General features: G+C 36.7%; 1 pseudogene; it reads left to right on the top strand.

Annotated features, from left to right (window-relative positions):
• The first annotated feature begins 17,775 nt into the window (after nucleotides 1–17,775).
• Nucleotides 17,776–67,969, top strand: LOC149258641 (membrane steroid-binding protein 1 pseudogene; annotated as a pseudogene).
• The last annotated feature ends 4,120 nt before the right edge of the window (nucleotides 67,970–72,089 follow it).

Raw genomic sequence — 72,089 nt, 5'->3', positions numbered from 1 at the left:
AAGAGTGATCCTGTTAGCCATCCTTGTGACACTGCCATGATTGGAAAATTCCAAACCTTACCTGGAATTAGCTGCTACCCAAATTTATCACTCGTTCCTCGAAAAACAAGTCTCCTTTAAGCTCTTTTCATCTGACTCGTAAAATATGAAAAGATTGCCGAGTAATTGGCCTCTCCAGCTCGTTAAAGTGACCGAAAGTGCTATCCCTCCTTTAGATTTTAATCTTTTTGGACCTGAGGGATTATTACACAAAAAGATCGAGCGCTTGTTTGTTCGGCTCGTTAAAATTACTGAAAATTCATCCCTTTTGTATTATTTTATACTTTTTCGGACTTAACAGATTATATGACGAAAAAGGATTGCTGGAGCTTTCTTTACGTCCCTTTCAGACTCTCTAAAATTGAAAAGGACCAAGTTATCTTTGTCATTAAACTCGTTAAAACCGAATAGCAACAAACTTGTCCATACAGACAAGAACAAGTTTCACTATCGCTAGGCTTGTTAAAACATAGCGATGGGTTTGCCCAAAGGGCAAATTATAGAACAAGCATATGTTATCCTCCTCAAGCTTGACAAAAATAAAGAGGTATTGGTCAGCAATGACTGGGGAAAATTTGGGAAGAAAAATTGAAGAAACTCTATTGGTAGCAAGTCGCTCTTGAACATGACACTTTCGCTCCGCATCCGAGTCGGGTTGGGTTGTTCCGTTCACTAGTCATATCACCATTGGTCCATCACACCATCCACATTTGGGGTTAACGCTACCAATCCATCATTTCAGTGTCGCCGATATGTTCAAGAGAAGTCAATCAGAGAATTCACCTGTGTCTCATCCACTACAATACATTTACGCTCCATCCTTTCATGACTGCCACCCTGAACCTTATATCATCAGATCGTTTTCACCTCCATTAAAATCATTTGCTCCGTTCCATGTCATGTATGAGGGATTCACTAAGGCCCTCCTATGACGGATCGCTTCTTGTCGACATCAGCTCATTATCCAAGAAGTCGATCTAGGAACAACCCTTTCAGTACTTTGAAGCTTGCATGCCTCAATGGCAAGTTTCTCACTTCCGGTGACAGGTTTACATCAATGGCCTTCGACCGAAAGATTTTGCGTGCTGTTCGACGCCAAGTCCCTTATTCACACCACGTGAATTGTACTGTAGTACCTTGAGGGTCATCATCATTATCGGTGATTCCTCTTGCGCCTGTTAACAACTTACATCATTGGCTGGTAATCAAGCGATGTATTTCCATGTTCGACTCCAGAACATCTCTCACATGGATCGACTTGTACTTTGAGTGAAGATTGGACGAGATTGAAGACCCCGAATCTAGTTTCATCCATCCGGGTTGTGATATATATTCAGGAAAATAAAGACATCAAATGTACATCATTATTGCACAGAAAATCATCCAATCCAAAGGATGATGGCTCTACCAGAATCATCAGTCTACACTCAGACGATTGTCTGTCTTATGTACATGAAAATGAATTTATAAAGCTGAGAATGGGAATGCCCGCCTCAGCTAGATCATGAAAATATTATGAAGATAATGTATTTTATTGTATCTTATTACGGGTCGCCTTCCAGCTCGAAAAAACTTCAGATCCTCATGATAAAGCATTTCACCCGACATCAACAGATTAACGACCTCATGCTTTAGGGGGTAACTTTATAGAATTTTTGGGCATTGCAACCCCAATCATAAATTTCCATAAACCAAGGGCTCTTAAGTCCCTAAAAGTGTTGTTCCAACCTCTAAAAGAACAAGGTCAACTGATTACATCTTCTCCCAGAAGTTCTCCATGAAAAACCGCTTAGAACTGGTCAAAATTGGACCATCTCACCTGCTCCATGGTCAAAGTGCGCTGCATCCCACATAAATACACTCGGGAGGTGCGATGAATACTGAAAATACCTTCTATGGGGTGCAATGGGCGAGAATGGACAAATGGCAGGGTCAATCTGCAAGGTGGAGGATCATGGAATCTTCCAGAAACTTCTCCTGTGACACTTGCCTCTCTTCATTCGCCCAGGGATGAGTAAGAGATCATCAATCTCCAAGTGGAATCAAGAACTATCAGAGAGATGACACTAATCAAATCTCAAAAGCTGACTCACCCCCCTTGCAAACATCTATATATGGATCCCTCATCCCAAAGATCCAGAGGCTGGAATTTTGTATCTTGTAAGGAAGTGCTGTTGGTTTCTTGGTGTAACATCATAGTGTTGGGTGATCTAAGATTTTCATGAGGTGAAGAAGGGCTTTCTTGCTGAGAGGATGATGCTGGGTCAGAACAATTGGTTGTAATCCTCTTTGCTATTATTGATTATTAATAAAGCTATTCAAGTTTTCCTCCACATTCTTGTATGATTGATGATATATGCATTTGTGTGTTCAATATGTATCTGGTCCTATATTGTTTATGATAGTAGATCTATGTTCTTGGATAGTGTTATGCTACTTTGATTCTACAGGTGCTATTTGAAGCTGGGTAGACGAGGAAGCGAGTGGCGAAGATCTATCAGAAGGGAGAGGAATCAAGCAAGGAACCAAGCGCAAGACAGAGGTTGGTCTCCTTCTTTCCCCTCTTATCTACTTCTCATAAAGGAAAACGAAAGCAGTTTTAGTTTGTTTGTTTCTAAGGTAGCTACCAACCTTAGTGGGACTAGCAGCTCTGCATAGACACTAGATTTCCCAATAACAATGTGGACCAGAGGTTGTATAGATTTATGATTGGCAACCGTCTATACGTGACAACTTCTTGACCAAATGTAATGTAGGAAATTGGACAAGTAGAAAGATTCCAAGCAACACAAAAATAATCTCATACCATTTTCTTGAAAAGAATTCTTCGATATCTTAAGGGCACAACAGAATATGGTTTATGGTATCCCAAAGGAAATTATCTAGTTATCCAAGCTTATACAGATGCAAATTGGGCAGGAAGTGTTGATGATCAAAAGAGTACCAGTGGAGTAGCATTATATCTAGTTGGTTGCCTTATTTCATGGTTAAGTAAAAATCAATCTTTAATCTCGTTATCCACAGTGGAAGCAGAATATATCGCGGCAACAACTTGTTGTACTCAAGTTCTTTGGATGAAGCAAACTTTGCAAGATCTTTAAGTCAAGTTTGATGAGCCTATTCCCATCTTCCGTGATAACACCAATGCAATCAGTATCTCCAAGAATCTTGTGATGCATTCCAAAACAAAGCACATTTCGATCAAATATCATTTCGTTAGAGAGCAAGTCACCGAAAAGAATATCAAGCTTGAATATGTTGGCACAAAGGAACAAATTGTTGACATCTTTACCAAACCATTACCTCGTGAAGCATTTGAGTATATTCACCAAAATCTTAGGATTATCCCAAGTTATCATTAGACTCTTTCTCTTATTTAACTAAGTAGAAAGGGGGAGTGGAGGTGTGTACAGGTCCGTAGGATGACAGTTTGTCAAGGGGGATTTTCCATTATCCATTGATTACAAAGGGGGAGATAAGGCATAGGGATAGGTTTCATGATCGTAGGTGGAGTACTTGTGTTGCCATCAATGCCAAAGGGGGAGATTGTTGATCAGTGGTTGTCATTAATGTCAACAAAAGCAGCACCAAGGGCTACCTCGATCTTTCATGGGCATTTTGACTTGAAAAATTACTCTATTATGAGTCAATGATCTTCTATATGGATTCTACTCATTGATATGTTTGCGTTGATATATGGCATGCCACGTAATTCTTCACGGTTTGAGAGATGTACGTGTTTGAAGTTAGTTAGTAGGCTAAAACCCCATGGGGTTGTGGCATGGAACTCATCATTGGTTGTGATAATTGAATAGTCAAGAATTAATATTTTTTTATGCTCCTAAAATCCCTCCAATGTTCACTTGTTGAGGGCCCTCTCAACTCAAGACATTTCTATAAATAGTGACCCTCATATCCTCCTCTTGCAAGCAATTTCAATGAACTATCTTGTGAGAAGGCCTCTGTAATTTTTCAGCCCTCGTGAGCTTCTAACAAGGGATATGTTGTAGGGATTTTAATTTTTCATTGAGGTTTGGTTAGGGTACAAAATTATGATAATTTTTGAAGTTCTATTTTGAAGCAATTTTAGAGCTTTGGATTCTAGGATTTCGCTGCTTCAAAAAGGCTCCCGAATTCCATATCAAATAGGTGACCTTGGGAAAATTGTCATAAATTTATCTCTGAGCATTGGACTCAAATTTCATAAACAGTGATAGAAATAGGGAAAACTCTAGTTTGTTGGGTATTGTTTTTAGGGCCGAAGTCAAAACAGTGACACGTGGTACTTCGTACAAATTTTCTCTACTGAACTAGTCTATAATCAGGCCATCGTGGGATTGGGCATAAATATTTCTTGAAGAATCCAATATCGATCAGACCTATGGGGTTGGAAAGAGGACTCAGATGGTTACCATACGATGAAATTTCAGACCTTGGAGATCCGAAATTACATAAATACAACATATTCAATATCGAGCTCCTAGAAGGCAAGAAAAAGTATGTATTCAAGTACCACACATCAACAGTCAAGGGTAATTCTACTATAGCAAGGTATGTATGATTAGTGATTGCATTTGAATTTTGAATATCATCTCTGACATTTGTTTTTGCAGGAAAATGTAAGTATTTTGTTTGTGTATTGGTTTGGGTCTTGTTCATTAATGCATGTACATGAAGGAGGACACATTAGGACAACTTGGACACATAATAGAAGGACATGCAACACCAATGTACCATTACTTGAAGCAATCATGACAATACCTCAGCAGCTGTAAGTGATCCAAGAAGCAATGTCAAGTCAAGTGTCAGGTCTTGCCAAAAAGCCAATGTTGTAAAAGAGTCATCATTGAAAGATTCATTATTGTAAAAGAGTCGATATGCCTAGAGTCGAAGAGGCATTGTTGGGAGATATAGGAGTCATTGTTGGATGATTTCATGGTTAGGTTGCAGATCATAGTGTGATTTTGTAGTTGGTCAAGTACAAGAAAATCATTGTAAATTATATTGTATTGTGGATCATTGTCCCTTGTATGGGAGTCCACACTCTTGTTTCATTTTTGGTCATTATAAGGTGGCAGGGAGGTGTTAGGCAGGTGCATGAAGTTGCCTAAAGGTTGGAGATTGTGAACACTTCAGGGTGGTAGGTTAGTCTAGGATGTTGGGGCATCCATTCAGTTGATTACTGAAGAAACCAAGGCATTGGGCCATCCTTCCAGTGGGAGTTGGAGAAGAATGCTTTTCTAGAATTCTAGGAAGTTGTAACTTTCATTTCAGTTGGGGCTGAATATTAAAGAATTTATTAGAAAAGTGTTTGGTGTTTTTTGACTTGGAGGGGGTTTTCCACCTAAAATTGTTGTGTCTACTATGTTTTATTGTTTACTGTTGTTACTGGGTAAACATTAATAACAATTGAATAAAAACTAATGCTTTGAAAATATTTAAAAGTGCTAACTGTTAAGGAATATTGATTCACCCTCCCCCCTCAGTATTTCCAACAAAAAGAGATATTTTATCTCGAATATTCCACTTCTATAATTTTCTAAAGCGATTTCAACCATTCAATATCAAAAATTACCTCAAACTCCTATGATCATGGGATTACATTCATCTCTTAAGTTGATTTCCCACCTTTCATGGATTTGAAGAATAGATTGGTAAAACCCAAAACTACCATTTCATCTTATAAATTTGCCCTCTTCTAAGAGCTTAATGTTTGCTTCAAAGGAACTTACTTGCATCCTTATGTTGTTGGATTGAGCTTAAATACATATCACTTGTGACCTTTGGGTGGAGGATTTGAGATTGCCTTAAGACAAAGGAAGGAGTACATTAGCTTGGGGAGACATCTAAGTGTCATTTATCACTAGGTTGTAACTTCTCCTAATCCATTTAATGCGAAGTTATCTTGTTTCCTCATACACTTGTACCATATATGATTGCAATTGTATTTCAATATTTAGTATTCACTGAATGGAGGAATTAGCGTAGATCTACTTGTTTGTGTAGTGTTTTCTTGTCTTGATTTTGTTGCAAGTGTAAATCAAATCACTTAGAGCAGGGAAAAAGGGTTCAAGCGAGGAGAAAAAGACTTCGAAATTAAAGTCCTCCTTCTTCTTCATTTTTGATTTATCTAAAGGAATACATGTGTGATTTCCCCCCTTGTTGTTAGTATACTAGCCACTAGGTCTAGGGGTTTTTTCCCTATCCACTGAGGAGAATTTTTTGTATAACAACTTGGCGACTCCACTAGGGATCATAAGCTTTGTTAGTGGTTTCCTTTGTTTTGCTTGTTTTCTCTGGAATTCTCTGCTAATTAGTATTGTTCGGACAATCATTGGTCATTGGTTGATTTGTGTCAAATCTTGGCAGGGAATCTTATTTGTGTTTTCATCCACATCATGCTCAGTGCACTGTTTGTGACTGATAGCCTGCGCCCGAGAGCAATTGTTCAATTAGTAACCTTCACTATCAACACTTTTGTTGCCTTAAGAGCCTGCACACAAGTGCTCTCTCTCTCTCAAAGCCTATGTTGATCCATGTTTGAATGCTAATCACTACATTCTTTCCTTGTTTTGAATTTTTGCTTGGTTTTCAGTCCCTCCTTTCACCTATTGAATGTAGTAGTGTCTCTTTGAAGCCAATATAGTTCTTGATTTTGTGAAATTGAGTGAATTTTAACAATTGTGTGTGAGTGTTAATCAACTCTGAGTGTCATCATCTTTTTTATAAGATTTTATTTCATTCTTTCTTTATTCTTATCAATTAGGGTTTGTATTCATAGATTGATTATCGAATTTGAAAAGTAAATTTTACATTACAGTTAAAGTTTGTGTGGCTTCTTTTCATCGGTGATCAAGATGGACTCATATATTTCTTTGCATTTGAAACATTGAAAGAAAAGAAAAGAAAAACCATTATTTTCATTACATATAGGGCTTTGATTTGATTGGAATAGTGAATTTGAGGAGATCGATTGTTGCATCACTTGTTTGTTGCATTGTTGATTGATTTCTTCTTCCCCTAATTAGTTAGGCCTTTCATTGTTAAAACTAAAATCAAAATAGTTATTTTTGTCATATTAGTTGGACCATAGGTGTGTTCATGTGACAACGAGTTTTGAACCTTGAAATTGAAACATAATTCAAGATAAAATATAAAATTCACTCAATTAACCTAAGGAGCATTTGAAATTTAATGGCACACATAGAAGTCTAGGCTAGAGATGTGTTCCGACATCTTTAAACATAGGATTTGTCATTACTTGTCAACATTATATTCTGGGGATGATATCCCATTCCACGTACGTTAGGTATATCATATTGTTCTCTACGTACCTTCTGGTATATTAGATGGAGCTCCATGTACTCTGAGTATATCAAAAAACTCCCATCGAACAGTTACACATTAGACAACACTAACATTAACTGTGCTTCAATGTACCTTCGCGTATATTTTGGAAGTCCACCATAGGATGAAAGCTAGACTTAGGAATTTGAGTCAGCCACCTTGTCACTCGTGATACACCAAACACATCATTTGGGGAGATTTCCTACATGTACGTAAATCCTTGGTTTACCAAGGTGGTATGTCACAGTTCACGGTGACCTGATAACAATTTTTGCCTAGTTTACCATTTTTATTATTATTTTGTGTCCTTAATTTCTAAAACCAATTAATTGACCGTGGAACAACATCCTTACTGTGGGACAACTCCTTAGTAAATTTTAGGTTGAGAATAATGGAAATAGTTCTGAAGTCTACCAGTCAAGGAAAACCCTCTTATGAGAATCTTGGTCATTTTCCTTCTTTTGGAAATATTGGTGCTCCTTATATGGAAATGTTATCCCTTTCCAAATTTACCATTGGTTTTATAGTTTGGTTGTTTTCGACCCTTATGGTTTTTAATGTCCAAACTACTCCTCAACTAAGTTCTCCTCCACCTGAACAACGTCAACCTCGAGTTGATCCTAAAGATGACCATTTTCCTTCTTCACCTGTTGTTTCTTCATCCCTTTCTTCCTCCTCACCTGGTGAAATTCTTGATCCTAGTAACCAGGAAGTTAAGAAGAAGAAGAAAAAGATGAAGAAGAAGAAGCAAAATAAGCAGGGGAAAACCAAGCAACCATTGTTATCAATGCAACTAGTATGGAGAAACCTTCCAATCAGCCCCACAAATTTAAATTCCCTTGCAAGTTATGTAAGGGTGAACACATTATTAGAGATTTTCCTGGTATTCCCAAAGTATTATAAGTGTGATCCATGGGCTCACATTAACCTTTGTCGTCAACTTCTGGAGATCATGTTGGTGACAAACCATTGACTAGTGATCATAAGGTTCAAAGAAAAAAGAGTAAAGTTATGTTTCCCTATAAGTTATGTGAAGGGAATCATCCAATTAAATTATTCCCTTATAGGGATGAAGCATCCAAATTGTTGGGAAATCTTATTGTTTCTCAAACATAACTTTCAGCTAGCTACCAAAATCTTTCCCCTAATCCTCCACTAGTTGATGTAGTGATTGATTAAAATTCGTCTCCAATCAATCCCCACTCTCTTTGAATGTGAATCCCATGATTTCGTTCCCAACCAACCATTGGTTGAGAAATGGTTGAATTGATTCCACATTCAGTTGATCGTACCTTTCTCATAGAGATTGAAATTCATACCGCTCAGGTTCTTCTCGCTTCTTATGATTCCAATGAATTGGGGGGGAAATCCTCCTATTGTAATGGCACAGGGGGAAATCCTCCTATTCCCATGGAACAAGGGGGAAAACCTCCCATTCTCATAGCACTGGGGAGTAATTCTCTCATTCCCATAACACAAGAGGTTATTTCTCCCATTCCATGACACCCCCTCCAAATATTATGGTCACTTCCTTTAACTGGAGGCGATTGGCAGGATATCATCTTCCTCCTTACGTGCCCTTCAAGATCATAGTACAAGCTTTTATTATGCTTGTACCTAGCACAGTCATAGAAGAAGCTGTGTCTATTAGTATTTTTTCCTCAACAACTTGGAAAGCTTGAGGTTCTTTGTAGCTTGTGCTTGTTACCTAGAATTTGTTGTCTTTTAACAAAGGAACCAGTTAATCATTAGGGATCCTTCGTCACTTTCCTATTACTTTGGGAGGAAAGATTGTCTATATCGATGTGATGGTAGTCCAAGGCCCTTTGTATTTTATTTTACTCCTTGGTCGTGACTATGTTTAAGACATGGGAGCTCTTGTCTCTTCACTCTTTCGTGTGATGTGTTTCCCGCATGAAGGAATAATCATGACCATTGACTAGCTTTCATTCGTTGGTCCTAAGTTGGCTCCCAATAAACCATCTTCCCTAAATAATCCTTATATTCAAGTGGTATCTCCCCCACCACAGATTAATTATGTGGAAACCTATTCCATTTTCGGGTCTATTGATGATCTAGTAGGTGATATAGTGCATCATGTACTGGGAGCACTGGCACCTAATCTTTCCCTTGGATCCTTTGGTATGTATCCCTTCTAGAGAATTGTTGTTCCATTTGATGAGAACCTCTTGGAAGGCATGGCCTATTGTAGGTCATGATCAAAGCACCATGAGCAGAGTTCCTTTTCTAGTGTCAAGCTCATTAAAAGATGAAACAAGGTTCTTGGAGCAGAGTTCCTTTTCATATGTCAATCTCATTAAAAAATGAAATAAATCCCCTTCCAATTCGATTCTTTGATTAGATCTAGTAAATTCCTAGTCAAGTCTTTCACTTGATCTCGTAAATGAACCTTCATTCCATCCACCGGTTAGTAAACAATAACCTAATTAGTTTAATGAAATGAAGCTTGGGGGGCATGTGCCTATAATCGAGTCATTATGTTGGGGGCATGCAAACTTATTTTAATCATAGTTTTTCTCTATTTCAATCTTGTGTAAAAATGAAACTAATTTCAAGCATAATTTCCCATGTTTCAATATTGTGTAAAAAAGTGTAAAAAATGAAACCATTCTCATCCAATCCCTCGTGATTTCCATTTTTATCGGCCCGATTCTACCAGATGAGCCTTGGTTTTATCATTCCATTGTCACCATCTACTTGTTTGATGATACACTTTCACTTGGTTGTTTTAACCTTTCCTAAGGAACTGCTGCAATGAGTGGTATTATTAGCCAACCTCTTGACCTCTATGTGTTTTGAGTAGTTCCATCATGTTTAGAACCAATTACTACCCTTTATAACACTTATTCATCTAGGAGGAGTCCTCTTTCAACTCTTTTTAGACTCCTTAAACATGAAAATATCGTCGATCACTTGTCTTTTAGAACTTGTTAAAGTAAATGAAAAGACATTGACCTAGTATAAATTTAACCCTTTTCTGGGCTAGGATAGACTATTTACAAAAAAGGAATACTTTAGTCAAACATGACTAAAAGCTTCTCCTGGGTATCTTTTTATGCCTTTTTGAGCCCAAGACACAAATTTACGAAAAGGAACTTGTGGAGTTTTCCTTTTCACCTGTTTTTCAAACTCTCTAAACATGAAAATGAAGTTGATTTACAACTTCACTGAACTCGTAAAAGAATTAAACAATGATGTACTTTTCGAACATGACAGGACCGAACCACTCCTTCTCAGGGTTCGTAAAAAATACTCAGAGGGATTCATCCAAAGGATGAACTTATAGATCAAGCATATGTTATCCTCCTAATTCTCATAGCACTGGGGAGTAATTCTCTCATTCCCATAGCACAAGAGGTTATTTCTCCCACTCCCATGACACCCCCTCCAAATATTATGGTCACTTCCTTTAATTGGAGTCGATTGGCAGGATATCATCTTCCTCCTTATATGCCCTTCAAGATCATAGTACATGATTTTATTATGTTTGTACCTACCACAGTCATAGACGAAGCTGTGTCTATTAGTATTTTGTCCTCAACTGCTTGGAAAGCTCGAGGTTCTTTGCAGCTTGTACCCATTACCTAGAATTTGTTGGATTTTAACAAAGGAACCAGTTAATCGTTAGGGATACTTCGTCACTTTCCTATTACTTTGGGAGGAAAGATTGTCTATATCGATGTGATGGTAGTCCAAGGCCCTTTGTATTTTATTTTACTCCTTGGTCATGACTATGTTTAAGACATGGGAGCTCTTGTCTCTTCACTCATTCGTGTGATGTGTTTCCCGCATGAAGGAATAATCATGACCATTGACTAGCTTTCATTCATTGGTCCTAATTTGGCTCCCAATAAACCAGCTTCCCTAAATAATCCTTATATTCAAGTGGTATCTCCCTTGCCACAAATTAATTATGTGGAAACCTATTCCATTCTCGGGTCTATTAATGATCCAGTAGGTGATATAATGCATCATGTACTGGGAGCACTGGCACCTAATCTTTCCCTTGGTTCCTTTGGTATGTATCCCTTCTAGAGAATTGTTCTTCCATCTAATGAGAACCTCTTGGAAGCCATGGCCTATTACAAGTCATGATCAAAGCACCATGAGCAGAGTTCCTTTTATAGTGTCAAGCTCATTAAAATATGAAACAAGGTTCTTGGAGCATAGTTCCTTTTCATATGTCAATCTCGTTAAAAAATGAAATAAATCCCCTTGCAATTCGATTCTTTGATTAGATCTTATAATTTCCCAGTTGAGTCTTTCACTTGATCTCATAAATGAACCTTCATTCCATCCACTGGTTAGTAAACAATAATATAATTAGTTTAATGAAATGAAGCTTGGGGGGCATGTGCCTATAATCGAGTCATTATGTTGGGGGCATGCAAACTTATTTCAATCATAGTTTTTCTCTATTTCAATATTGTGTAAAAATGAAACTAATTTCAAGCATAATTTCCCATGTTTCAAGCTTGTGTAAAAAAGTGTAAAAAATGAAACCATTCTCATCCAATCCCTCGTGATTTCCATTTTTATTAGCCCGATTCTACCATATGAGCCTTGGTTTTATCATTCCATCGTCACCATCTACTTGGTTGATCATATGCTTTCACTTTGTTGTTTTAACCTTTCCTAAGGAATTGTTGCAATGAGTCATCTTATTAGCTAGCCTTTTGACCTCTATGTGTTTTGAGTAGTTCCATCATGTTTAGAACCAATTATTACCCTTTATAACACTTATTCATCTAGGAGTAGTCCTCTTTCAGTGCTTTTTAGACTCCCTGAACATGAAAAGATTGTCGAGCACTTGTCTTTTAGAACTTGTTAAAGTAAATGAAAAGACATTGACCCAATATAAATTTAACCCTTTTCTGGGCTAGGATAGACTATTTACGAAAAAGGAATACTTTAGTCAAACATGACTAAAAGCTTCCCTTGGGTATCTTTTTATGCCTTTTTGAGCCCAAGACACAAATTTACGAAAAGGAACTTGTGGAGTTTTCCTTTTCACCTGTTTTTCAAACTCTCTAAACATGAAAATGAAGTCGAGTTACAACTTCACTGAACATGTAAAAGAATCAAACAACGATGTACTTGTCGAACATGGCAGGACCGAACCACTCCTTCTCAAGGTTCGTTAAAAATACTCAGAGGGATTCATCCAAAGGATGAACTTATAGATCAAGCATATGTTATCCTCCTCAAGCTTGTAAAAAATAAAGAGGTACTGACTAGAAATGGTTGGGGAAATTGGGAAAACAGGGTACTTAACCTATTAATGGAAGTGAATCACTCTTGAACATGACACTCTTTCACTTCATCTTCATGACTATTGGGTTGGTAAAATTTCTTGTCTCTTTGGTTATTCACACCATATCAAAATCATTTGCAATCATTTTTGGATCAATGCTGCCAACTCCATACAGTGTTGTCGATATGTTCATGAGAAGTCCTTGAGTTGATATTTTCTACAATACTCTTAAGCCTTTATTCATGTCTGTTGTTCCTGAACTAGCTCTACATCAACATCATTCTGTCTCAGATCTTGATACATGTTTTGTTTCATTGATGGGGGATACATCAAGGCCCTTTTGTGATGAGTTGCTTCCTGTCAACATCATCTCATTATCCAGGAAGTTGACTTGGAAGCTCCATTTGGAACCTTGGAGCTTGTATACATTAATGGCAAGTTTCCTTGCTTTCAGAGACAAGTCTTCATCATTGGCATTAGACTAGAAGATTTAGTGTGGTGTTCAACTTCAACTCATTCATTCATGCCACATAGATTGTGCTATAGTATCTTGAGAGCCATTAACATCTTCGGTGGTTTCTCTTGCATCTATTAACATTTTACATCATTATACGGTAATCATATGGTGTCTACCATGTTCGACTTCAGCTCATTTATTCACGTGGTTAGACTCGTACATCAAGAGATCGAGTGAACGAGTTAGAAGACCTTGGATATAGTTCCATCCATTTGGGATGTGATTTTGGGATACAAATAAGGTTACAAAGTGTGATGGCTATGATCATACAAACATTCCTACAAGCATGGGTCCAGTCTTTGTCATTAGTGGACGATACTTTTTGAATCATTATACATGTAATATTGGCTTATATGTTGAGCATGGGTATGCCTCCCTCAACAATGATATCATGATGTAATATGTATTGTAACAGATGATGATTTCAACCTTGATACTTGTGCTTCAAAATTATCTCATGGAAAATAACTATAGTCCTCAATTGTGATTTCTAAATTTGTACTTTTTGGGGAAATCTTTTATAGACCATTTTGTCATACTTGTCACATGTGTCACACTTTTCGCACTTTCGTTATTTTGTCACACTTAGGTCAATTGTCACACTCAAGTGTTGCACTTTGATTAATTCGTGATACATGGGTTACTTGGAATACTAGATTTATATTGTTATGTTGGACCTAATGTCCTATAAACCAGGTTAATCATCATCCTTTATCACGTTGCAATCATCCCCCACAAAGATTTAATCATTATCTTTCTAGCAGTACAAGACAAACTGGAAACTGAGATCAAAATCCTTGATTCTAGGGCCAATGTAGGTACCATCATTGTGCCCTTGCGCCCTAGAGAAGTTGCAGAACTGAGAAAAAGTGTTGCTAGTGTAGTCTCCCAATTATTGTAGGTGCATTGGTTCTAGATTTTCGGGAAAAGAAATATTTCATCTCGAATATTCCACTTCTAAAATATTCTAAATTAGTTTCAACCATTTACTATAAAAAATAACCTTGAACTCCTATGATCATGAGATTACCTTCATCTCTTAAGTTGATTTCCCACCTTTCATGGATCTCAAGCCTAGATTGTCAAAACCCAAAACTACCATTTCATCCTATAAATTTACCCTCTTCTAAGAGCTCAGGGTTATCTTTGGAGGACCTTACTTGCATCCTTATGTTGCTAGATTGAGCTTAAAGACATATCACTTATGCTCTTTGGGTGGAGGATTGGAGATTTCCTTGAGACCAAGGAAGGAATACATTAGCTCGGGGAGACATATACGAGTCATTAATCATTGGGTTTTAACTTATCCTAATCCATTTAATACAAAGTTATCTTATTTCCTTATACACTTGTACCATATATGATTACAATTGTATTTCAATGTTTATGATTCATTGAATGGAGGAATTAGCATAGATCTACTTGTTTGTGTAGTGTTTTCTTATCTTGCTTATGTTGCAGGTGTAGATCGAATCACTTGGAGTGGGAGCAAAGAGTTCAAGCAAGGAAAAAGAGACTTAGAAGTTCAAGTAAGTCATCCTTCTTCTTCATGTTAATTTATCTAAAGGAATACAAGTGTGCTTCCCCCCTTATTGTTACTAGGCTACCCACTATGTCTAGGTTGTTTTTCTATGTCCACAAAGGCGAATTTTTCGTATAACATCAGTGTTGTCCCTTCAACATTTTTGGTGAATCCATGAATTTGTTAGCATTCACTGAAGTAGTGTTATTGGAAATGTGGTTCATTCTTCCACAAACATAAAGATAGATGTTATTCTCATTGGTGGAAGTTTATCCCATACACATTGTCACCATCCAAAGTAGTTGCATTTGCCCTTACTCTCACATATTATGTTAGATATTGAGTGAATTCGCCATCTGCATTAGGTTATAATATCCTTCTTTTCTAGGAATTGGTTTCCCCATTAAAGAAATGGCAGTCATGGATATCCTTCATGCATGAAGTATACGGGATGATACACAGATCGTTGATCCTTGCGGGGTTCCCACATTTTGTATTGTTGTGGAATGAAATGGGATCCCCAGTTGTTCATCCCATACTTGGACTGAGATGGAATCTAGAGGTACTAACGTTGTTGAGGCATATAATGTTGATGATATTGTGTGGGATTGGGCCTTGTCATATATAGATTTGAAAAATTCAAAGGTTTTTTAGGGTCAGAATAGATTCTCCTACCTGGTATGTTTAGATTTGTGTTATCTTCCACCAGCCTGACATTTGAGTTGTATAGTAGCCCCATCTACAACTACACAATGAATGATGGTGGGGGGTGTTATCACTGGGCTAGAACAGGTTGGGTTGCGTCAACCCTCAACCCAGTGTAACTATTTCAAACCAAATTTTGATTGGAAGTTATCCCTTCCAATCTAAGAGGGATCTCTCAATATACTTAAACATTTGGCTATGATAAGCTCAAAAATTCAGATGGCTAACTCTATTTTTCTATGTGATTTTTGCAGGTGAAAGAGTGTGAGTACAGACAACATTGGGCATGGAGTCAATTAAAGAAAATCAATTACAAACAACACTGTTTTGTGGAAGTTGAGGCACTTTTGGTTTACTAATGTGAATATGGACATTTACAGTAATCACAACAAATTGAAGGAAGTTGGAGAAATATAACATTGAATTCCAAGTAATCAAATTAGCCATGAAAACTGATAACAACATAGGAGCATGATAGGATGAAACTGAAACAAAAAATGAATCTTAGGTTAAAATAGAGTATTGTTGCAAACTGTATTTTCATTAACTGAAAAATATACAAAAGTGGTGTTCTCACATCATTGATCCCCCTTTTTCAAAGTTAAGAAATCACCCATATATAGAGTGAGATCTTCTTTACAAAATCTGCCACCTGGGCTAGATTTGATCAACAACTAAGAGATCTAATCCTATTTGATTTAATAAAACATGAGCCTTCATAGGGATTTTTTGTTACAATTATTTATGAAAATAAAATTGTTTGTAGTGTGGCACTGTATTTGTGGAAATTCATACATCTAGCCCTTTGAATCATGTTGTGTTGTTTCTGGGTAAAACACATTGAAAATGTCTCACTGCCCTTTGTGCCTCACTGCCCTCTTTTCTCGCTACCTATGTTTTCCTCTTTGTTTCACTGCCTTCTGTGTATCATTGCCCTCTTTTATCTACGTTTTGTTTAATGACCATGTTGTTGAATAAACACTGAAAAATACCCTCGTTGTCCCACCTTTCATTGCATTATATTTGATAACTGCATTGCTGGATACACGCTGAAAATACCCTCGTTCTACTTTGACCGGAAGGCGAAATGGATGTTTAATGCTTGTTGATCTGGGTCGTTTATCGAAATTGCAATATGGGGGGGCCCTTTTAACATTTATTTATGGTAATTCCCCGATTTTCTGGACGTAATGGTTTATAGAATGCATCACATAAATATCGCATTCGGGAGGTTCTCACATATCGCAATTACAAGTCAGAAAGGACTTCAGGGAGTAGGAACTTATGACTGTGTGATTCCTGATTGCGATATCGAAATCGATGGGAGAAAGACTTATCACAATTGGTAGTGTCTATCGCAATAAGAAGGTGGAACAGATATCACAATCGGTAAGATGGAGGATAATGGGACTTGGATATGAAAATCGATGGAGAATTTTGTGATATGCATTATCGGCAAAGGACTTTACGATATCAAATTCAGTGGAGGACTGACTTACGATATCACAATCAATAGTTAGAACTTTATCGCAATCGGAGGTCGGACTTTTGCGATATGCGATATCGGTGGTGGAGGGATTTATTGTGATCGGCGGAAATGTGATATCACAATCCGCGGGAATGCGATATTGTAATCGGAGAGAATGCGATATCGCAATCACAAAAGGAAAAGGGAGATGGGCAGAGATGTATTTCAAAGGAAAAAAGAGAAGGGTCGATAGCGATATGGTTTTGTGGGTCTTGGCCTTTTAAAAGGACTGCAAAATGTTTTATTAATGTTTTAAAGTATTTGAAAGGGGAATGGGGAAACGCGACTAGAGTTGGAAATGGATTAATGCAGCTAGAGTTGGGATATTAATAAATGAATGGAAATGGCTAGAGTTTTTAAAAATGAAGGATGAAATGGGATGGGTGAAAGAAATGGGTTTTATAGAATTTCTCCAAAATAATTTAAACTGGACCTATTCATCTTCCTTAAATCTCCAAATGTAAGCACAACAACCTCTTTCAGAAAAGCAGTAGATAGATGTAAAGAGCAGTGGTGAAAAACCTTATCTCAAACAACTAATAAAACTAAAAATTATTTCTAGGAGTTATCATGGATAGCAGGGGGTGGGCACTATCAGCGAGGTGAGCATCATATCAAGGCTCCTATCCATGATGAACATGGAGAAACTGGAGATGTCGGACCCGAAAAAACATGCCATCATATTTCATGTTCTTGGAGGAGAGAAAAGTGTACAAAACTACCACATTATGACCATGTTGAATGAGTTCACGAAGTCTGTAGAACCAAGACCGTGGTCGTGGATTTGTATACTTTCCAAAAGTCAACACCATGGAAGATGTCTCTAATTCTAGGGAGCCTTGATGGAAGTTATTCCAACATATATAATCCTCTCAAGGGTGACTTTCTTCACATTTGTGGTTGTATTAGTGGGTATTTATAACCTCGTAAGTGGAATATTATAGCTCCTCCATAGCATGTGACGAGGGAGTATGTGATCATAGAACCTACACCCACTCTTGTTCATTTGGGCGAAGTCACAAACGAGGAGTTAACAACCTATGATGGCTCAAATATAAAGAAGCCCTTTTTGATGGCTATCAAGATCCATATCTATGATGTGCCCCAATATAGAATGTTTTATATCCCAAGTGGACCATATGCCTTGTTTCCTGGGAAAGATGTTAGCCAAACCTTGGAAAAGATGTCTTTTGAAGAAATGAATTTAAGAAAGGATATTGAAGATATGAGTCCATTTGAATTAGATGCCTTGCAAGATTGGGTCTACAAATTAATGGGAAAATATTTCAAGGTTGGTCAGATTAAGAAAACTTCCCCCAAAGTAGTAGAAGTCATTAAAGGTACATATAACAATGGACATGAAGCAAAGGGTAGTTTGACTAAGAAAATGAAAAAGAGGGTGTTAAGCAACATGGATTTATTGTACTATTCAAAAAGAGAAAGGAATTTGATTATGATCTATTCAAAATCGAAGATGGGAGTAGTGGAATTAGGGACTCCAGGTCCATTGCTAATTTTGGTGCAATGGTTGCAATTTGTAAGGTGCCTTTCATTATTATTTACTCTAACAATGTTGGGAGCGTCAGTGTCACGTGTGTGCTTCATGGTTGTTTCCCGAAAAAAAATTACTTGTTTGTGCATCCAAGTGAGATTTTGGTTGGTCTTATGAGTGTGAGACCAATCATGACTCGAGCTATTCTAATATTTAATAAAAATGTAGAGATGAGATGATTGAATTGGTAACATGGAAGATATAGTTTTTTATGTCCATCCACATGAACAATCTAGAAATATATTCTTCCTCTCACTTTGTATGGGATAAGAGGAGATTGACATAAATGATTGACAATGAGGCTTCTAGTTTTGAATCCATATCAACCAAGCATGTACAAGCATGCTTGAGCACTAGCCAAAACCAAAGCCTTTAGTCTGAACTAGAATCAAAGTTATGAGAGTGATTCAATTTGTGGTCATCTCCAAACTAACATAAGCTTTGGGATATCTTCAAAGTGGCATCATTTTGCATTGTCTTCAAATTTCCATTTGTGAGCACTTCCAATCAACAGAGGATAACAACTTCTTTCCATATTTGGAAATGTTTTGAGCATCATTGATACTTTGAGCCAAGTTCCAATAATTTGTGGTCAACTTGAAGCCATAATTTTCAATAGTTTGTAGTTATATTTAAACCATCATCAGGGAGCACTTCCACTTCACAGAATATTTCAACTTCTAGCCAGATTCAAAATTATTTTGGGAACTGCCTCAAGCCTAGTTCCAGAGTTGGTGTTCAACCTTAAACCACCACTAATAGAACACTCCAGCTTCTACTATCCATTTGGTTTTTTGTTTTTCTTAAAACACCACATTCAAAGAGCACATTCAGCCATTAGTAGTTGTCCTCATATTTCTACTTGGACTCACATACACCCTTTTGGATAAAAGGGGGAATTATTGTACACATAATCTGTTAGGGTTATGGTGTGGAATGTGAACCATCACAGGGAGTCCAAGAGACCTTAGAGTGGTATTAGAGTAGGTGACTTCTTAGCATATTCAATTGTACAAGAGCCACAAGTTATGGTCATTTCTTCCTTCTATATTTCTTAGGTTTTTGTCCTACCCCATACTATTTTTGGCCCACTCAGAATTGCCTCCTCTACCATCCTTGTCATGTCAGTTTGACCTAATTGTGTCATTTATTTTGCCTTCTTTTGTGTTGTTACACCTTAGTCTTAATGTTTTTAATTTTGTCTTAAGCATCCTTATGCCATTTTAGAGGGTGTTTTGAGTATTCTCAGTGAGGTGTATGCTAATTATTCTCCCTATCCATTCCATTCTTTCCCTCATCTACAAATGCCATCCTATAAACTTTCATGGAACCAGTGTCGTTATGGTTTTCTTCCTTTATACCTGACAGGTGATGTTGGTGACAATAGAATGTGCATTAGATATGTCAATCATGATTTCGTATTGAGAGTCATAAATAGGAAAAAACTCCAGATCGCATGTTATGTGCATGATGAAGGTCAAGGTATATTCCTAAAAGGATTTTATTATGGGAAAATTTCTTCGTTCGGTATGTTCCATGGTGTGTTTTCTTCGTCCAAGGTAGTAATACACTGATTTTTTATGTTGACATCCTACTCCTTTATTTCCTCTTTTGAGTATTCAAACCCATAATCTTCCATATATGTGTCTAAACCCATGGTGGTAATACCTTGCTACTGGGGAAAAGAAAGAATTAGTTGTGAATCAAAGCCAAAAATATGTGTATCTGGGCTTAAAAAAAACCAATGCTTGAATGTTTTGTAGTTTCTAGAGTGATACTAGAAGAGCCCATGGTTTACAAGCATTTGGGGTTGCATTGTGAGAAAAGGTTGGTCAATGTCCTCCATGTACTCTACCTCATATTCATCAATGGAGTCACTCACCTTTGTAAATCACTACTAACTCAATGCTCGCATCCTGAATGCTAAGGGAAGAATTTCACCATGTTTTCTACTTGTGCTATCATTATGGTTGAAATTGTTAGCATAAATAAATTGTGAGTTGTAATGTAAAAAGAAAAATGTTGATGCTCCTATGGAACTAGATGTTAATTGTCTAGAAGCTATGGTTATTCTAGTTGGTGGAACCCTCATTTCACATGAATTAGACATAGAGTTAACCACATCCTTGCAAGTGGAATAGAATGATTGTGAGACTAATTGGTGAGTTAGATAGAGCAGCACCATCCAACTCATTCAGTAATTGGAGAGATTTTACTTTATTGGTATATGCTTACCTAATAAATTACAGTAATTTTCTTAAACCATAGGAATTCACACAAAGAGACTAGCTATTGAAGTGCTATTGGATATTTGGTAATGGGTTATTCAAATGTTGGACCAACATGATTGCTAGTCATGTGCCCACCATGAAGGTTATCGTTATCCATATCTATCAATGTCAATGCAAACACATTCTCTCTTGACTTGATGGGCACTCCGTAAGACTCGAGCTTTGATTACAAAGTAGCTACATTCCAAATCGTTCTGACCTCCAAACATATAGACCAAATAATAATGATGTTGCCACTGCAGCAATCCTAAATTTTTCTCCCACATATTTATTTATTTTATGCCATGAATTTATGATTTGGAGTTTTCCTTTGACATGCACTTGAATGTTCGAAATCATAACTTTTGAACAGATCTCGTACAAAATCTACCGAGAATAACTTTTTTACTTTGCTTAGGTGTCTTATTAAAAGCTCTAACTAAATAATACCCTGCATCTTTATAATCCATAAGTTGTGTATTGTTGGTTACTTTTAGAGGTTGATAGTTATACTCAAGCTTATGTACAAATCTAATATTGTGCAAATAGTTTCAGAAATTGAGGGTATTATTTGTATTTTATACACCAAAGGAAGATTATTTTGTGAAGCAATGAAATTTCCATCTTAGCAGTTATCTTCCATATCTTCCATTTTAGTACAATGAAGATAACTCACAAGTTCCTCTCCTTTATCTGGAGAAACACTTGATGTTAAATTGTAGCAAGAAAAGGCTTCACTTGACTTGTGCCTTAGTCACATGGAGAAATTTGAATTTCCACATCAGAAAGATGACTTGAGTTAAAATTAGTAGGAGTGACATGGCCAAATAATTTAGTTAAGCCAGCCAATTTGAGCTTGTGGGCAAGAAGTAGAATGGAATTAGTTGATTGCTAAGATCTAGCAATCTAGTGGAGTTATAGTTAGTGAAGCTCAACTATCTAAGCTCTAGTCATGAATAGAGTTAGTAGGAGTTTGGTTGAGTAGTTGTAATTGTTGTTAACTCACTGATCTCTCAGTTAACTAGTCAATTTACTAAAAATAGCCCTAGTCATGCATGGAATTCGAATTTCCTAGTTGAGTGGAAGGAAAAAAGGCATCAATGTATTTATTATTGTATACTAGAGATTGTACACAGTTTGCATGTCACAGGTGAGGCATTACTGTTGGGAATTGTGCAAGAAAATAGGAGATTTTCCTATTCTTTAGGAGCAGGAATTGCACAAGGAAATAGGAGGAAGCAAGAGGCCTATTTTTCCTAAGTATTGGGTAGAGTGAACTCAGGAGGAAGAGATCAGTATTGCAGTGCAGGTTGAGCTTCAAGGATTGAAGCTATCACTGTAATAGATCAATTTTCTCATCTAATATAATACAAACAAAGGAGGGGTTTTTTCCCAGTTGGGTTACCCATTAAAAATACTATGTTCATTGTGATTGAATGATTGCATGTGTTTCTATTGTATGTTTCCCTTCTGCGGAATTTAGTAGAAGAAATTTGTGTCTATTTTTTTAAGTATGATTTCATTAGGAACTAAAATTTTTGAGCTATTTCTACAATTTATGTGCTCATGTAGATGTTTTTTCCTCACACAAATGATAGAACAAAATTTAGATAACTTATGTGATTGAATTCTATTCACAAGATGTACATATTAATACATAGTTTTATGACCCTTGGTTTCCATCTTCCTAGAGGTCACTTGGACTTCAATGACTATTAGAATTCCTCCTCACCGACCCTAATGGATTAGGTGTCTAAAAATCACAAAAATATGGAGAGAGAGACAACCAAAAATGGAGAATAAGAAGAATTACATTGAGAAGAACATGCAATGAGGCCAATTTTGGGGCCTCTCCTTCTCAACATTCACTCTCTTTCTATTGCCTTCTTATAAGGTGTTTTTTTAATTAATTCAAATTTAACTAGGGTTTTCCATGTCAGTTACATATCTATAAAGTTCCTTTTCGCATAAAAATATGAATGTATGGCTTATACATCCATACTTAGACTATAACCCCCTAAAGATTTGAATCAAATTTTTCCACTCTAAAAGCATCAAGATAGATGAAAAATAGCATAATGATCCAACCTGGATAAATTTGGCTCATGGTATCAAATCAAATCTTCAAATCCTTCAAGTATTTATAATCTTTGGAAAAATGATTTGTAAACTTCTATGTATATTCCACTAAACAATTCATCACAATAGATTTGATAAAATAAACAAAAATATATATTATGAAGGTTAAATTATTTTAGATTCCATATTTGTTACTTATTGACTTTATTTCTTATGCATGAAATAGATAAAATGTGGAAAATAGAGAACAAATACAATCACACAACATCCACAACGAACACAAGGATTTGCTTTAGGAAAACCTTATGGGAGAAAACCCATCTAAATGGTAAGGTTGCTATGCTCTCTTTTCTGGTATGAAAGAATGCAAGTACAAAGGAGAAGGCACTCCCTATGGAGTTACCTAACACAAGTGGCATGTTGGGATATTACAAAACACTACTCCCTCTATTATGCTTTCTAACTCCTAATGCTAGTTTCTTTTCTCTACTATGGAACTTGATAAATCAAATAGAATGAAACCATGACTCATCCTTGTGGCTTGATTGCAACATAGCCTGATAGCCAACTAGGGGTTAGTTTTGGCTTCTCAAACTCTCAACTAGAGTCACAACTTTTATCCTTATAGATTATTCTTCATATTCACCATGTGGTTAGCCCCACATGCATGAGTAATGGGGGCTAAAGTAGCATCCACTCATACCATGGTGGTCAAACATGGTAGTTCAACTTATGTGAGGCACTAATTTTGCATACAAACTCTAATTGACATGATTCTTGCAACATTGGGAAGGTCCTTGAATTTATAAAAACATTTCGGGCCCAATGTTTAAGTGAAAGAGTTTTGATCCAAAAAAAATCATGTAATGCATTAAAATGGACCTGGAAGGTTTTACACCCAATCTACATATCATAACCCCCTGTTTAGTCAATTTAGTATCCTAAATTGATTTGCATAAATTATTAATCAAGGCTTGTAAGGTGATGAAGTGTAGTGCACCATATGTGCTAGTTAACACTTCTTACTTCATTGTTTTGTATTTTATATTGTTTTGGGGGTTTCTGTTCTTTGATCCCTAATGATGTACAATTTGAACTATGAGAAACCGAATCTAAATTTCTTAAAGGTGAACCAAGAGCTCAAAATCTAGTCAAAATCTAAGTTAAAAGAAGGAAAAACAGAGCATTTATCCTATCTTGTCATTTAATACTAAGTCAAAAATTAAAAGGAGAAATTTGTAAGGCCAATTGAAATAATTACAGAGAATGAAACTGACTAAAGAACTTTTATTTGTCCAAGCCTTCAATTTTGAAAGGTAACTTTCTTGAGATGGCATATAAGCAACTTACTTTACTTTATAGTACAAAGAACTAAATCAAATATGCAGAGAGTAACTAATTGATTTCAATCCTTGTGTGAAGTGAATGTTTAACCATTTAATTTAGGATGGATATCAGCTTGAAATGGTGACCAAAAACATTTATTCACACAGTGCATTGGCAATTTGAACTAGGAAATAAATAACAGAGGAAACAAACAGTAAGTAAACTAATAAACAATGCATCCTTATTACTTTTCAACTTTACCCTGTTTAAAAACAAAGTTGTTTCCTTAATGAAATAGATTGAAGAAACAATACTGCACCATCGAATTCTAACATTATGCTATTGATCAGAACTAATAGAAAACAAACTACAGGGAATCAACCTAAATTACAAATACTACTAAAAGTAAATAATGAAACTAAACTGAACAGTAAACAAAATAAAAAGAAAAACCTCCTTCAGTGCAGGGGCCCTCTGCAACTGACTGAGTTGAGCTGCTAATTAGCTGAAGATATTCTTTCAAATGATAACTTGGTCAAACACGGCTTCATATTATTAATAGGAAAACAAGTTCCAAAATTACAAAGATGTAAGTCTGAGCTTAATACATCCAAAAATTTGAACTTTTCTCTCAGTTCTGTACAACTGATATTTAAAGAAACATTCCTAATTGTCTTTTGAGAAAAATTTATCTACAGGTGGTCTCCACATATTACAAAAGTTCTGCATAAGTGGTTGATTAGCTACAGGTGACTTTAAGTCAGAAAGATGGTTGCATGAAACTATTATCATCGGTGGCTGGTTCGAGTTATTACTGCAACAAAACTGTCAGGTTTTATTAATTAACCATGAAGAGTGGACAAAGAGTCCTATTGCTATTGGGTTTCTTTGTTTGACTCCTCCTTTGACTATGGTCTTGAGTTGGATTTTTTTGTCGATCTGGGCTAGGTGACTAGGATAGGATCCATGTCGAGATGATTCCAGAGATGCCCATGTGGCTGGTTTCTTCGTTTGACACTTGTAACCTGTTCAACCATGGAAGTAGCTACGGAACACACGGTTAGCTGCAGAATAGGCCATGTTCCATAGCTAATTTGAAAAAACTTATTTCAAATAGCAAAAACATAAAAATATAACATGTCAATCATTTAATGTCTTCCGTGAGACAAAATCTATCATTTATCAATGATGGGGATCTGTCTTTTATGGAAAACAAGAGAAATAAGTGAGAAAAGTTGTCAAAGAGAGAGTAATTCTAAGGTCCAACATACCCCCACTGCAAAATAATTGCATGTCCCCATGCAATTTTTCCAAAACTGTGAAATCTTCTTTCCTATTGCATCTACTCAGATACCGCTGCTAGCACATCTAACTTTCTTCTTTTGCTCCTCTTTGAAGTGATTTCCATCCTGGGTTTCTTCATGAGAAGTCTATATTTAAGGTTGATGACTGTTTTGTTCAAGTTTCTATTCTTCCTCTTCAACTTCCTATTCTTATTGTACCATAGCCTTAGGTGCAGTATTGTATTATCATGAATGACTTTATCCAATTTGCTTTGTTCCTTTAGGGTTTTATTTTCTTTCTTGATATGCCTATTCAATATCTCTAACTCATAGATTTCCTATTTGAGAGAGTCAGTCAGAGGTTCTTGTGGATTGATAGGTTATTCTGGATTGGCTGAGGATCCTAGATCCATTGAGGCACTTTTCTTTTCCAGTGATTCTATGTAATCATAAATTGTTGTTGCACTGGGTCTATGCCTGGGGTTCCTCTACTGGGGCTGCCTTCAAAATACTGTTTAGGAGAGTTTTGAGGACTATATGTAAATGGAACATTTTCAGGAGATGGTACTGGGTTTTCTTCTTCTATATTTATGAACTCTGTTCCCTTTGATGATACCTTCTTTACCATACCTCAGATTCTAGAGCTCCTTCTAAGTTGTAGGGGGTTTTTGTTCTTCTCCTTTGTACCATTTTTGTCCTTACCTATCTTTTCCTTCCTCTTGATTTTTTTCCTAATCTCTGTCAATTTTTTAGAGATTAGTTGTTCATCATCTTGTTTTAATGAAGATTCAGGTTTGTTCTCAGTAATTCCACCAACTTTCTTTTTTATCTTTCCTTTTTGCTTGATCTGCTCCCTGATCTCTATCTCAGACACTGGCTCTTCATCATTTTTCTGTGTGGAGGACTCAAGTTTGCTTTGAATGGTCATATTGGTCTTTTTCCTCTTACTCCTTCTGACATTACCCTCTTCAGGCGATTTTGGTGTCTCTTGGAAATAGTTTCTTATCAAGAAGTTTTCCCAAGTATCTCCTATTCTTTCCAGATGATACTCAACCAGTATTTTTACCAACCCATGATGGTACATAGTTGTGTCTATGAATTCTATTTTCTTTTGTACATTTGAATCCATACTCCTTAGACTGTTTAGAAGGAAGAAAGGGAGGTTGATGTTTCTATTTTGTAGAAAGTTCATAAATAAACATATATGATAAACATACATGCATCTGAATCTTCCCTCACAGGTAATAAATTTTTGTAATATCAAAAGCATCCTTCTCTATTTATTTTTAAGTGCTAAAATAGGAATTCCTTTTCTAAACACAATGACGTCCATATCCGGGTTCCTGAGGATTACCTTCCATGATTCACTGTGAAATTATTTGTTTTTGAACCATCTCTCACCAAGTCTTGGCAGTTCTGTAGCCTCTGCTATATAATATTCTGTTACTGCAAACTTAATGTCTCCAATCTCTACTTCTGTACCATCGAATGATCTAGGAAAATATTTTGTGATCTCCTTGTGATATCCACCAAAATTTTCAATGAAATTGAGCCATCTAGTCTTCTACAACATCTCCTTGTGTTTTCGGTACTCTTCCATAAACTTTGCCCTTACGGGCTCTGCCCTGACAATGAGTCCCATGGTTTCTGTTTCATAGAATTTTCTAACCTTCAAAATTACTCTCTTGGTCTATGAAATGGACTGACTGCGGATATGGTGAAAAATAACCATGGGTTTGCATGGAATAAGTAGATGGTGAGGGTTTGGAGAAACGTGAATACGCTGGTCACATCGTAGTTTTGACTGTTAACAGATGGAGTTATTAGAGACCGTTTGGTATCGAATGTGGAAGATGTGGCGGAGATGTGGTATCATGAAGTGGTAGTCAAATCAAATGATAACTTGTTAAGGAGACATATGATCATTCATATTATACATGACTTATGTTTATGACTTGTTGTTTGAAATAAATTTACATTTTACCTTTAGAACTTAACCTTTTGCTTGATAATTCTTTTGGTGTTGATCCGTAGGTACTTTAAGCATGGTTGATCTCCAAAACTTGATTCGTCAATTTCCCTGCATTCATGATTTATTTGTAAGTTGTATAATTGTGCCAATGCTGATAAGTAAGTTGTAGCTACAGAATTAGATTAGCTGCGGAATGGAATCAGCTGCAAAATGTGAAAAGAAGAAAAAGTGAAATATGGCTTATGAAATATGGATGTAAAAAATAAAATGGAAATGAGTTATGACAGTGAGATGCAATGAGATGTAAGATAAAATGAAAAATAGGGTGAAATGGGGTAAAACTGTAAGAAGATAAAATGTAAATGAAATATGACAGTGAGATGAAGTGGAACTGTAAAAAAAATGAAGACAAAATGAGATGGAATGAGATGATGAATTTGTAGACTCTAAACTGTAAATGAATGTAGCTTTTTGTCACTACTTATTACATAAAGGAAATGGAAAATATAGGATGTCAGAAATCTCTGATTTTCACCCTGTATTTTATGTATAAGTATGTGAATCCATGATTGGTTTTCAACCTTATAGATTTTTTTTTTTAATCAGTCATTTCTTGGGAAAAATAAAGACTAAGTTAGTGGAGAAGAAGAATTCTTCTTCACTAACTTCATTTTAGAGTTATCCTGGAAAATCTTAATGAAATCCTCTCTTGAAACTGGTTTTTGATATATCTTCAACCGATGACCATTCACAAGAAGAGGTATTTTGCTTCCATCTATTGTCCTTATCTTTACTGCTCCGTTATTAAAGACTTCTTCAATCTCATATGGCCCAAGCCAATGAGTTTGAAACTTCCCTTGAAAATCTTTGAACTTTGAATCAAACAACAGTGCCCAATCTCCTGCTTGAAATTTCTTCTCCTTAATATATTTATCATGCCATTTAGCCCTCTGTTGTTGGACTATACTGGTTCTTTGGACTGCATCTTGCCTGATTTCATCAAGTTCATTGAGTTGCTCCAATCTATGTTTTTGTGCCTCTGATAATTCCAATCCCAATTAGACTGCCATCCTGAAGGCTTTGATTTGAAACTTTACAGGGAACAGGGCTTGTTTCCCATAAACAAGTTCATAGGGCGTATGTCTTATTGTGTTCCTCCATGTAGTTCTATAGGCCCATAAGGCTTCAGGAAGCCTTTCTGCCCAATCCCTTCTATGTAGATGCACAGTCTTAGTGAGAATTCCTTCAGACACCTTATTTGTAGATTCAACTTGACCATTTGCTTGTGGATGATAGGGAGTAGATTTCCTATGTTTGATCTTGTAATCTTCCACAAGACCCTTCACCATTTTAGATGTAAATTGAGATCCCTAATTTGTCACAATTTCTCTTGGAACACCAAAACGAGTGAAGATGTCCTCAAAAAGAAAATTAACTACAGATTTTTCATTAGCAAAAGGTAATGCTTTGGCCTCTACCCATTTAGTGACATAATCAGTGCATACCAATATATACTTATTTTTCTTAGATGAAGGATTAATTGGCCCAACAAAATCTAAGGCCCATATTTTAAAACGTTCAATGAATACCTGAATTTGTAGTGGCATTTCATTTGAAGGAGCAGGTTTCCCTACCCTCTGGCAGCTATCACACCTCCTGACATATTTTTTGGCATATTTGAAGATGGATGGCCAATAATATCCTAAAGAAAGGATTTTATAGGTTGTCCTCTTGTCAGAAAAGTGTCCACCACACGGCTCATCATGACATGCCTTAAGAATCTCAGGCATTTCATCTTCCCTAACACATCTTCTGATCATAAGATCTGGGCCTATTTTATACAATTCATTGGTGATCCATAAGTATCTTGAACTTATTTGAATGATTTTCTTTTTTCTCTAGGAAACAAATGTGAGGGTAATTTCCCTGTGACTGAGTAATTAGCAATATCTGTAAACCAAGGAGTTTGAGTAGTCACTACAAAAATATATTCATCAGGAAACTTATCTTCAACCGGAGTGTCATCTTTGATATTTTGAATTCTGGACAAGAAATCAGCAACTGTGTTTTGTTTTGCAGGTCTATCTAGCACAATAATATTGAATTCTTGCAAGAGTAAAAGCCATCTTGTAACTCTGCCATTACTAATAGGTTTATTCATAAAATATCTAATTGTAGAGTGATCTGTATGAAAAAAGGTTTCATATCTTGTTATAATGTCTGAACTTGTTGATTGCATGAACAACAACTAAAAATTCCTTTTCAGTTACAGTATAGTTCAACTCAGTGGGAATCAAATTATTACTGGTATAGTAGATGGGATAGGGAATCAAGTCTTTTTGTCCTAATACAGCTCCTAGAGCCATATCTGAATCATCTGTTGAAATGTGAAAAGGTAATTTCCAATTTGGATCTCTCAAGATGGGTGCTTCAGAAATTTTTGTTTTTAAAGTCTCAAATGCTAACTGGGATTCAGGATTCCAATTGAATTCACAATCCTTGGCGAGTAATTTAAAGAGTGGGGATGTTATTTTAGTGAAATTTTCTATAAATCATCTATAGTATCTTGTGAATCCTAGAAAACTTCGAACATCCTTTTGGCAATTTGGAATTGATAATTTAGAGATGACTTCAACTTTAGATTTATCAACTTTAATCCCATCTCCTGAAATGTGATGCCCTAAAACAATACCTTCTGTAAACATCATAAAAAAAATTTCATGGCTTAGTGAAAGGTTTGCTTCCTTACATCTTTTAAGAACTCTTTCCAAATTTTCCAAAGCTTCTTCAAATGTATTCCCATAGACTGTAAAATCATCCATATATACCTCTACACAATCATGTATTAGATCAGAAAAAATTCCTAGTACTGCTCTTTGGAATGTTGCAGGTGCATTACATAACCCAAAAGGAAGTACTCGGTAGGCATAGGTTTCCCATGGACAAGTAAATGTGGTTTTATCTTGATCTTCAGGTGCCACCTGAATCTAATTATAACCACTAAAACCATCCAAGAATGAGAAATACTTCTTACCTGCTAATGTATCTAACACTTGATCTATAAAGGGAAAAGGAAAATGATCTTTAAGGGTAGCTTTATTCAATTCTTGGTAATCAATGCACACCCTCCATTTACCATTCTTTTTAGGCACAATCACTAAAGGGGAAACCCATTGGCTGTCTGAAATTGGGTAAATGAAGTTTACATTCAGTGGTTTTTGCAGCTCTTCTTTCACAATTTCCCTAAGATTTGGATTCATCCTTCTCTGAGGTTGTCTGATAGGTCTACAATTTTCCTCAATGTAGATATGATGTATACAAGTATTAGGACTAATTCCTTTTATGTCAGTATATTCCCATGCATATGCAACAAAATGTTGTTGTAATGTCTTGATTAGCTTTTCCTGTTGTAATTTCTCCAAGTTATTGTTTATGTTCAATGTTCTCCCTGGAAAGATTTCAACTGTAGAGCTACCAAATTATTCCATAGAATAAAGAGACATTTGCCTAGATGACAAATATTCAATATTGGATTTTTCTTGAAATTGATCATGTTCATATTCTGGATATGATTCAAAATTTTCCATTGTATTTAAGATTTGACTATCTTCACTAATATCTGAAGTAGTAAAGAGAGGCTGAATGTCATTTTCATCATCAATCCATTCTTTGTCATCTATTTCTGTGATTGTTATTGCTAGAGGATATAGAGTGAATTTCTTTATTGAATTCCCATCAGAAATGTACATATCACCATATCTACAGCTAATGAAAGCATCAGCTGTGGCCAACCAAGGTCTTCCTAATATGAGTGGATGTCCTCCTAAGATTTTTCTTGGGGGTCAAGATCATAAAATCAATAGGATATTCCAAAGAATCTAAGGATACTGAAATATCTTCTAACACTCCATCTGGTTTGATTACAGATCTATCTGCTAATTACAGTAATGTAGGTGTGTAAAGAAGATTAGGAAGCTTGAGCCGTTCCATGGTTTGTTTGCTCATGATGTTTATTGTTGCCCCTAAATCAATCAATGTATTTGGAATTTCAACTCCATTTATATGTGTTTTCACAATTGGACTTCCTGGATCTAAATATTTTTGTATGGCAATTTTTCCCATCATTATATCTGCTATTTTTCCTACCAGGTGAATTCTTTTGGTTTCTTTTTCTTTTCTTCGGTTTCTTTATGCTCAACTCCTTTATTGTTTTAGCTAGGATTAGAATAGACTTAATGGCTTGTAATAAAGGAATTTTGATACAGACATTTTTTAATTCATCCAGAAAATCATAATTAGGAAACATGATCTGATTTTCTACTCCTCTATCAACTTGTAATCTTTCAGGAAAAGGAGGTGTAGAAGTAGATACTGGCTACTCAATGATATGAGTTGATTTCACTGGTTCTTTCTGTTTTTCATTTTCAATATTTTGGTTTCAGAGAGATGTTCCCTCAAGACTTTTATTGGGTTGTAGAGAATCCTCCTCAGAATTGTCTTGTTCCTAAATAACTATAGAAGGTCTTTCCTTTTCTAATATCCTACCAGATCTTAGTTGAACATCATTGAGATCTAGAGGAGTGATCATGTAAGTTGGAAATTTTTGTCCTTCCACCATGTAAGTATTCTGAGGATTTTTACTGTTGGGGTTTGGTAATGGTTGGGCAGGTAGCTAATTTGGTCTCTACTGAAATGGCAGTAAGGGTTGAGTACTTTGGTTTTGTTGTGGATTTTGTTGTGGAAATGGTAATGAAAGTTGTGGGTTCTAATTTTGAAGTTGTGGCTGTTGATTTTGTTGTGGAATGTGGGGGAGGATAATTCTGATATGATGGAGGATATTGATAATATTGAGAAAATCTCCCATAAGGATTTTGTACTCCTTATGCCCAAGGTTGAGATTGAGATTGAGATTGAGGTTGAGGCCAAGTTTGTTGCCAAGGATTCCAATTTGGTGGGGCTAAAGATACATTTAATTGTTAAATCCCTGATTTTGTGGCCCCTGCCAAGGTTTTCTAGAGACAAAGCAAAGAGGTTTTGCTAAATTTGGAACTGTTTCTTCTTGAAAAATAGCCTTATGACCTGGAATCGAAGGACAACCCTTAGTTTCATGATTCTCTGAGCAAATCATACAAGTCTCTATAATTTTTGCATCTAAAGGGCATTCTCTTAGAACATGTTTTTTTCTGCATTTTGGACAAAAAATAGCTAAAGCATCAACCTCAGTTTCTGCTTGTTTTTTAACTTAAGGGTGTCTTTGCTCACTAAGAATCCCTAGAATATATGTTTTGAATTCATAAAGCATATTACGAATTTATGCCCTACTTACTGATCTAGTTGCATATTTATTTACTATAACAAGAGAAGGATCTCTTGGCCCTTTCCCAGTTTTGGATTTCCCTCTTGAGAGATGAACACATAATTCTCCTATATCATTTAATGGGAGTTGAGAGATATCTCCCTTACCCATCATGTTAAGGATATCTATCCACTCATCTCTAATGGCTTTTAATAAAATATCTTTTAAGGTATCTTCATCTAAATTGTCCATCTTTGCTCTTTTCAAATTATAGTTGAATATCTCAATCAAATCCTATAAATTTTCATCCTCTCTTTGCATCATTTTGAACACTTCATCTTTGTGATTGGATTGGTAGGCATGCAATAATCTGAATACCATCCAAAAAACTTTTTTCATGTCATTCCATGTTCTAATGGACTGAGTGACTAACCCCATGAACCACTTCAAAGCACCTACTTTCAGTGTTGAAGGGAACAACTTAAGTTTTTGAAAGTCTTCTAGATAATCAGAGGTTCTACACAAGACTTCAAACTCAAATATAAATGTTTCAGGATCCTCACTTTTTAACCCATGGAAGTTTGGGAGGACAGAAGGTGAGATATTTTTCATTGTGGCAATTGTTTCTTCATCCACTATAGGGAATCCAAAAGAATTATCTATTTCCCTATTTCCTCTGCCTCCTCCTTTATTTCCTCTACATCTTCCTCTACCCCCTCCTCCAAACAGTGTGAATTCTCCATCCTCTCCTTCTTCTGCCATTATAGTTTCTTCAGGGTCAGTATAGGGTTCAACCTGCAAGGTTACTTTCTCCTCCTCTGGTTCTTCTATTAATGGGATATTGGAGAGAGGTTCTATTTATTCTTCTTCACCAAGTATTCCTAATTCTTCAACTAAAATGTGCTCCCCTATAGAGGTGAAAAAGGCTACTCCTGCTGTTGGAGATCCAAGATTTTTCTCCTCTAGGACTGACTTGGTAGATGAAGTAGGAGATTCTTTTGATTGGATTTCTGCCCCTAGAATTTCAGGAGTTCTATGGCTAGGAGTATGAGTTTGGGATGGAGGTGTATCTCTTCTTGTTCTTGGTGGAGTAGGTGGTGTTGTAGGAATTGAACTCCTGCCTCTAGCTATAAATCTACCCCTAGAGTCTCTTTCTCTATGCATATCATTTTTTTTTAATGTAAGAGATAAGTTTACCTAGTTACACCTCCCCGGCAACAGCGCCAAAATGTTTAGTCAATTTAGTATCCTAAATTGCTTTGCATAAATTATCAACCGAGGCTCGTAAGCTGATGAAGTGTAGTGCACTGTATGTGCTAGTTAACCCTTCTTACTTCATTGTTTTGTATTTTATATTGTTTTGGGGGTTTCTGTTCTTTGATCCCTAATGATATACAATTTGAACTATGAGAAACTGAATCTAAATTTCTTAAAGGTGAACCAAGAGCTCAAAAGCTAGTCAAAATCTAAGTTAAAAGAAGGAAAAATAGAGCATCTATCCTATCTTGTCATTTAATCCTAAGTCAAAAATTAAAAGGTGAAATTTGTAAGGCCAATCGAAATAATTACAAAGAATGAAATTGACTAAAGCACTTTTAGTTGTCCAAGCCTTCAATTTTGAAAGATAATTTTCTTGAGATGGCATACAAGCAACTTACTGTGCTTTATAGTCCAAAGAACTAAATCAAATATGCAGAGAGTAACTAATTGATTTCAATCCTTGTGTGAAGTGAATGTTTAAACATTTAGATTAGGATGGATATCAGCTTGAAATGGTGATCAAAAACATTTATTCACACAGTGCATTGGTAATCTGAACTAGGAAATACATAACAGAGGAAACAAACAGTAAGTAAACTAATCAACAATGCATCCTTATTATTTTTCAACCTTACCCTGTTTAAAAACAAAGTTGTTTCCTTTATGAAATAGATTGAAGAAACAAGACTGCACCATTGAATTCTAACATTATGCTATTGACCAGAACTAAAAGAAAACAAACTACAAGGAACCAACCTAAATTACAAATACTGCTAAAAGTAAATAATGAAACTAAACTGAATAGTAAACAAAATAAAATGAAAAACCTCCTTTAGTGCAGGGGCCCTCTGCAACTGACTGAGTTGAGCTGCTAATTAGCTAAAGATATTCTTTCAAATGATCACTTGGTCAAACACGACTTCATATTATTAACAGGAAAACAAGTTCCAAAATTACAGAGCTGTAAGTTTGAGCTTAATACATCCAAAAATTCGAACTTTCTCTCAATTCTGTACAACTGATATTTAAAGAAACATTCCTAACTATCTTTTGAGAAAATTTAGCTACAGGTGGTCTCCACGTATTACAACAGTTCTGCATAAGTGGTTGATCAGCTACAGGTGACTTTAAGTCATCAAGATGGTTGCATGAAACGGTTATCACCAGTGTCTGGTTTGCGTTATTGTTGCAACAAAACTATCGAGTTTTTTTAATTAACCATGAAGAGTGGACAAAGAGTCCTATTGCTCTTGGGTTTCTTTGTTTGACTCCTCCTTTGGCTGTGGTCTTGAGCTGGCTTTTTTGTTGATTTGGGTTGGGTGACTAGGATAGGATCATGTCAAGATGATTCCAGAGATGCCCATGTGGCTAGTTTCTTTGTTTGACACATGTAACCTATTCAACCATGGAAGTAACTATGGAACACACGGTTAGCTGCAGAATAGGCTGCATTCCATAGCCAATTTGAAAAAACTTATTTCAAATAGAAAAACATAAAAGTATAACATGTCAATCATTTAATATCTTCCTTGAGACAAAATCTATCATTTATCAGTGATAGGGATCTGTCTTTTATGGAAAACAAGAGAAAGAAGTGAGAAAAGTTGTCAAAGAGAGAGTAATTCTGAGGTCCAACACCCCCTAATAAAAAATGAACCTGCAAGTTGATTCCTCTAATTTTTCCACTCTAAAAGCATCAAGATAGATGAAAAATAATAGTGATCCAATCTAGAGAAAAAATACATGTGGATACTCATTAAGTAGGTCAACTATTTGTGTGGTTTTCTTTTCCAACCAATAGTCATAGATTTTAACCTTTTTTTGTCAACCATCATTTGAAATGTCAACTTATGTGTATTTTATTTCAATGTCCATCCATATTAGATCCTTCATCTAATTGAAGTTTCTCCCACCTTCATCAACTTCGATGTATGCCATTAGAATGTTGATTCTCTCTTGATCTTCTAGGTCAACCTATTTAAACATGTTTGATACATATATTACTCATTTCATAACTTCTATAGGATCTTTCTTCCATCTCCATCATTTCCCTAGAAAACATTCATTTTCCATCTCAATCTATCAATTTATATGAATGGTTTTTTCTTAGCATGATATCCTTTTACAATTAAAGCTCAACCCTATGTCAAGCATTGACTTGTCCTCTCCTTTTTTACTTTTATTACTTCATTTTTTTATGAATTCTTTGATTTCCTAGACTACTTCTTGTACGTCAAATTTTACAATAACAAATGAAAAGTCTCTTATAAAATTTTCTTTTAATGTTTGACAGTTTCAAGGGTCTCCTTTATCTTCTTCAATTTTATATTATTATTAGGGAAAGCCATCCAATCTATTTGGAAACATGTGTATTTTGGCTCACCCATCTCTATATCCAATCCTCCATTATTTTCCACACTCTCAAAAATGAACTTTTAGGCAAAACCCTAGCTTATACTGTAATATTTTTGTTTCACATACAAGTCTCTTCCCCCAAATCGTTAAATAAATTATGTTCAGGCCATGCTCGACATCTATAGTCAAGGTGCACATGTGTCCCACCATCATGCAGCTTAACCACAATTACACCAAGCTCTATAGTCAACCCTATTGTCTAACTATTTTTAGTACTTTGTCAACATGCACTATAGGTGACTCTTCTTCTTTACATCTTAAGGGAGGGATTGTGGTCCACTTTATATATGTGGGTATTAGACTTGGATATTTTCTTACTTTTTTCCTTAAATGGTGGGTATAAATTTTATTGAGAGACAATATTGGAATATTTCCTTTAGTATGGTTTCAACTATCTAGGATTCCCTTGCTTTTGATTTATAATTATCCATTTTCCAATTGTAAAATTATATGTCAAAATTTTGTCTCATAGACAAAGGTGATCCATGAAACAATTCTTCTCCAACATTTGGTTCAACATTATCCTTTTCTCCTTGGATTACTTGTTAAAATTTCCTTAAATCACTTTTTTCATCCCAAGGTTATGACTAAGGTTTTCGTTATTTGGCATCTAAGGTTATAATATTCCTCCTGTCATTCCCTTTCAATTTTATTATAGTTTTTCTAGGGATATTATTGCATTCATCTTTCAATCTCATGGTCAACTTACCAATGTTAATTGCGTTGCAATACCATTGACTAAGTTAATAAATTTGAAATTGACCTTAGTCAGTATCCCCCCCATTAACAGTTGTTTTACCTTTTTAATATGCAAATTGGTTTAACAAAACTTTGGTTTGCTAACTTTAAGAAATTATTTGGCTTGACCAAGTGTTGATTGGAAAAAATGTACTCCATCAACATCAGGGAAGACCACCCGGTCAATAACTTAAAGTAGCTCCTTATCCATTGAATCTGGTGGTTCCAACTAGTTAGGGTCCAGTTACCCTTAAACATAAATCTAAACTAATATAAAAATAAAATAACCTAAACTAATAATTAATCTATTTACACATATATTACATCATGTTGCATTTCCTCTGCATTGATCTTTAAGATGTGGGTTAAAGAAGTAAATCGACACAAAGGTTTGATTGATTTAAAAAGGTTGATCAAACCGCAATTAAATGATTTATTTGCCTATTTAAGAGAGGACTTGATGCAAACTAAGATGTAAATGTAGAACTAATCTAAAACATGAAAAACCTATCTCGAACTAGAATGGGATAGCCCTCTCCCAATCCGAGAGAAAATTAAATAAAACAGGGGGAAGGATTGGTTTATGAATGAATCTAGAATTAATATTCGATTATGAATTCCAAAATAGTTTGTAAACTCATAAAAGGTTAAAAACTATGTAAATGAATCTACTTTAATAAATAGTTATTAAGGTAAGTCCACCTACAAGCTTGAATTCATATTAAACATAATTCATTATAAAATTTGTATTAATCAAAAGAAATAGTTCATTTCAATTAATACACATAAAAGCAAAATACACCTGTAAATGAATAATAAATAGTTATCATTCACCACAAGTATAATTCAATGAATTAAGTATGATTTCGATCTCATTCTTCCTCTTGGAGATAGCTCCTGCGAGACTTCAACAACATATCACAATATGACTCAATAGTAGTGTTAGAGATCAAAGAAACATACTACTTAGGATGTAGATCAAAACCAATTATAAAACTTTGACAAAAATATGAAAATTCATCATTCTAGTAATAGTACACAAGAATGGAAATTTATTAAATAGTGCCAAAGCTTATTACAAAATATGTAGTCCTGGAGTAGCTCAAACCCATAATCACATTTCCTACAATAGTGCTAAGCAATGAGAACATAGCTAGAAACCTATGTTTTATCTATAATCGACCTTTTTGTACATAACAGTAGTGCTATTGCACAAATCGAACAACTACAGAGAATCTCCCTTGAGTGGATTGTGACCTCCCCCTTTGCATCGAATTCAGGGGTATTTATACAAGATTTACAGAGCTAACAGTCTCCCCCAATTCTCTCAACAACAGAGTAATAAAAGAAAATGAATGGGGTCATTTTTCTATTGTTGGAAATTTCTGGAAGAATATAGATTACCATGGTTAAATATTGTTAAAAAGATCTCCCAGTTTGATTAGCGCTTGGATAATATTGTACACATTCCTTCGCACTGATAGTTGGAATTCACAGGCATGGTGATATTTTAGCAACAACTTCAACCACCCATTTTCATTTTAAGTTCACTTTGTGCCACCTAGAGGAGTTTCTTTGACTGGATTTATTTCTTCTTCGGCCCCAAAGGCCTCTCTGTCAAACAGAAAACGGATTCAATGGTAAATAGTTGGTTTTTTTTATTAAAATAGCCAAAACATAGATTAAACTATAAAAATGCATTAAAATATACTTATGCCAAGAGACATTTTCAAATTAATTACGTGGCTTTTACTTATACATGAAAAGGGTCGAGTGATATCAGAGGTAAACTCGTCAAAAATTTTAAAATGAGATAAAACGAAATAGTTGTGATATTGGGCAGCTATGATATCACATTTAACTCCCTTTAATAGTTTTATCAGGTCCATTATATCGGAGGTCTCGTATCGGATATTTGATATCGGATGTTGAAAAGAGTGACAACCGATAGGAAGTTCCGATATGGATAGGAGGGGTTTATCAGAGAGTCGGAGGATTGGGAATATTGGATATCGGAGATATGAGGATATCGGAGTATCAGAAATCATGACCATCGGAATATCGGAGATTGGAGGGGTATGATTATTGAAAGTCTGAGAGGCAAGGTGTATTGGCATATTGGAATATCAGCGAGGAACAATATCAGAGTATCATGAATGATGTTATCAAAGTTTTGTAAATGTGTCTCAAAGGGAAATCCTCAATATGCATTACCTTAGATATGCGGGAGCAAAGACAATCATGTGGAATGTGGGTCCTTTACTTCGACAGTTGATTATCATATGTTTTATGGCCTGGGCACTTTATAATATATGTTTATTGAAAAGAGCCACTTTAATATGATGGATTGAACTTTGGGTATCATAGATTTCCAAAAGGATTCTTCTGATATCAAAGTCTCAATGCCCAAAAGCTCCGATATATACTTAATCAATATGCCACATTGTTTAATGATTAAGGCTTAAAGCCTATAAACACATCTTGTCTTGAGAGCCATTTTATTCATTAATCTAATTAATTAAGATGTTCAAAACAAAAACTTATTTACAAAGTTTACTAACAAACAAACTTAATCAAACTTAGGCAAACAATAAAAATAAAACAAGTGTAAATAAAAAGAAAATTAGACTTGAAATGAAGCAATCACACTCAAAGTCTACATGCAATACCAAAAGGGTCCCCATGTCTATTATGATAGAATAAAATGGGGGTGTTTTGTTTTCACTACAACAATGGCGACACACTGGGGAGAAGTAGTTATATCTATCGTAAAAATACAAAACCTGGTTTAAAAATGAAGGAATTATAATTATACAATTTGAAATTCTCAAATTTAGATATCCTAACCATTTTTTCCCTATTATATGTTGTCAAATAAATAGATATACCATTATCATTCATGAACTTGTAAAAATTTACCCCATGAATTCAATGTTTCAGTAAATTTATATGTACAACAGTCAGCTTAGTTGGACATCAGTTTTCAAGTAAACAAGCTAATCAAGAAAACATAGTATTAATTTAACCTCCATACCATAGGCATGGCCACTACTTCCAGTAGGCATCTATAGCCTCGACAGGGATGCCTTTTAACCCTTTTAGGTGCCAGTGTCCCATCTATTAGGAATAAATGCATAGTTGCAAAAGATCATCTTAAACTTATTTGAATGCCAATTGAAGATCATTGTCCTGGCTTGGTAACCAGCTAACGATAATGCCATTCATGAGATCTAACATGGTGAACAAGAAGGCTCGTGACGAGACCTCTTGTCTCTCAACCTTGTGGTCGAAAGTGATTACCTTGGCTTGGTGACCAATAATGGTAATTTCATAATGTTAGAAATTATGATCATGGTATGTCGGCTCATTATGAGACCTCTTATCCTTCAATTGACCATTTAATCTCAATATATATTACTTAATAGATAATACTTAATAGATGGGGTGGCATACTTCTCCTTAAGAGCAAGAGATGGTGTAAAAATCTTTAAGCCGACTACTATTCACTTGACTAAACTTGTTTGCCAAAAGAACTCATGACCTTAAGTAACTGTTGTTAAATGTGTTTTACTTTCTTTAAAGATAGGGGTTAAATATAGCTCATTAACAAGTAACAGAAAGATTTAAACTCACAGAATTAAAAACCAGTGACTCTACTTGGTTAGGAAAGTTGAAAATGAACATAAATGATCTTCATTGAAGTGATCCTTAGAGATTAGGTTATGTTAATATAAATTAGAGCATAAAAATGACTTTCCCAATGATTATGCTAATCTGAAAGAGAAAACATTACTCCATTTTATTGTGAAATGAAATGAAAAGACAATCCATCTAATCCTAAAATGCTTATCAAATTAGAAAGAAGGCAATTAGGAAAACGAACCTTGAGATACATCTTACAAGATAAATAGAGGATTAACATAAAAATTAGATTATGTTGATTTTATCTTGTATGATGATTTGTTAATAAATCTCTTTTTCTTCAAAGCATAGTTATTGATTTAGATTTATTGGTGTATGCTTTGACAGAGGTTTTCTTACTTTTGCAAATCTTGCTTAAAGATAGTTTGTGAGTCTTTATAGATTCAATTTTAAGAATAAGATTGACAATCGATTTCAAAATGTATGCAAAATTAGAAAAGAGAAAACTCCCTAATGTCATATGATGATTGTTCTTCCGAAATGTTAGTTGCCAGCAAAGCTAAATCTACAAATCAAATCCATGGGATCCTACAAGATGAATAACAAAATATAAGAAACAAATAAATATTAAAAGAGAAAAGAAAAGCTTAAATAAAGCTCAAACCAGATGAGGATGAACATATAAATGTGTACTTGGAAGAATTCGATCATAATTTTACCACATGAATCTTCATTTTCTCCCATGTATTAATCAAAGTTCAAAACCATCTTCTTATTCAATTTAAACTAATTTCTAAACTAGTCCTAATCCTAATCTAAAAAGTAGACTAAGACTAAGTGAAATCGTGCTTCCAATGAAGCCATTCAAGCATCTTATTTTATGCATGAATATATACATCAAACATTAGTAACAAAAGTATAAATCTACTTAAACCAACATAAATAAATCTGAAAACATTATGTACAATTATTGTTAATGTATGTACAAGAAGTAACTTATTTACATTCACCCTCTCTTGGAGATTTTCTTCCAAATAGATCTCGATGGGATCATAAAAATATGGATGGATATTAGTTAGAGATTAGAATTTATCTGAAGAAGAGGATAATAGGTTGGATGGACTCGACGTGATGTTGCTTTAGCAATCGAGACTCACACAAAACGGATGAAAGCTCAGTATGATCGCAACGTGACCCCTCGAAATTTTTCGGAAGGAGACCTAGTGCTATTATATGATCAAGCTAACGATAAATTAGGTGCTGGAAAATTCGTTCCTATGTGGCATGGGCCCTACATTGTCAAGCGAAAGCTAGCAAAAGGGGCCTATGAGCTAGTAGATTTTGATGGGGACTCTTTGGGTAAGCCCAGAAATGGACTTTACCTAAAGAGGTATTATGCTTAAATGATGGGTATGGAGATTTAGTTAGGATAGTTTTTCTTTCTAGCTGGTGTGTTTGTTAGTATAGACAGTGTGCTTAGCTTAGAGAGTGTCTTTTTGTCGTTATTCTGGCTTATCTTGGTTTTACTCTTGATATTGCAGATGTCGACGCCTCTCCAAACGTACATTGGATTCGCTGATGGTGCTTGTCGTAGTACACGGAATATCTCTTCCGCAGCTTGGGTTATCTATTCGCCCTCTGACGAGTTAGTTTCTATGCATGGGGTGAGCCTCGGTCAAACAACAAACAACATTGCATAATACAGTGCAGTGATTGACTTATTATCTGAATCTATTTCGTTTGGGATTCGGAGTTTGATAGTGAGGTTAGATTCTGAACTCGTTGTATTACAGCTTAATAGAGTATATGCCATTAGAAATCCAGTGTTATTAAGGTTATTTTTGAGAGTGCGTCTCTTGGAACGTGAATTTGATTACATTGAATATCAGCATATTCCAAGGTCATTAAATACATTAGCAGATGCAATTGCCTCTCGAATGTTAGACAGACATTTGCGATAATCATGCATGTAAATTTAAAAACATTTCATCATACATGTTTAACAAGATAAGCCGGTAATAATGATATATATAGATAGGAGTGTGTCAAAATATACATCGTCTTCGATCATAGGTTGAAAAACACCTTATGATCGGCAAAAATGATAAGTACAAAAAACCAAAAATGTCACATGTGTCTACAAAAAGTGACTAGCCAATCACTGGTGGTGCTCTCTATACGACACCACTGCCCGCGCTACCCTACACAGGAACCTCCTAAAAGGTCCTGGGACTGCGACCACATAGCGCTGAAGTCGGATAGGAATATCGTCTATAGTCGTCTCTGGTATGTCCGCCGTAAGACGCTCTAGGTCTTGTTCCAACTCAGCTAAGGTCTCTGCGGCCGCATCCTGTGGGGCCGGTGCTGGTGCAACTGGTACTCTTCTCTCGAAAGGCCGGAGATTGGCCGGACGCTGTGGACCTACATCTGCATTTTGAAAATTGTCACTGTCAGTTTTGAGACGATATAAAAAACAAAAAAAAAGTAAATAATTTAAAAACTTGTGAAAAATGAAGTACCTCTGTCGTCCCATTGTTCTCCTTATGGAAGAACCATGTCCGGATCACCGCGAAAATCCACTCCGGCATAAGGAAAATCCTGGATCGCAAAGACCTGGTCCTCCAACCAGTGAAAGTAACCCGCAGGAAATCGGACAACTCCCGCTCCCTCATCAGGATGCCGGGCCATCACCACAACCCATCGCATCAACTTTGGCTCCCGAGGAGGCCCAACCTCAACAGTGAGATGCTGCGGGATCAGCATCAGAACTCTCTCTAGGGAAAAGCTCACAACTAAAGGCCCATACCCAAAGGTCTTTAATTGCCCGTTCTTTGCCCTAGTCAGTTGGCCCTTCATATTGGCCAACACAGCGTCGCACCAGTTGAAAATGGTGCCTCGGAAGCAATCAATCGCCATCCGCATTTGGGACCTGGTGGCAATGTACAAAGCGGTTGCGCCGCAGAGTCTGGTAACTGTAAAGGAAATTACCATAAGTTTAGGTCGGGATATGTATTTGATTTCTATCCCCTTCTCCTGGTGCTGATTATTGCACCACTCTAGCCGGAGACTAGCAAGGGATTGGCCACCCGGCCTAGTCCCGAACAGAGACAGTTGCTCGCCCCTATTAGGAAAACCAGTGAGAAAATATATGTCTGAGGGCTCTATCTCGAGCTGGTGCCCTCCGATGTAAAAACATTGATCCTGAACGTTCCACCTTTCAACCAGCCACTCTAAGAATCGCACCTGGGCCCTCATGCCAGGTATGGCCCAGTATTTGTAGAGACTGCATGCCTTCAAAGCATCAATGGAAGGTTGATGATCTATTGCGGCCAAATCGACATCTTCGTGTTCTCTTTCGCGCCAATCAAGCATGGTGGGCAATCTACACACCAGAAGACATCCATTAGAATTCACTAAATCAAAAATTAATGGTTCAAATTTGAGATTTGGGGGTTTAAAAATGCTTTGCGCGGAGTACGCACCCCACGTTCAGAAACAGAGCGTGGGTACGCAACTGCTCTGAAGGTAGGTTGCGTACACCTGCCATTTTCCCAATGGAGAAAATGTCGGGGTACGCAGGTCACCCATGGGGCACCTGCGTACCCCGAAAAGCGGATCTTGAAACCCTAAAGCCCCCAAAAAATCAAACTAGGGCCTAAAATGAAATTCTAAATGGATAAAAACAAAGAGGAGGATGTTGTGAAATACCTGAAAGAGACAGCACTCGATTCCGACGGTCGGATTCTCCGCAAAGTCCACGGGAAGTTTCTTGCCAAAAGCCCTTTTCTCTCCCTCAACATTAAAATGGTAAAAATGACATGGTAAAAGGTCTTTTTATAGCTTTTTTTGGATAACTGAATGCTAAGTTTGTTTATTTTTCACCATGGAAGGATATTTTTCAATGTATTTTTGCCTATCCTAAACAAGTATGAGTAATGTGTCGTTTTTGTGCAGGACAAAAGGATTTTCAGGGAAAATTATCATTTTTCACGAACCAAAACATCAGAGTCATCTTTTAAACCCTTTTCTGACTCCTAAAACATGAAAACATTGCCGAGCGTTTCTTTTACACTCGTTAAAACGGAATTAAAAGACGGTCCCCTTATAGCCCCTTTTCTGACCGTAAAAACAGGAAAAGGTTGCCGGGTTTTTGTCGTTTCAAACTCGATACTGGAAATAAAACGATGTGTCCTTGATCGCTTTTTACTTTTCAGGTCAGAGGCACTAATCATGAAAGTACTCCTTGGTCGCAAGATCAAGCGGTTCTCTCAAGTATTATTTTATACTTTTTCGGGCTTGGGAGACACAACTTTACGAAAAAGTTCAACTTGGAGTCTTCTTAAGTTTTTTCAGACTCTTTAAAAATGAAAAACGCCGAGTTTCTCCTATACTGGACTCGTTAAAATTTCACAGTAAAGGACTTGTTCGATTACAAACAGGAACGGACCACTCCTTCTTAGGGTTCGAATCAAAACTAAGTTGGACTCATCCAAAGGATGAGCTTATAATCAAGCATATGTTATCCTCCTCAAGCTTGTAAAAAATAAAGAGGTACTTGCTAGAAATGGTGGGGGAAAAGAGAGAAAAATGAGCCCATTTGTCATCCTTTGTCTCAGAAGAAGCCTTATTACCACTCTTGAACACGACACTTTGCATTCACCTGGGTTGGGAAATCCTTTGCCTCACAGTTGATCAAACCACATTGAAAGTTTTCAGCCGGGTATTAACTTTGGGTCAAATGTCACCAAGCCATTTGTCGTGTCGTTATGTGTTCAAGAGGTCTCTGCATATAAACCATTCATCTGCAAAATACCCGTCATCCATCTTGACCATCCCTGAGTCAGTCCTTACAGCTACATTTCTTCAACTTGATCTATGATTTCGTGTTGTGGGCTTGCCTGCAACGGGTCGCTTTCTATCGACATCAGCACATTATTTAGAAAGATGACCTAGGAATCGTCAGTACCTTGAAGTCTGCATGCATCAATGGCAGGTTTCTCGCCTTTGACGACGGTTTACATCATTGACTTTCGATCGAAGGATTCCGTGAAATGTTCGACATCAACTCATTCATTCACATCTCATGGATTGTACTGGGTACTTTGAGAACGATTGACATCACTGGTGGTCTCTCTCACACTTGTTAACAGTTTACATCACTGACTAGTAATCAAGTGGTTTCTACCATGTTCGACATCAACTCATTTATTCGCATGGATAGAATCGTACCTATTCGGGAAGTAGAAATGAAGACCCTGGATCTAGTTTCCACCATCCAAGCTGTGAGGAGTTTTGTATTCATTATATAGTAGACCAACTATAAACAGATGGCTGCGCCCATACTATGTCTACAAAAAGTCTATGATTATGATGTACTGCAAAATCATTCCTGTATCAGAGCAGTAGATAGTCAATTAGTTAAAGTTTTCAATCTGAGTATGGGAATGCCTACCTCAGCGATGATATGATCTTATATATGTATTTTATGTTGAATACTTGCAGGTTCCGACTGGGCTCTCCACAAGATAATCCTTGAAATGATAAAGTACTTCACCTTCCTAGATGAAATGAAACCCTTATCTACTACAGGCTTCGCACTTTAGGGGGCAATCTGTTACACTAAAATTTGTCACCATGACTATTTGCAGTTAGTATGGCTCCATCAACTATCATATTATCCTCCTTGGCAAGCCTCATACCTCTGCTCTCCATGTCAAACTCCAAGAAAGAGAGAAAGTCATTAAAAATCTATATATCTCTGGGTACGCAGTTTCTCTTAGCCTTACCTATGTGTACGCACCCGAAGTTCACAATACCTGCGTACCTGTACGCTCTGTCTGTAAAGCAATGGGTGCGTACTCCTGTAAAGGTCAAAAGGCGCAAGTTTCACTCCAAAAAAGTTACTTGTGGTCATTTCTAGAGCATTCTAGAAGCTTGTTTGACGTGTATGGAGCACCTCCAGATGGTTCATGTATCCCTATCAAAGAGGAACTTATCCCATCAAGAGGGGAGCTATCCCATCCAAAGAGGGGCTTATCCCATTGATGGTGGACCTGAATAACTTCCTCTAGAGCACTATAAATACAGGCATTGGGCCAGAAGGAGGGGAGGTTGAAAGCTGAACATTCCTAAGGGTAGATGCTGCTGGAATTAGGACTCCCTTGTAAAGATTGAGAGGAGAGATTCCCATCCTTTCCTAGCCTTATTTGAGAGTGGGTGAGCTGATCAAAGTAAAGGAAAACTCTTGCTGGACCCTAGGAGGGACCTGCACAACACCAAGGCTCAGGTTGTAATGGCTTCTTTTGTTTCCACTTAATACAAATGAACTCATTTTTCTCAACAGATTGTTATTCATGATTTGTTTCATATACTCCTTGGTCTGTATGATGGATATGTATTGTTTTATGAGTTTATCAGGTGCTATTTAATCTTTTGGCTTGTTAGTGAATGCAGGTTTCGAAGAGAAGGAGGAGCTCATCTAGATCGGCGAGGCTGGACTACTACAAAGCGTTGGACTAAAGGTATGTTAAAATCACCTGATTACTTGTATTCTCAATGCATGTTTAGAGAAAGGTAGTGTTTATTTGTCTTGTTTGTCACTAGAAAGCCTTTGCTTCTAGGGAGGTCAGTTTTGTCCGCATTATCGACTCTTTCCACATGATAGTGTACTTGGAAGAATTCGATCATAATTTTACCACATGAATCTTCATTTTCTCCCATGTATTAATCAAAGTTCAAAACCATCTTCTTATTCAATTTAAACTAATTTCTAAACTAGTCCTAATCCTAATCTAAAAAGTAGACTAAGTCTAAGTGAAATCGTGCTTCCAATGAAGCCATTTAGGCATCTTATTTTATGCATGAATATATACATCAAACATTAGTAACAAAAGTATAAATCTACTTAAACCAACATAAATAAATCTGAAAAAATTATGTACAATTATTGTTAATGTATGTACAAGAAGTAACTTATTTACATTCACCCTCTCTTGGAGATTTTCTTCCAAACAGATCTCGATGGGATCATAAAAATATGGATGGATATTAGTTAGAGATTAGAATTTATCTGAAGAAGAGGATAATAGGTTGGATTGTGAAAATATTATTTTAAATACAATGACCTGCATCAAATTGTCTGTTTTGTGTACATATGATGGAAGGTCATCGATTGTGTTAGATGGCTGGTCATGTTGTAAAGGTACACACTCGAGTACAATTTTTTGTTGGCAATTCCTTTGATAAGGAGAATAAAATTGATATGAGTTTAACATCGACCAAAATTGGAAGAGTAATGGCTCTTGATTTTCAGAAATAAAGCTTTGAATTTCAACTTTATCCTTTTTTGTTAATGTATCTTGTGCATGTGAAATATCGAGCACTAGCATACCAGCATAGAATATCAAAGAGTTGAAAAATAAAAGAAGAAAAATATAACCAATCATTACTTATATTATAATTACAAGGGCAACTCTAGAACCAAATAGGTTTGCCACTAAAAGAGTGTTCTAACAAAATTTCATCAAAACAAGTTCCCAAAGAAGAATTAGAATGAATTACGTTAGAAACCTGTAAATCAGTTTCATCAAAATGTCCATAATCTTATTTTTGTTTAGCTAGAGGACACAAAATTAAAATGTGTGGATCTTCTTGCTTGAAATATGTTTTTAAAATTGATTCACTTTGTAAAAGATGAGAATCCTCGTCGTGAATATCCGGGTAATCATCATATATTACTTCCCTTTCCTGAGAATTATATAACTGGTTTGAATTAACAACATCATTAAAAATGTGGGAGGAAAGTTCAGTAACAACATTAGTGAACAAAGAATTATCATCCGAATGAATGACAATCTCAAGGTGTTTAGAACTAGATACAGATCTAGTTTCAATTGAAGGATTATGAAGGCCATTATTTAATGTAATATGATGTGAAAAGATATATTGATAAAGAAAATAATGATTGCCAGAATATAATGACGGCTGAAAATGTTCATCTTGGTAATTCACAACATTATAACCTTGGCTAAATGAATCCCTTTCAGTTGTGAAGGTATAAAGTATTTCTGAATTTACCTTGGGAGAAGATAGATTTACGTGTTCATTATTCTAGTCTTGTTATTTATTATTAGATTGAGTATCTTCATTATTAAAAGAAACAAGATAAGTAAAATGGTCAACCAAATCTTCACTTTAAGGTAAATCACTAATATGGAATCTATACCAAAGTGCACAAAATTTATTGTAAAATTCGTTTGGAGATTCATCTTCACACATGAATAAATTGTCCAATTCAAAACAAAAATTGTCATAATTATAATTTTGATTAGCGATTAGAAATACCTTCATGAAATTATTCCACAAATGAATTGATCTTGTTGGAAGTACTTTGAACCATTTGTGAATACGTCCTTGAAAAGTCAGAGTAAACAACCTACAGATCTCATTGTCATTAATAATATTATAAGACTCACATTTATCTACAAAACGACAAAGATGATCCAAGGCAGAAATTTTACTCTCACCATCATACTTCAAATTAGACAAGGACTCAATTTGCTTCTTGGACATGCCCCTAGTAGGTTTACATGAGCTGAAAGCATGACCCAACGTAGGAATGCATAAAGGAGCCATGATTAGTTAAAGGCTTTTTAGAACAAAACTCCAATCAGAAAATGAATCCTTGGCCCTCCTTCTAGCGCCAAAAATGTTGATCGGAAAAAATGTCCTCCGTCAACATTAGGGGAGACCACCCGATCGGGAACTTAAAGCAACTCCTTATCCGTTGAATCTGGTGGTTCCGACTGGTTAGGGTCTAGTTACCCTTAAACATAAATCTAATCTAATATAAAACTAATATAACCTAAACTAATAATTAATATCTTTACACCTATATTACATCATGTTACATTTCCTTTGCATTGATCTTTAATATGTGGCTTAAAAAGAAGTAAATCGACACCAAGGTTTGATCGATTTAAAAAGGTTGATCAAGCCGCAATTAAATTATTTATTTGCCTATTGAGAGAGGACTTGATGCAGACTAAGATGTAAATGCAGAACTAATATAAAACATGAAAAATCCATCATGAACTAGAATGGGATAGCCCTCTCCCAATCAGAGAGAAAATTAAATAAAACAGGGGGAAGGACTAGTTTATGAATGAATCTAGAATTAATATTCGATTATGAATTCCAAAATAGTTTGTAAACTCGTAAAAGGTTAAAACAACTATGTAAATGAATCTATTGTAATAAATAGTTATTAAGGTAAGTCCACCTACAAGCTTGAATTCATATTAAACATAATTCATTATAAAATTTGTATTAATCAAAAGAAATAGTACATTTCAATTAATACACATGTAAATAATAATAAATAGTTATCATTCACCACAAGTATAATTCAATGAATTAAGTATGATTTCGATCTTATTCTGCCTCTTGGAGATAGCTCCTGCAAGACTTCAACATCATATCACAATATGACTCAACAATAGTGTTAGAGATCAAAGAAACATACTACTTAGGATGTAGATGAAAATCAATTATAGAACTTTGACAAAAATATGAAAAATCAACATTTCGGTAATAGTACACAAGAATGGAAATTTATTAAACAGTGCCAAAGATTATTACAAAATATGCAGTCCTGGAGTAGCTCAGACCCATAATCACATTGCCTACAATAGTGCTAAGCAATGAGAACAGAGCCAGAAACCCTTTGTTTTTTCTATAATAAAAATTTTTGTACATAACAATAGTTCTATTTCACCAATAAAACAACTACAGAGAATCCCCCTTGAGTGGATCGCGAACTCCTCCTTTGCATCGAATTCAGGGGTATTTATACAAGATTTACAAAGCTAACAGTCTCCCTAATTCTCTCAACAACAGAGTAATAAAAGTAAATGAATGGGGTCATTTTTCTGTAGTTTGAACTTTCTGGAGGAATATAGATTACCACAGTTAAAGATTGTTAAAAACATAGACCATTTTTGTTAGCGCACTGATAAGATTGTACAGATTCATTCGCACTGATAGGTGGAATTCATAGGCATGGTGATCTTTTAGTAACAGATTCAACCACCCCTTTTCATTTTAAGTTCAAATTATGCCGCCTAGAGGAGTTTCTTTGACTGGATTTGTTTCTTCTTTAGCCCTAGAAGTCACTTTGTCAAACAGAAAACAAATTCAATGGTAAATAATTGGTTTTTTAATTAAAATAGTGAAAACATAGATTAAACTATAAAGATGCGTTAAAGTATACTTATTCGAAGATACCTTTTTAAATTAATTAAGTGGATTTTACTTAACATGGCAAGAGTTGAGTGGTATTAGAGGTAAGCTCATCAGAACTTTTAAAATGAGACAAAATGAAATAGTTGTGATATTGGGCAGCTTTGATATGGAACAGATTCAATATCACATTCAACACCCATTAATAGTTTTATCAGGTCCATTATATCGGAGATCTGATATTCGGGGTTGAAAAGAGTGACAATTGATAGGATGTTCTGATATGGATAGGAATGATTTATCATAGAGTCAGAGGATTGGGAATATCGAAGATCAGAGATATGAAGATAGCGGAGTATCAGCGATCATTACCATAGGAATATCAAAGATCAGAGGGATATGATTATCAGAAGTCGGAGAGGCAAGGTGTATCGAAATATCAACGATTGGCATATCGGAATATTGGCAAGAAACCATATCGAAGTATTAGCGAATGATGTTATCGGAGTTCTTTAATTGTGTCTCAAACAGAAATCCTCAATATGCATTACCTCTGATATGTAGGAGCGGAGACAATGACGTGGAATGTGGGTCCTTTACCCCTACATTTGATTATCATATGTTTTATGGCCTAACCACTTTATAATATACATTTATTGAAAAGAGCCACATTAATATAACGGATCAGACTTTGGGTATCGAGATTTCCAAAAGGATTCTTCTGATATCAAAGTCTCAATGCCAAAAGCTCTAATATATACTTAATCAATATGCCACATTGTTTAATGATTAAGACTTAAAGCCTATGAACACATCTTGGTCTCAAGGGATATTTTATTCATTAATCTAATTAATTAAGATGTTTAAAATGAAAACTTATTTACAAAGTTTATTAACAAAAAAACGTAATCAAACTTAGGCAAACTATAAAAATAAAACAAGTGTAAATAAAAAGCAAATTAGACTTGAAATGAAGCAATCACACTCAAAGTCTACAAGCAATGCCAAAAGGGTCCTTATGTCTATTATTATAGAATAAAATGGGGGTGTTGTGTTTTGTGTAGAAATTCCTAGTGTAGATCACCTAATAATGCAATAGACTAAAGAAAAATACTTGATCTACTTCTACAACCAATTTAGCGGAAGCTTAATCGAACATGAGCAACATCAATAAGAATGCATATAAGTGATAAGAAGAAATCAATCACACATAACATAGAAGAATTTACCTGGAATCTCAGCCTAAAACCCCAACTCTGTATTATCATACAAGTGGAAATATAGCCAATGTTACAAAAAGAATCAACTCAAAAGTTATCCTGCTCTCTCTGCAATACCTTTGCTACTCATAGACAGTTAAAGGCCTCTATCTAACCTCTGGTCTGCCCTCCAAGCCTCCTATTTATTTGTGCAATTCTGATTGGGGTCTAGTGCAGCCACTTGTGTGAATTGGCCTCTTCACACACTCACTAACCCCTGATCCAACTACGCAGTCCTGAAGGAGATAAATCCTCATCATGGATGAGATTCCTTTATAGGAAAAATATTCATCCAATTGATAGTACACTGTCCCTTCTTTTATCTCAACTGGGTCTCTGTCTGAACTGACATGCATGAGTTATTCATGAGAGAATCTTCAGTTATCTAAGGTGAAACGGTTATATGCAAGCATGCATTAACTAACTGAACTTAATTAATTTAAACAAACTGTTTAAATCAATCTAACTGGACTTGACTCTGTTAACTGAGCCAACTAATTTCTACTCAAATTAGAACTCATCCTTATCTCTTTAACTGATGGATAAATTCCTTAATTAATAGATAAATTGTTGCATGTCCTCACATAGACTTCAAGTTTGATTTTCCTTAAATAATTAACTCAAGATGAATTAATTAATTAGTTTACAAACTACTGTTAATATCAAATTCGAATTTTACTTCCTATTTTTAGTCCAGGCAATGACTAAAATAGGAATCCATCCTGAACTGATAAAAATAGAATGTTATTTTTAGCACTTCCATTTTTCATTCCCTATTGCCCAATCCATCACTGGTACCCAAACTGCTATTTATAGCAATGCTATTTTTAGCATTCCTTGTTGCCATTTTCAACACTCCCTCTCAATAAGAAAGGCTTTCTCTCGAACCTAATCCTATACCTTCGAAATTTTCTGCATGCAACACTTCTACCAAGTGTGGTTGCTCCAGCAACTCTCGGAACAAAAAAAAACTCCCAATTGACCTCTCTGTTGGGCTAGAAACATACTCTGATGCTGAAGCTCTACCTGCTGCTGACAAGTGCTCCCTCTCTGACCTCTACACTAGTGCAACATCTCCATGCATCTTGCACCATTGCACACCTTTCTATGCCATCCTGCACTGGTGCAACACACTTGTGCCTCTCGCATTGTTGTAGCTTGCTAGCTCTACATTGTCTTAGGATTCCTGCACTATAGCTCTCTCCACCACTCCATACGCATCTGTCTCTACCCAATCAATTAGTCTTGCTACTCCTATCGGAGCTCCTATAGCAAAGTCGAATCAAAGAGGTTGGGTACCTCAAAGATCCTTCCCCTCCTCCTTGGGACGATCACTCCACATCGCCCCACCTCCTACCTGGAGGTATGGCTGCATGTGATCCCTCAGCCCACCTAGCTCGAATTTTCCCCCTACTGGAGGTCTCTACATGAGTAGATGTCTCTACTCACTCTCCACTCGGCTTCCCCTATTGTGGCTGCTCCATAGCCTCCTGAAGTTGTTGCACCAATCATGGCTGCTCCACAATCGTCTGAGACTTCTTCTAGGGCTGCATGTTGAGAGGTAATATACTCTCCCTCTCAACTACCAAGTCTCCATCAGTTGCCTTGCTGCTCAAGACTTTGCATGCATCTTGAACCTCAAGAGCATACAGGTTCTTGACCTGTGAACCGATCTGCTTCACCTATCTAGTGATGATGTGTCTAAGGAAAACCTTTCCCTTACTGAAGACTACATCATAGCCTTTGTCTTCTAGCATCGTGATTGACACCAAGTTTCTCTTTAGTCCTGGTACATACTTGACATCGGTCAAGGTAAGGCGAGCTCCATGCTCCCTCTGAAAAATAATCGTGCCTACACCTGAGACACTGTACTTTTCATCATTGCCCATCACTATGAGTATCTGGAGATCTTTCTCCTCCAAAGTACTGAACAAACTCTTGTCGCCGGTCATGTGGAAAGAAGCTCCACTATCAAGAAACCAACCACTTCCCACCATGGATGAAGCCATGCATGCGAAGAGTGTGAAATCCAACTCGAACTGTGAAGCAAGTGCCTCACCTTCAGATCCTTCCCCGGATCCCTTCTTGGATTTCCTCTATGGACAATTTGTAGAAAAATGGCCCACCTCATGACAACGAAAGCATCACACTTTCGATTTGTCAAACTTCTTCCCACCATGGGAAGAACTTGAATTAGAAGGAGAATCCTTCTCCTTCCCCTTCTTTGCCTTACTTGCTAAGGCACAGTTTTCTTCAACCTCCATGGATGAAGAACCATCTCTGGTGCTTCTTCTTATCTCCTCCTGCATCAAATCCAACTAAAGTCCTTCCCAATCTAGAAGTTTCTCTCTTCCATTAACCGAGTCTTGATAGCTATGCCAGCTCTTAGGAAGACCTAGGTGTGCAAGACTCACCATGTCATCATCAGCTGTCACGATCCCTACACTTCTAATCTCATCCCTACATGTGGTGAGCTTGTTCAGATACATAGAGATCGTGTCGTCCTTTTCACACTTGATCTTTCGAAGTTTGTCATTCAGTGCCAACTTCCTCTAATCACTGCTATTCTGATAAAGATATTTCAATGTTTTCCACATCGAAAACAAAGTCTCCTTCCCATGGAGGCTCGAGACAATGTGATCCCGAACTCCCTCCAAGAGGATTCTCCTTGCTCTGGCCACACACTTTTTCCATTCTGCCAGTTGAGTAGCATCAGTCGGCTTCTGGAATTCTTGATCAATGAAGTCCTTTAGACAGTTATCTTCTAATACTGCCTCCATGTGATCCTTCCAGGCTATATAATTTGAACTGCCATCAAGGGCATATTTTAGTCTCAAACCACTAAACGCCATCGGTGAAATAGATGTGATAAGAACTCAATTCAATATTCAGAAACCACAAACTTCAACTTCTCCCTTCTTGTATATTTTTCTTCCTTGATCACCTGTGCTCTAATACCATGTAGAAATTCCAACTGTATATCACCTGATAATGCAATAGACCAAAGCAAAATACTTGATCTACTTCTACAACCAATTTAGCGGAAGCTTAATCAAACATGAGCAACATAAATAAGAACACATATAACTATTAAGAAGAAATCAATCACACATAACACAGAAGAATTTACCTGGGGAAAGCTTCAGCATAAAACCCCAACTCTGTATTATCATACAAGTGGAAATATAGCCAGTATTACAAAAAGAATTAGCTCAAAAGCTATCCTGCTCTCTCTGCAATACCTATGTTGCTCATAGATAGTCAAAGGCCTCTATCTAACCTCTGGTCTACCATCCAAGCCTCCTATTTCTTTGCGCAATTTTGATTGGGTCCAATGCAGCCACTTGTGTGAATTGGCCTCTTCACACACACACTAACCTCTGATCCAACTACGCAGTCCTGAAGGAGATAAATCCTCATCATGGATGAGCTTCTTTTATAGGAAAAATATTCATCCAATTGATAGTACACTGTCCCTTATTTGATCTCAACTGGGTCCCTGTCTAAACTGACATGCATGAGTTATTCATGAGAGAATCTTCAATTATATGAAGTGCAGCAGTTATATGCAAGCATGCATTAACTAACTGAACTTACTTAATTTAAACAAATTGTTTAAATCAATCTAACTGGACTTGACTATGTTAACTGAGCTAACTAATTTCTACTCAAATTAGAACTCATCCTTATCTCTTTAATTGATGGATAAATTCCTCAATTAATAGATAATTTGTTGCATGTCCTCACATAGACTTCAAGTTTGATTTTCCTTAACTGATTATCTCAAGATGAATTAATTAATTAATTTACAAATTGTTGTTAATATCAAATTCGAATTTTACTTCCTATTTTTAGTCCAAGGATTGACTAAAATAGGAATCCATCCTGAACTGCTAAAAATAGAATGCTATTTTTAGCACTTCCATTTTTCATTCCCTATTGCCCAATCCAGCACTAGTACCCAAAATGCTATTTATAGCAGTGCTATTTTTAGCACTTCTATTTTTAGCATTTCTTGTTGCCATTTTCAACGTTTTGCCTACAACACCTAGTTAGGCTTTCTCATTCTAATCCAAGTTTCTTTCAAGAGAACATTAACTTCAAATCTAGAGTTTATCGCAGCCTATGGAATCATAAGTCCTTCAATTTCCAAGTGTACTTGTGGATCATAGTCATTATGTGGTGTTCCTACTTGAGATAGCTAGCACAATTTTTTACTTTTTTTCCTCTCTTATTTACATTCCTTGAGGATGTTTAGTAACTCCAAAATGATGGAGACTAATTCTTCTTCTTTTAATAAATTAAGGAATTCATCGAGGATTGCATGTTTCCCTTATTTGTGTTTCCTTTGCCGGTGTCATTTTTCTGAGGAAAATCTAGGTAGATCAACTCGAAGGGATCACATCTCGCTAGCCAAACTAGCATAGCCTAACCCCAAGGGTGTCAAGGAGAATTGAACCTGTGACCTCCCAATGGAAAGGTAATTTAGTAATGGGACCACAACCAATTAAGGTAACCCTCAGGGCTCCTCTATCAGTGTTCTTGTAAAACACCCTCCTCTATTCAATCACCAAATATACCAATGGTTTCTTTCAAGATTTGTCTTTCCTTCTGAGGGTCTATATACTAGTTATGTCTTCTAATAGGTTTAATATAAGGGGTTTTATTTAATAGTGTATTTCCTTCCTTTTCTCCTAATCTAGTAATTACATTTAAATGTTTGGAGTTCAACACTTCATGTTTTGGAACACTCTAAAGGAGATTGACCATATTTCTATTCATTATTATTTTGAGCATGATAGGGAAGTCCCCCATGACTAATCTCCTACACTATATTTAGTACGAATTTAAGGCGATCTTTTCTTTCCATGGATAGTTAGAGATCAATTATATTCTTTTTCGCATACAATATAGTACTTATTTATGGATCCTCCTCGACCACATCCTCCATGGTTTTCATATGCTCTAAGATATCCTACTTAGTATCCACCTAGTCTTGGATATCTTTCATTACTTCCCCTTCCCTATTAGATTTGGTTATGTTATGCCACTTCTATATGATATATTATTTGATAATTATGTTTATTCCAACCATTTTGTTTGTATTCTACTCTGTTGTGCGTCAATTCCTCACATATATTGCACACCACTAAGATTTGGCATTTTTCAAATTGTGCGAGAAGTCTTTTGTGGTATGGTTTGTTATAATTTGAAAATTTTGAAAATAATATTCAATCAAACATATGAGTATATTTTATTTACTTCCTGGTGTTTGCAACAATCCTTGTATTCCCTTCATTCAAATAAAAGATACATTATTATTTTCTTAATTCAATATCTCACAATGAATTTTTCAACATTTCAAGCTTTTCTTTAACTTTGTTATCCAAGTATGGAGTAGTCCAATCATCATCAGGTTCAATTTGCTAGGATTTTCCAAGGTTCTTTTCACAATATTTGATCTCATGCATCCTCAATGGTGCTCTAATTATTTTGAGTATTCTTATAATAAACAATTGCACTAATTATTGTTTGTTGAGAGTATATGGGATCTAGCTAACGCGGTCATTAAATATTTTATCACCTTTGTGTATTGACTCACTTGACGTTTGTTTGATTTATTTGGATTTTTGTGCTACCATGTTTACCATCTTGTTTTTTTTTAAATGAAAAGAAATTGATCTACATTTCTACTTTTGTTCTTGTTTGATTATTGGTGAAATTCATGAACCAAGTTTGGGATTTTTCTTTAAGGCTCCTACAAATTGTGCCTTTGTTTTGTTTCACTGATAGCATCCATGGTGCTACAAAATTTTCCACAAATAAACAAGTGTCTTCTTAGGTCCTCATCTCTTTTTATAGAGGAAGGTTATCATGTGCCATTTTGGTGGGAGTCAACATTTTTTTAAATGAAGGAGGAGGTGCCTATGATCTCAACTAGTTTAAATTTTCAACTAGATTCTTTGTCTAACTATTATTATTTGTAAAACTTGAATTTTTATATTATACTAAAATAGTTTTTTTATGTTTGTGTATCTTCCTCACAGCCTTCAATTGATAGTTTTTGGTTTTCTTCATATATTAAATCTAGTAAGGCCAGTTCTCCATTGAGATCCTCAATTCAAATGACCAAATCATTGTCACCTTCTTTCTATACAACATTTATCTAATTTCCTTCTCTCTGTGGCATTTGGATCCATATTCTATCAATGACTCTTCCTTCCTTGTCTAGTTGACTCCCCGTTGAAGGAAGACTAGGTTCAACATGTAAGAAATGTCTAAGGATTTCTCTAATATCAAGACTTGATTAGTCTAGATATAACATGCTAAGTATCTCAAGACCTAACTCATTGACTTCCATACTTTCAATGTTTTTGTTTCCTAATGGTTATAGGGAACCAAATTATACCTACACCAACTACAAATCATCATCCAATTCAAGAATTGTCAAGGCACTTCCACTTCTGCATATGGTTGATCCTAATATTCTAACTTAGATAAGGTCAATGCTAAATTGACTCATTGTTCCTTTAGATCCTCTTGTTTTTTTGGGTTAATGAGAATGTACAACATCATATATTTCATATATTATTTTATATCTTTTGTCTCATTCAATTTTTTTTAGGTCGACTATAGGTTTATAATGTCGCATTATTATTGCAATTCTCTTCTTAGTTTTCTTCATCAATAGTATCATTTGTCTTTGTCTTTTTCTCAGTGATTTTCTCCTCCCTTTCCTTGGCATCCTTGAATATATTCTAATCATATTTTTTTTCCAATGTGAGTCAAAAAAGGCATCTTCTTCTTTTAATTAATCTAACAAGAGTCCACCCTTCCATGACCAACCCTAACTTTACTTTTGGCAAATGAGGGAAATCATCGTAGCCATCTTTATTTATGTAGGAAATACCCCCACTTTTAACCCTTTTTCTAGTTGAAATTGATTGGTGTACTCAATGAAGGTCACACATTGACAATGTGACCAACACCTTTGTGAATAAGGAATTTATGCATCAAGATTAGCACCATACATAGGAAACTATCATGTAGATTGTCTACGTTGAAAATGTGGCAAGAAAATATATGTTTGACATTGCCTTGGTCAAGATAGAGAAAATTTGAATTTCCATTTTAGCACTGAGGTGACATGGCACTTTCCACTCAGTTAACTCGGTTAATTCGAGTCGGGGAAGCTTGAGTTTAGTTAAATATGATTAATTTCTAATTTTTAGCAATCTATTTCATCTAAATTGAGTTATGGTCAGTTAAACTAGTTCTAATTGTTAGAGGAACTAGTGAAGGTTTAGTTGTGGAAGTGTAACTTCAACCACACTCAGTGATCAACCAGTTAACTAATCCATTAAACCAAAATAACTAATGCATGTAGAGAATTCGAGTTACCCAGTTGAGATGGAAATTACAAGGAAGTGTACTGTCATTTGTAGACTATTCCGAAGTGTACAGGTGGTGCATGCAATCAAAGGAAGAACCTAGAGGAATTGTGCAATCCAATTGAGGGAATTTCCTTAAATAATAAGGGCTAATTTCCTAAAGGAAAAGCACAAGGAAATAGGATCTTGGAGGGCTTGAAAATTGGATAAGCGTTGGCCAGATTCAGTCAGACAGGAAGAGGGATAGATTATACACTTAAAAGTTGTTCTTAGGCTTGAGAAAGCATATGTATTCATCTCTATTCTTTGATTAATGCAATACAGATAGGAAGGGGTTTTGAGCAGTTTATTTCCCCTAGATAAATCTTTGTGCATGTGTGATAATTCTTCTTTCATGTTTATGATTTGTGTTCTTGATCGTGAATTGAATTATGCGGAATAGTAGAGTAGAATTGAGTCTTGTGTTTTAGTAAATTTTATGAGCAGTTTCAGATCTACACAATAATTTCTACATGGTAGCAGAACAGGATTCATAGTAGAGCAGAAATTTTGAAGTTCTAATTGCAGGAGAATCAGATTTGCAATATCAATTCTTCAAATCTAGAAGGATGACTTTTTATGGACTAAGACTAAAGTATGCCCTTGAGGGAATCTCAAATTATGTTGCTTGGAAGGACCACATGGAGGTAGGCATCCTTGAATATATTCTAATCATATTTTTTTTCCAATGTGAGTCAAAAAAGGCATCTTCTTCTTTTAATTAATCTAACAAGAGTCCACCCTTCCATGACCAACCCTAACTTTACTTTTGGCAAATGAGGGAAATCATCGTAGCCATCTTTATTTATGTAGGAAATACCCCCACTTTTAACCCTTTTTCTAGTTGAAATTGATTGGTGTACTCAATGAAGGTCACACATTGACAATGTGACCAACACCTTTGTGAATAAGGAATTTATGCATCAAGATTAGCACCATACATAGGAAACTATCATGTAGATTGTCTACGTTGAAAATGCGGCAAGAAAATATATGTTTGACATTGCCTTGGTCAAGATAGAGAAAATTTGAATTTCCATTTTAGCACTGAGGTGACATGGCACTTTCCACTCAGTTAACTCGGTTAATTCGAGTCGGGGAAGCTTGAGTTTAGTTAAATATGATTAATTTCTAATTTTTAGCAATCTATTTCATCTAAATTGAGTTATGGTCAGTTAAACTAGTTCTAATTGTTAGAGGAACTAGTGAAGGTTTAGTTGTGGAAGTGTAACTTCAACCACACTCAGTGATCAACCAGTTAACTAATCCATTAAACCAAAATAACTAATGCATGTAGAGAATTCGAGTTACCCAGTTGAGATGGAAATTACAAGGAAGTGTACTGTCATTTGTAGACTATTCCGAAGTGTACAGGTGGTGCATGCAATCAAAGGAAGAACCTAGAGGAATTGTGCAATCCAATTGAGGGAATTTCCTTAAATAATAAGGGCTAATTTCCTAAAGGAAAAGCACAAGGAAATAGGATCTTGGAGGGCTTGAAAATTGGATAAGCGTTGGCCAGATTCAGTCAGACAGGAAGAGGGATAGATTATACACTTAAAAGTTGTTCTTAGGCTTGAGAAAGCATATGTATTCATCTCTATTCTTTGATTAATGCAATACAGATAGGAAGGGGTTTTGAGCAGTTTATTTCCCCTAGATAAATCTTTGTGCATGTGTGATAATTCTTCTTTCATGTTTATGATTTGTGTTCTTGATCGTGAATTGAATTATGCGGAATAGTAGAGTAGAATTGAGTCTTGTGTTTTAGTAAATTTTATGAGCAGTTTCAGATCTACACAATAATTTCTACATGGTAGCAGAACAGGATTCATAGTAGAGCAGAAATTTTGAAGTTCTAATTGCAGGAGAATCAGATTTGCAATATCAATTCTTCAAATCTAGAAGGATGACTTTTTATGGACTAAGACTCAAGTATGCCCTTGAGGGAATCTCAAATTATGTTGCTTGGAAGGACCACATGGAGGTAGTGCTGGAAGATAATGGATTGAAGGAATTTATCGATAATGACATCCTGAAACTAGCAATAGCTGATACTCAGGATCTAGTAGAATGGAAGAAGTACGTAGCCAAGGTGAGGAGAATCATATTGGAGGGAGTACGAGACCACATTTTCTCAAATATCCATGGGAAAGAGACTCCATATGCAATGTGGAAAGCACTGACATATTTGTTCCAGAATAGTAGTGACCACAGGAAGCTGACGCTCAAGGATAAACTTTGAAATATCAAGATGCAGAAGAATGAGACTATTATGCAATACCTAAGTAGGTTCACACAATGTCATGATGAACTTGGTCAAGTTGGTGTTACTATTCTAGAAGATGATTTGGTAAGCCTATCCCTTCTAGGCCTTCCCAAGAGTTGGCATACTTACCAAGATTCGGTGAATGGGAGAGACAAACTGCCAAATTGGGAACACCTATGGTATGATTTGGTACAGGAGGAAATAAAGCAAAATACCAGAGACGGGACTTCATCCAAGGGAGAGGATGAATAAAATTGTGCCTTGGATGGAAAGGAAAATAAGGGAAAAATGAAGAAATTCCAATCCAAACCAGAATCTAGTCAAGGGGACAAGAAAAAATACTTGTCCAAAATCAAGTGCTCTCACTATCATGAATTTGGGAACTATGCCACGAAGTGTCCACACAAGAAGACAAGAAAGAAGACCTTGGGAGGAGGAGTAGGTAAAGCCTTGGATTCACAGTTCAATCTTGATTTTACTCTCATTGCATGCATGGCTAGCACAGGGATGGGGAGTGTGTGGTACTTTGACTTAGGTACCTCGTTCCATATGACCGGGAATAGAGAATTTTTCTGCGACTTGAAGGAAAAATACTTGTAGATGCACATTGAGATGGGGGAAAATGGAAGGTATAGTGCAATTGAGATTGGTATAATCACCTTTAAAAGGGAGTCGGGTGCCCCCCTCAGGCTCAAGGATTTCATGTTCATTTTGGGCCTAAAGAAAAATCTCATCTTTGTTGCAGTTTTGGAAGACTGTGGTTATGATGTGATATTCAGCAAAGGAAATGCATTCCTAAGAAACATAGCCACGACAAAGGTCAAGCAGATCGGGGTTCGTGTGAAGAAATTATACAAGCTGATGTGGAAGATTGTGTTGTATTGAGCATGAATGCAGAGAAGGTGCAAAACCGAGATGTTGGTGAACTTTGTCATAGACGACTTTATCATTTACATCATGGCACTTTGCAGCTTATGTAGTAGACAAATACAAGCCTCCCCAAAGGATCACTAGAGAAATAGGATACATCCAAAGGGTGTACCTTGGGGAAGTACACAAAGGCCAATTTCCATGATCAGGACAACAAAGCACATGCACTCCTCGAAAGGATCCACTCTGATGTCTGTGGACCTTTCTTGATAGCATCCATTGTCAGGCACAAATATTTTATCATTTTTATTGATGACTTCTCACGGAAGTGTTGGATCTTCTTCATGTGGAAGAAGGATGAGACATTCTACAAGTTCATAGAATTCAATGGTTTGAGAAAGAAATGGGAAAGAAGGTGAAGGCTCTTAGGAGCGATAATGGAGGTGAGTATGTGTCAAATGAATTTAAAACTTTATGTGCAAAATAAGGCATTCGACTAGAGTTGACAACACCCCATAACCCACAACAGAATGGGGTGGCTGAGAAGAATAATCGTAGCATTTTGGTAGCACCGAGGGCAATGTTGTATGGCCAAGGCCTATCTCTGCATTTGTGGGTTGAGGCATACAATGGAGTGGTCTATTTGAAAAATAGGATTCCTCATCAGATTCTTGGCATGATTACAATGGAGGACAATTTCTTGGGGAGAAAGGCGGATGTGTCGCACTTTAGGATTTTTGTAGACTCTATTTACTACCATGTCTTTAACGAATCAAGGAAGAAGCTAGAGTCGACAACAGAATTGGGGGTATTTGTGGGTTACAAAGAAACTCTCCACAACTACTGTGTGTACATGTCATTCCCCAGAATGACAGTTATGTGAAGGGATGTAAATTTTGATGAAGACAAAGTCATGCGGTGCTCTCTTGAGAGGGAGCTTCAAATCCCACCAGAAGAGGAGCTTTTAGCTCCAAAGGAGGAACCTCAAGAAGTTGTGGAGCAACCACAAATTGAGGAGTAGAGAGTGGAGACAACCACTTAAGAAAAATCATCCAGAGAATGCATGAAAAGGACTAGGTAAGTTGAGAGATTTGTGCAAGATGCGAGGGAGAATGTGGGTGCACCTTCAAATAAATGCAGGCAAAGAAGGTCACTAGATCAGTACACTGGCTACATGGCTCTAATCACAGAGCTTGTACAGACTGAGCCATCCCCTCTCGAGGAAATACTAGAGAAACCTGTATGGGTTGATGAAATGGTGTAAGAATATGAATCCATTGTTAACAATAGTGTTTGGGAAGTGGTCCCAAGACCAACAGACAAATCAGTTGTGGGTTTGAGATGGATCTTCAACATGTAGTAGATGGAATCATATAAAAGTTCAAGGCCATATTTGTGGCCAAGGGGTACTCTCAGGTTGAGGGGATTGACTATGAGGAGACCTTTACCCCTGTAGCAAGGTACTCATCCATCAAATCAATTCTTGCTCTATTTGCACAGATGGGGTGGAAGATCCACCAGAAGGATGTGAAAATATCATTCCTCAATGGAATGATTGAGGAGGAGGTATATATCGAGCAACTAGAAGGCTTCGAGACTTTTGATCGGGATATTCATGTGTGTAGACTCAAGCTAGCATTGTATAGTCTCAAGCAAGCACCTTGTGCTTGGTACACCAAGATCGATATCTATCTCACTGGTTTGGGCTTCACCAAAAGTGAAGCAAATGAAAACCTATATCATATTTTGGTAGAAGGTGAATTGTTTATTGTTGTCTTATATGTTGATGACTTGATTTTAATTGGTCATTAGCAGTTGATCAGATCTTGCAAAGAGGACCTTGTAATAGAGTTTGAAATGAAGGGAACGGGTCTCATGCACTACCTCCTTGGATTGGAAGTATGGCAAGGTGATGGGGAAATGTTTGTCTCTCAAGGAAAGTATGCCAACTATATACTTCAGAGGTTTCGCATGGACAGTTGCAAACCCATGGAGACTCTTCTAGTAACCAACTGGAGGAAAGAGGATGCCACTTCAGGTAAGGAAGTGGATGCTACTGTTTACCAGAAGTTGATGGGTTCATTAATTTATCTTGTGAACACATGACCAGATATGTTCTATGCAGTCAAATAGCTGAGCCAAGCTATGGTTAGGCCAACCAAGCTATTTTGGAGGGAAGCTAAGCATGTTCTACAGTACCTGAGAGGCACTACCCAGTTTGTACTATGGTACAAAAAGACAGAGGGAGTGAAGTTGTGTGGCTTCACAGATGCAGAGTGGGCAGGGATTCCATTAGATTGAAAGTGTACTTTAGGTGGAATTTTCAATGTTGGGTCAACATCGATTTCTTGGTACATCAAGAAGTAAATATCTGTCGCACTCAACTCGATAAAAGCAGAATACATGGCTGCAAGTCAAGTAGCATGTGAGGCAATCTGGATGAGAAAGATACTTGTTGGGTTGTTTGGTCAAATGATGGATCCAACTGTGATCTACTATGATAATCAGAGTTGCATCAAGCTCTCTGAAAATCTTGTTTTTCACGATCGATCCAAGCATATAAATATCAGGTATCACCATTTGCGGGATTGTGTGTAGAGGAAAATAATGTTGTTGCAATACATTCCTATAAAGGAACAAGATGATGACATTTTGACAAAGGCCTTTTCAAGAGGAAAGTTCAAGTTCCACAGGTGCGGGATAGGGGTGGTTGATAATCCCTTTCTTTCTAAGAGGGAGTGTTGAAAATGCAGCAAGAAAATCTCAGTTTGACTTCAGCTTGGTCAAACCAGAGAAAATTTAAATTTCCATTTTAGTAGAAATATTGGAGGTAGTTAATTGAGGTGACATGGCACTTGTCACTCATTTAACTAAGTTAATTTGAGTTGGGGAATATTGAGTTCAATTCAGTATGGTTGATTACTAATTTGCAGCATTATGTTTCAATGAAATTGAGTTATGGTCAATTAAACTAGTTCTAACTATTAGAGGAACTAGTGGAGGTCAAGTTGTGGAAGTGTAACTTCAACCACACTCAGTGATCAGCAAGTTAACTAATCAATCATCCAAAAATAACTTATGCATGTAGAGAATTCAAGATACTTAGTTGAGATGGAGATTCAAAAGCAGTGTACTATCAGTGGTAGATTGTACATGTGGTGTATGCAGTCAAAGAAGAGCCTAGAGGAATTGCGCAATCCAAATGAGGGAATTTCCTAAATAATAGGGGCTAATTTCCTCAAGTAATAGCACAAGGAAATAGGATCTTGGAGGGCTTGAAAATTGGATAAGTGTTGGCTAGAGTCAGTCAGTTAGGTAGAGGGATAGACTATACACTTGTAGGTTGTGCTCAGGCTTAATCAAGCATATGTATTCATCTCTATTATTTTATTAATGCAATACAGATAGGAAGGGGTTTTGAGTAGTTGCTTTCCCCTAGATAAATATTTGTGCATTTCTGATAATTCTCCTTGCATGTTTATGATTTTTGTTCTCGATCATGAATTGAATTCCACAGAATAGTAGAGTAAATTTGAGTCTTGCGTTTTAGTAAATTTCATGAGAAATTCCAGATGTACACAATAATTTCTACGTTCTAAACTTTTCTCTTCACATTGCCTAATGAGGTATGCTCTTTGATCACTCTTGTTGGCTCAAAAGGGTCATCAGGGAAAAGACCCCGAGTTCAGGCATGGAGGGGCAACAATGGTCCATTGTAGTCTAGGATAGCGTTGGCATTTTCACCTCACCTCGAAGGGCAAGGAGTCTCACTTGAAGCATGCCGCGACCAAAGGGGAGGAGGGTTCAGCATGGAGTTAAGAGGGTATTAGTTGAACATAGGCAGTTATACACATAAGCATCCATAGTATGTGAAACAGAGATAACGGTACCCTAATCTCATACACATGGATCCATCATAAATATCACAAGAATAACAACACTCTAGTATCAATCTAGTAATCACCATCTTCATGTAGCAAGTAGAATATTTAAAATTTTAATAAGCCCACAAAACCTGATGCACAATGCATTATGAGTCTTGACAACCATCAACTCTGATTACATTAAATCAACAGGACAGTGTACATTATAACTCGTCATCTAACCATAAACAATACATAAAATACCTGGCTCAGTAGCTCAGGTCAGATCTACTCCACAACCCAGTTCCTCGGCTCTAGCTCTTCTTGCTTCTGCTTCTACGTCTGCGTACCTCCTCAGTAGCCAAATCCTTGAGCATTCAGTGAGTTCAACCACAACAACAACACCAACAATCAACAAACAACAACAACCTCTTCCTTTCTATTCTTCCTCTTTTTATATCCTTCCCGACTACCTGGACTGCCAGTTCTCGCTTAGCTGCTTGCTCCCTTGGTTGCTTTTGTGCCTTCCCATCCCCTCAACTACCTTTGCCTTCCGCTGCCACCTCGCCATCACTCCTCCGCAACTACTCGTTCCACCACCCAACCGTTGCAACCATTTATCCTTTCTCGCCCTACGGTTGGTCAAAACTAGTCAAAACTCTTCAAAATTAACAAAGGCTCCAACAGGCCTCGACCACAATTTCTTGACTCATCCCTGAGTCAAGTAATTTTGACCTCTGGGGGCTTTGTTGTTTCTTCCATGTGTTCTAAGGGTGGTGGTTGTGTTGCTACTAGCGTTGTCTCCACTGTCCATTGTGTCGGCACCTCTGTTGCTGTGATACTTTCTTACGGAGTAGGCATCGCTCCGTCTCAATCCTAGTTTGTGGCATGGCATTTGTTTCCGTGGCCCTTTCTTGACCTTGTGGCTCCTCTGTTCCAAATGAAGGTTCCAACTCTAGGATTGTTGTTGTTGTTTGCTACCTGAACCCATTGTATCTTAGAATTGCCCAGTCCCAGTTTGCGAGGATTGCGTCTGCACTTTGTGTGAATGCTTCAGCTAATTGTGACATTAAGGTTATCAGTCGTTGGCTCTATAGGTCATTCCATTGCTGGCTACTTGAGTCACATGCCTCCTTTAACAGCAGGACCTACATTCGAATTGACGGTCACAGGTCTCGAATTGTTCTTTTCGTCCTCACCGATTCTTCCTCAATTGCATCAACCTGGGCTTGGAGGACGTCGATTTGTTCACTTATTTGGTGGAGTTGAGTAGGTTCTATGCACACCCTTCTGCTAACAAATAGAGATTGAATTTGCTCTCTCAATGGGTAGATCTAGTGATTTTTCAGAGCTAGACTGCCTAACCAGTCATGGACCTTACCCATTAAAGTGTATCCGTTGGTGAGGGCTTCAGCTAGGGCTTGTTTCTTCATCTCTAGCTCTCTGACCTTGCTTTCAACCGATCGTGCGTAGATTTCTATAGGATCTGGCAGGGCGGACCAGACAATTTCTAGCTTCCTCTTCATTTCTGCATTGGTGGCTACTAGGCGCATGCACGCTGTCAGTATATGATCGCAGTAGTCGATCAAGGTGCAGGCAGACATGTCCATCGGTGCTTCTGTGTTGGCTTCAGTGACGGTTGGCCATATGGAGTGGAACCGCTGGGTAAGTTGATCCACTTGGGCTTGCAATCCCATATTTGCCTCTTGCAGGCGATCTCGTTCTTTCGTCATTGTGAGCAGTTGCATCTTCTATTGCTCATGTTCCTTAGCCAAGTGCTCATGCAGGCTCTCAGCCTTGTGGGCTGCTTGCTGAATAAAAGAAAATAATTGAGCTGATGACCAGTGATGGAGTGTATCAGCCCGCATTGTGTCTGGTTCTGGGAATTGTTGTTGTAAGGGTAGGCCACTTGCAATGGACTTATCAGAGTGGGAGGCGGGTGAATGTTCTTGCTGAGATGGTTGCTGGGATGGCTGAGTGGACTGTGGTGTGGTTGGAGTGATGTTAGGGTTTGGGGGGACTGTGATATTTATAGGGAGAGTGGGTAAGTACGGGCCAGTCCTTTCCCCCTGCCAACTGGTATCTAGGTGTCTCCCAACTGGTGGGTCCAACTCAAGCATCGGTGTTGTACTCTAGGTGGGTGGCATCCCTATGGTCGAGGTGGCACCTTCTTCTGACCAGCCGACTGAACCTCTACTTCTGCAAAAGTCCGCTGGTGGTCGAATGAGACGATCTCGAACACAGTTGTAGACGTGGAAGTGATTTGCAGGGATGACTCCCGTGACGGGCATACTACCATGGATGTGGTGGCATGGATCTCCTTAACTATGGTTGTTGCGGGAATGGGGTTTTCGACCTCAACCGTAAGGCTGATGAATGGAGCTGGGTGTTAACTTTCGGCCTTTTGGCAACCATATTTTTGACTTAGGGGTGCGGATAAATCACTTTTTTTGTGGCTTGATTACCGACATGGGGGAGGGAGCCTGGCCTACACCTGCGGGAGGTGAGACTGAAAGAGGGGGCATTACAATTCGGAACAGCATGGTTAAACCTTGAAAATTCTCGGGATAGTCACCCTCACCTGGCTCGAAGCTTCAGATTGTCCTTCTTACCTCAAAAATTTTCTCTTCCATTTGGAGCAGCATCGGTTGGAGTACTTCATTTGCCGCCCTCTTGCTGCTACTTTCTACCCCATCTCTCTCTTGATTCAGTGGCATCAGAGCCCCGAACATATACTTGGCCTTCCCTTCTGTTATTTCACAGGCCACTCCCGGCCAAGACTCCACTTCTCTGTGTAGTGCCTCCTTTGTCAGGCTAAACCTCTGTGGCCTTAATTTATGTGCGTGCGAGGCACCGAACCAGAGCTCGCCTGAGAACTCATCCATGATATCTGTTTAGTCAATTTAGTGTTTCTAAATTGATGTCATTAATTGTCAACCCGGGGCTCGTAAGCTGATGAAGTGAAGGTGTACTATATGTACTTAAGCAACCTCTTAGATGTTTTTGTCGTTTGGGGGTGTTGTTTGTGGTCAATTTATCTTCCTAAGATGAAATGGAGTTTTTATAAACAGATGAGTGAGTGTGTGTGTAAGGTGATTTCTAACTACCTTCTAAACTGCAAAGAAAAAGCTTGAAAGAAATAAATAACTTGAAATGAACTGAAAGCAAAGAACCACTTTCTAATGGCACTAGACACCATTCATGTTGCTGCAAATAAAAGGTAAGAAAATCACTTTAAAAACCAATGATAATGTTTATCTCTTCCTAACTCTCTGCTTCCAACATATGGTACTATGTAAAACACGATTAGGAAGTAGTTAAAGATGAGTTTAAAAAGTGATCAAAAATGAGAAAAATCTACTTTAAAGACTAGTTATAATGTTCAGCTCTTCCTAACTCTCTGCTTCCAACATATGGTACTATGTAAAGCACGATTAGAAAGTAGTTAAAGATTAGTCTAAAAAGTACTCAAAGCCAGCTGTAATTTATTAGTATTCTGATCTCTAAAAGATGAACAATTTATGATAAAGAGACCATCAATATGTTAGCAGACAACTTTGAGAAACTAAACTAGAAATCGGCTATGAAAATAAAGTAAAGGCAGCAACTTTGAATCTGTCAACTGAAAATACCATCAGATATAAAGCAAATACACAAAGACAAAAACAATCCCGGGTTAAAAACCTGCAAAAGAACAATACTGATCAGTTTAAAATAAAGGCTGGAAATGAAATGACATGAAATCAAATGGTATGCTATTATACATGATAAAAGAAATAAAGATTGCTGAAAGCATGAAAATGAAACCAAACACTATGTACACGGGCTGTCACAGATGGGGGCCCTCCATCCACGCAGCCAACTTGAAAGATCAGCTACTAAAAGGTGAACAGAACAGTCTTCTTTTATAAAAACAGCATGTCAAAAATACAGTGAAAAGTGTTGTAGGAACAGCCTTCTTAAAACAGAGTTTTTATACAAAATCAGCGCAGCAATTACAATAATCCAAAAGCTAATCTACAAGCGTTGGCACACGCTTATTTATAAGCACAGAGGCAACTACTCTCTGCATGAACTAAGCAACTACAGCTTAACCTATTAACTACGCAGCAACACGCAGTCATAGCTAATTAACTTGTGCAGCAAACACGTAGGTAACCCCGTGCACTTTTGAGGGAAACGGTCATCATGGGAGACAAATCTATGCTTGGATCCTGTCTTTAGCTGTCCTCGTGGCATGGAAGAGGTGCCAGCTACAGTTCCGTGTCCTAACTGCTCACGACTCCTGTGCCACCGTTCAGAACTTGACCGTTTGACCAAGGGAATACCTGCATTGACCAAGGGCATTCGTGACTGGTTTGGCTCAACCAATAGCATACAATCCATGTGTACATCCAACCCAACATGCCCATGTGGCTCGTTCCTTGAGAGGACACGTGGAGCATATCAAACAACAAAAAGGCTGCGGAATCTCTGAACAGCTGCGGAATTGCTGAACAGCTGCGGAAACTCTGTTTATATGTCAAAAATCTAAACCAACAGTAAAACATAAGAAAATTTAACTAATTATGCTTAGAGACATCAAATGTAATGATCTGGGTGGAAAATGGAGCAAAAGAGAGGGATAAGTGAAGAAAAGTTGTAGGTAATGATGGATAATCAAGTGCAAGTTAGAGGCTCTACATACCCCCACTACAAGGGTGTTGCATGTCCTCATGCAACGAAAACATTGTTCAATGCACCTGCTGAGATGCCTCTGCTAAGACATCTAGTGTTCTCTTCTTCCTCTGTGTGGCCACATTGACTCTTGGTCTTTTCATCAAACATCTGAATTTTAAATTGATCAAAGCTCTGTTTAACTTCCTGCATTTCTTCTTGAGCTTTTTGTTTTCCTTTTGCCAAAGGCCCATATGAAGCATGGTGTTATCTTGGACCATCTTGTCCACATTGCTCTGTTCCTTCAGTTTTTCATTTTCTTGTTTGATGTGGTGATTTAGTACCTCTAGCTCAAATACTTCTTGCTTCAGTGATTGAACTTGCTGTTCAAGAGGTAGAACAGTGCTTGGACCAGCAACAACTTGTTCTAATGTTTCCAAGTAGTTGTATACTCTTTGCTGGTCTGGGTCAATCTCTGGTGACCTCTTTGGACTAGGCTCATGCTCAATTTCAGGTTCATGTTCAAATTCAGGCTCATGCTCAAAAGGATTTTCCTCACGTGGAGGACTAGTCTCAACCTGCTCAACATGTGGAGAGCTTTTCTCAAAGTCAAGTCTTGTAGCAACCTTTTGAGGTGTTCTCAAGTCAATAAAGAATGACTCTTTGTTCTCTGTGGCCCCCATTTTTCTTTGTAACCTGTTGCTCCTTCTCACGGTGGTGATGCTTTGTTTTTCTTT

Source organism: Pinus tabuliformis, chromosome 6 (genome assembly GCF_031772625.1).
Source record: "Pinus tabuliformis cultivar Carrire ecotype Pingquan chromosome 6, CPIR1, whole genome shotgun sequence".
Lineage (NCBI taxonomy): Eukaryota > Viridiplantae > Streptophyta > Pinopsida > Pinales > Pinaceae > Pinus > Pinus tabuliformis.
The sequence above is the reverse complement of the archived record's forward strand: the minus strand, read 5'-3'. Positions and strand labels throughout refer to the sequence as shown.